At 45.1% G+C, this 72,089-nt stretch overlaps 1 long non-coding RNA gene and 1 pseudogene across 2 annotated transcripts, besides 2 other annotated features; both read left to right on the top strand.

Moving 5' to 3' along the window:
- On the top strand, positions 8,419–12,488 carry MAPK6P4 (mitogen-activated protein kinase 6 pseudogene 4; annotated as a pseudogene).
- Positions 26,556–26,685: a silencer, noted in NCBI's record as "silent region_19168". NCBI's record gives its function as "represses an Ori minimal core promoter by ATAC-STARR-seq in GM12878 lymphoblastoid cells {active_cell/tissue: GM12878}" and the evidence as "EXISTENCE:reporter gene assay evidence [ECO:0000049][PMID:35858748]".
- Positions 31,932–55,742, top strand: LOC105375814 (uncharacterized). Of its 2 annotated transcripts, none has more exons than NR_188092.1 (3): positions 31,932–32,153; positions 49,376–49,646; positions 54,888–55,742. It is a non-coding gene; the product is annotated as an uncharacterized LOC105375814 (long non-coding RNA). The 2 variants fall into 2 exon arrangements; NR_188093.1 differs by lacking the exon at positions 54,888–55,742 and adding an exon at positions 52,903–53,212.
- Positions 65,568–65,667: a silencer, noted in NCBI's record as "silent region_19167". NCBI's record gives its function as "represses an Ori minimal core promoter by ATAC-STARR-seq in GM12878 lymphoblastoid cells {active_cell/tissue: GM12878}" and the evidence as "EXISTENCE:reporter gene assay evidence [ECO:0000049][PMID:35858748]".

Raw genomic sequence — 72,089 nt, 5'->3', positions numbered from 1 at the left:
AAAGATGAAATAAAAAATATAAACTTTATCAACATAAGCTCCATGAAGTTCAAGACACTTTTGAGAGCAATGCTACCAGCCATTTATTCCATCCCTAAAGATCTGAGGGTCCTTGGAATTTAATCATGTCAAAGGTAACTGGGAAATAAAAATGTTTTTCAACAAAGGGTGCTAAAATAAATACATATCCATATAGAAAAAAATGTAAGTAAAACTTAACCCCATTTTACACTATGCCCAAAAATTAGTTTGAAATAAGCCAGGAGTGGTGGCTCACATCTGTAATCCTAACAGTTTGGCATCTCCACGTGAGCCCAGGAGTTTGAGATCAGCCTGGGCAATATAGCGAGACCTCGTCTCTACAAAAAATACAAAATTTAGTTGGGCATGGTGGCACTTACCTGTAGTCACAGCTGCTTGGGGTGCTGATGTGGCAGGATCACTTGAGCCTAGGAAGTAGAGGTTGCAGAGAACTGTGACTGAGCCACTGCACTCCAGCCTGGGCAACAGAGTGACATTTTGTTTCAAAAGAAATGTTCATTGATACAAATAAATGTAGAAACTAAAACAATACAGCTTTCAGAAGAGAAAAGAGAAATAAGCTTTTGTCCCTGTGGCAAAGGTTTTTTATGGTATAGAAAGAAATAATCATGACATTTGATAGAGTCCATTAAAATGAACAACTTCTGTTAATTAAAAAACTACCCTATTGAATAAAATGTACAAGTAAAAGACTTGGAGAAAATATTTACAAAGCAATCCATAACAAAAGGCTGACATCTTTATAAATCCGATATTTATTAAGAATTTCTATAACAAATAATAAAAGTACAAATTACCTCATATGAAAGATCTTAGCAGTCATTTCAAAGAAAGAGTATAAATGGACAATATCTACATAAAATGTTCTCAATATCACTTGTATTCAGGGAAGTGTAAATTAAAGCCTCTAGCAGATATAGAAGAAACGGAAAAAGCCAATAACACTGAATGTGGGCAAGAGTGTAGAGCAACCGAAGCACCCATATATTGTTGGTGGAAGTGGAAAATAATAGAACTACTTTGCAAAATAAGTTATATTAAACAGCTAAAATTATACTTACCTCAAGACCCCACAATTCCAATTTTAGGTATTTCCCTAAGACAAATAAAAGCATGTTTACAAATATCTACATAAGAATATTCATAATTGCCAAATTTTTCAATTAGTCCTTTGTGGCAGATATTATTATTTTATTGAGCTCGTATCTATAATTGTTTGGTGAGCAAAATAAAAAATTATATTATGACTAAATAGTATTTTCTGTTACTATGTAATACATCATAAGTAACTAAATCTTAAAAATATAAAATTTCAGTAATTTATGTTATTATTTATTCATTTTATATCAAGAAATACATAAGCCATTTCCCACTATTTTCTTGATGTCACCAAAACTTCAAGTAGAGATTTTTGCTTTAACAAATATATAAATTAAACTTTATATTAAAATCTAAAGTTATTTTAACGACCACCCCATCCCACCCCACCCCCTTAGAAGTGACTATTTATACCATCATGGAAGAAAAGAAAAAAACAAATAACAAGACATAGAAATCCATAGAACTTTTAAAACTGAGCCTATTTTATTTATTTCTATGGGATATAACAGCAGGGCTATCCACATTTAATTTTATTTTTTGTTGTCTGTCTGGTGATCTTATAGAAAGTCAGCGAGCAATCTTCAATGTGTATTAAAGGATGCAGGGTGTATAATATGGTTATAAAACTGTAGCATTGAATTATTACTTAAATACTTATCACACAACTTGCTACTTAAAATTTTACTTATCTTCCTTGTGTTTCTATTGAAAGTAAAATAAATTATTGACAAGTCTCCTGTTTTCTGATTTTTTTCATTAGAGGCTATATTAGTTTCTATTAATTAAATTAGATGACCTCTCATACTGTTGGGATTGAAAAATCCATTTGTAAGTACAAAGCAGAAACCTGATAAAGAAAACATTGATTTGTTTTTTTCCAGTATCATGTGTATTGATCATCCAGTTGGATTTAGCTTTTCCTGACTATGTGATGTTTTGTTGCAAAACGGCTAGTCAATGATGCCAGCTACTAAGAGCAGCTGCTGTGAAAGGGTAGTTTGATATGTATTGCCATACTAACAAGACAAATTTGAAAAGGCTGAAGTGCAGCCACTGCAACCAGAAAGGGCTTAAATAGAGAAGTCATGTCCATTCACAAACATTCTTGCTGTGTCCTTCAGAATGGAGAGAAAACAGTTTGACTGTCATTCCATATCTGAGTATTTTAAATAAGCAGCAAGGTATCTTCATGATTTTAATGTGTTGCCAGATGAATATTTAAAACACAATTATCTGAATCTCTTCATTCATAAATATCCTGGAAATATATTTTCTCTGTGTCAGGCAGAATATGAGTAGTTGGCAATTCGTCTTGGCATAGGAGAGTTCTGCATCTTCTGTGCAGCTGTTCATCTTGGATATGCACTTCCTCCTGGCCACTAAGTGACCACATACTCCCTCCAATGCCATCTTTCCCTTCAGGCATTGAGCTGACTCACATAATCTTGCACTGACTACTAGGGTTTTCTAAGTTCATACATCATCTTACAGAATGTTCAGCACATTTAAATGAATGTTTATCATATACATTTTAATAGAAAAAGATTTGGTCAAATGAATACACTTTTTTTTTTTTTTTTTTTTTTTTAGATGGAGTCTCGCTCTGTCACCCAGGCTGGAGTGCAATGGCATGATCTCGGCTCACTGCAATCTCTGCCTCCCAGGTTCAAGTGATTCTCCTCCCTCAGCCTCAGCCTCCTGAGTAGCTGGGACTACAGGCATGTGTCACCACTCCCGGCTAGTTTTTGTTTTTTTAGTAGAGATGAGGTTTCACCATGTTGGCCAGTCTGGTCTCGAAGTCCTGACCTCAGGTGATCCACCTGCCTCAGCCTCCCAGAGTGTTGGGATTACAGACGTGGGCCACCACACTTGGCCATGAATACACTTCTAAGTATAGAATCTTAGACATCAGTGTCTATTTTCCATCTATATAGGGGGGGAATTAGTGGAAATGATACTTCTTTAAACCTCCGAATTTGCACAGCTTGCAAACCCAGCAACTCTGTAGTTCATTGGAAGAAAAACAAAATGTTGCTTCAAATAAAATGAGAATATTCCTTCCAAATATTTAGATAATAAAATGTTTTATTTGTTTTAATTTTATAATTTCTCTTAGTAGCAGATAATTAGATAGATACCAAAGGTTTCCCCCACTTTGGGGAAATTATATCAATTTAAATAATCTTTCATGTAATTTTAAAAGTGCATGTTTTTCTAAATTTAATTAATGGAGATATCAATAGCATAAGACTTTTATATTAATATAGATTTTCAACTGGACATGTTGAAAAAACTATTCTGGTGCTTCATTAAGTCAATAACATCTTCTAACTCTCCAATTCTGGAAGGTATTAGAAAATAGAAAAAGAGAGATTTTTAAAACTTTTATAATAGTTTGGAGAAGGCTGGGCATTGTGGCTCACGCCTGTAATCCCAGCACTTTGGGACAATGAGGTGGGCAGATTACCTGAGGTCAGAAATTCAAGACCAGCCTGGCCAACATGGCGAAACCTCGTTTCTACTAAAAATACAAAAATTAGCTGGGCGTGGTGTCGGGTGCCTGTAATCCCAGCTACTCTGGAGGCTGAGGCTGGAGAAACTCTTGAACTGGGGAGGCGTAGTTTGCAGTAAGCCAAGATCGCTCCATTGTACTCCAACCTGGGCAACAAGAGCAAAACTCCATCTCAAAAAAAAAAAAAAAAAAAAAAAGTCTGGGGAAATATCTTTTAAATACCTAAATCATCTTAAGAAAATGTTGAGATATTCTAACATTATAAAGCGAATTGTATAACCAAAAAGGGATAGAGGGACAGATAAATTGTGGGAAGTTTTCACTATGAAATCAATAAGAGGTAGTCTTATTAAGACAGAAAGATGGCAGAAATGATAGATCTTCAGTGGTTAAAAAAAAAGATGGAAGCATAGGAAAATATGGGCATGGCATTTAGAATAGAGGAAGTACAGAATAGGATAGAAGATAGATAGATAATAGATAGAGGTAGAGATATAGATAGAATCATTTCAGCAAGCTGGAGAGAAAAGCAGAATAAGAATACTAAGAACCTGGCATGCCAGGCCAGAGACTTTTGAATTTGATCTGAAAGAGGTGTAGTTCTCAGGGCCTGGAAGAGGCATGATGGGAGCGTCTATCGACCAGGCATCTGCTGGGTTGTCCACCAGTGCAAGGTGGTCACCTGCTTGGGGCATGACTGAGGGTTGCTGAACTGCCTACAAACCCTGGGTGTCAAAATGAGATTATGATGTTTATTTACACACTTGACTTGTGCTGTAATCAGTTTCTATTTATCTTCTTTTCATTGACCCCTTTGACGAGCTCTATGCATTATGAATAAAGTAATCAGAACATTAATTGCCAGTTGGCTGCATCACAGCTTATGAACAGATCTGTGGGACACAGTGAACTGTTTTTTCAGCCATCTCACAATAAAAACTAAACTGCACCAACTTTTTTAAAGGACATACTAGAAAAATTTATGGAATAGCCTGCTAGCTCAGTTCCAGGGAAAAGTATCAAGTGAAATATTATGTGAAGACAGAATGTCTATTGCAGTTTTCAATATCATGATGGTGGGGATAAGTTCTAAATTAGAGAAGAGATTATAGCCCCACACATCCCCCTATCAATTCCCTAGCTGGCTTCTCATCTTGGGTGTCTAATTTGGTCATGCTAATTTAGTCTCTAAAAATATTCTATTTTTCTTGTTAATGTTTTCAATTCTAGCAGTTGTTTCTGTTGTCTTTAATTTAATTTTTGTATATTTAAAATAAAAGATCAAAACTATCATTTTAAAATATACAAGTCTTGCTTCTACTCCAAAATCATCTACCCTGTTGTTACCCATCATTTTCATTAGTTCCTAGTTGATATCCAGATATATGTCTAGTGTTTGGATATATTCTTATTTATTCTTTTTTTACACAATATATACAATATCCTGTACCCCTTGCTTTGATCACTTACAAATATATCCTGGTGACTTTTTATTCTCTCTCTCTCTCTCTCTGTGTGTGTGTGTTTAGTTGAAAAATATTCCACTTGGGTATGTGTTCTATGTTGATGAGCATTAATTGTGGTCCCTGGTTTTTTTTTTTTCCAATAATGGCACACTGAATAAACTTGTGCATTTTTTCCCTATTTGTGGAGGAATAATACTTCTAAAACTTTTCTAACTATACAGAAAGTTAATAAGTATTATAGAAGAAATAATGTTCTCATTTTGTAGTTTTGGAAATGTTCTATTATTTACAAATGGCTCTTTAATGCCTTCAATTTGCAGAACACTTTAAAAATACCAATAGCAGGCATTACAATATTGGTTCATTTGCTGACCAGGGAGAGAGCTGAATCTTTCTCTATGTTCTCTAAAGAGAAAATGTATAAAGTGAACCTTACATTTCATTTGGAAATGAAGAACCCTATCATTTGTACTCTAATACTGCAAACAATATGGTTGGGTATGCTGCATTGCAGTCAGACTGTTTCAATTTATATTTATAAATGTTTTCTTTGTATAAATAAAATGACTTTGAGATTCTCTTCTAAATTTGTTGTCAATCTCCTAAGATTTGACATTGAGGGTATTATTTATTGCAATTAACCAAGGAGTAAAAAAAAATATTTTTTATTTTCATGAAACAATGGGGGATTTTCTAATTAATCTGATATTTTACTTAGCTATTATAATTCAATTTATGTAACTTTTCTGGTCATTCTTTGAAGGCATTTTTATCATCCATGAGAATCTGAAATATCAAGGGAAAATATTTCAATATTCATTTAGCCCTGCAGGGATCTTTGTGCTGTTCCACTGCAAATAACTGTGTAGGCCTTTCAATGTTTTCAGTGTCAGGAAGCAAGTTCCAACTTTTTTATATCATTATTTTTTATTGCTGACAAGATAAATGAAAAAAACTGAATTACTTATTATTATCACTAATACTAATTATCCAATTATCCAACAACAAAATAAAAGTAGTTAAAAACTCCTTTTTATTATATTATGCCATGCTAGAAAATAAAGTATCATTAATAATATTTTTGTGTGTAACGGTCCATTATATTCTAGATTATATTTAAAGCAACAGTACTTGGTTATCAAATTATTTTATTTCTTAGTTATGCAGCTTCATTCTCACTATTTTTATAACTTTTTTCTAAAGAGAACCAAGACTACATAAAAATGTAGTGTCATGTTCATCATTGGCTTTCTAATGAAGAAAACATATGAATAGCAATAAATGCTTGACACTTAAAGTAATAACTGCATTTATTTGCCACAAATCCTCTAATGTGTACACTGGTCATGTTCCAGTGATGCTTTAGCTCATAGATAAACCCAACGCATTTTTATTATAACATAACTAAACTTGTGTGTTTCGATCTAGAAGTAAAATATATCCCAAATAAAAGGTTTTGAAATAAACATGTGGTGCCCAATAGATTAATTATTTGTAATAGGTAAAAACGTGGGGAGAAAAGCTGTGTGGATGAGATGAAAATGTTATTTCCAAAGATTATATGCAAATGTATGCATTTTCCAAAGATCTAGACAGAGGCCTGATGATGAAACATCCAGGTTTAGCTGTTACAGTCCGTGTTCTGTTCTAGATCTCCATTCTCTGGGCTGGGTGTCTTGATGCTGCACAAGCCAGTGTTCAGGACATGGAGAACCTAAGTGTCTTCCTCCTGCTTCAAGAATTTAATAAATATGCAGGTAATTATTGTGCCAATGACGAGCTTCACTCTGGAAACTATGTATTTCTCCAAGCCCCATCCAGACTTTTGTGATTCCAATCTGCCATGGGGCTAGAAATAAACACTGTCGTTTAAAATACAGAGCCAGGCTGGGTGCGCTGGCTCATGCGCGTATTCCCAGCACTTTGGGAGGCTGAGGCAGGAGGATCCTTTGAGTCCAATAGTTGAAGACCAGCGTGGGGAACATAGGGAGACCCCATTTCTACAAACTGAAAATTTCAAAATTAGCCAGGTGTGGTGGCACCAACTGCAGTCCCAGTTACTCTGGAGGCTGAGGTGGGAAGGTCACTTGAGCCTGGGAGGTCGAGGCTCCAGTAAGGCATGATTGCACCACTTCATTCCAGCCTGGGTGACAGAGTGAGAGCCTGTCTCCACACAAAAAATTTAAAATTAGCCAGACATAGTGGCATGTACTTGTAGTCCTAGCTACTCAAGAGGCTAAGGAGGGAGGATCGCTGGAGCCCAGGAGGCTGAGACTGCAATGAGCTGTGATTGCCACACTGCACTCCAGCTTGGGCCACAGAGCAAGACTCTGTCTCAAGAAAAAAATTACAGACCCCCAAAATTTCAGACCCCATCCACTTTTCAAGTTCCTCACACTTTAGTTTTATGTTATCTTTTGACTCCAGTCCTTATCCCTTGCTTTCTACACGTAATTTTGGAGAGAAGCAGACAAATCTCCATTCTTGGAATATACAAGGCACTTTTATGCCTGCTTGCTTTGATTTTAATTGCTTCTGCTTAAATCCCCCCTTCCACCCGCTGCGTCTCCATCGCATCTGCATCTGGCCATGTAGTTAGTTCCAGCCAATATGACTAGTTAAGAATGATTAGGAGTGTCCCACCCAGATTTCAAGAAGTGGTTGTGCCTCTCCCACTCTCTTTAGTCTTCTGGTAGGTGGATGGCAGAGGTTGAGGAGGCCCTAGGAAGCAGCAAAGTATGGGAAGGAAGAAACTCAGGTTCCAGAATCATTGGGTAGGATAACTGCACACCCATTTGCACAGCCACATGAGGCTGCCACACGTGCCACAAAGCTCCGTTAGTAAGCCCCTGGTATTTTGGAGTTGATTTGTTCAGAAATTTAAAACACTGAATACTAGGCCAGGCACGGTGGCTCACACCTGTAATCCCAGCACTTTGGGAGGCCAAGGCGGGTGGATCACCTGAGGTCAGGAGTTCAAGACCAGCCTGGCCAACATGGTGAAACCTCTTCATTATTAAAAATACAAAAATTAGCTGAGTGTGGTGGTGGGTGCCTGTGATCCTAGCTACTGCAGAGCCTGAGGCAGGAGAGTAACTTGAACCTGGGAGGCAGAGGTTGTAGTGAGCTGTGATCACGCCACTGCACTCCAGCTTGGGCGACAGAGCAAGACTCTGTCTCCAAAAATAAATAAGCAAATAAATAAATAAATAAATAAATAAATAAATAAATAAAACACTGAATATTGCAGACCCTAGGAGAGGAGGAGGATTCCACAATTTAAACTTGGTCACTTGGCTCTCACGGGTAGGGGTTACATAGCGGTGACTGTGGCAAAGCGAGAACCTCAGAGATGCTGCTGCCGCCAGGACAGCCAGAGACCTAAGCCGACACTGGGGGCTGTCCGCGGGCCCCACACTCTCTTGAGGAGTTGCAAAAGTCCCGTTGTATCAGAGTAAGATGGACGGTAGCTTTGATTGTGATCGTGGTGAGCTAGAGCCACCTGATCACTAACAGAAGACATCTTCTGTTAACCAACAGCCGCCAGGGCTTCCTGTTGAAATATATAGCAACAAAGGAAGAAAAGAAGCAAAACAGAAATAGTGCTTGCCAGCACCTTAGAACAATGCTGCTCAGGACTAGTCCAACACTGAATGTATCTGTACTGTGAGGAGAATGTTCATAGAAGACTGTTGTGTGCATATTTATTCACATGTTTGTTAAATGTCATATCATTTAGCACAGTAATCTGAGTGCATAATATGTCATTTCATGCCGTTTGAGTTTCTTGAGTGTTTTCTTTAAATGTCTGCAGAGTTGCTGCCCCTTTCTTGAACTATGAGTACTGCAATCTTTTTAATTCTCCTTGTGAGTAGAGCTTTTTGAGCTTTAAGTCTAAGGGTAACTCAACAGGCCTGTTTGACATATGCAGTGAACATCAAGAAACCATCTTGCTGTGGAACCATAATTATTTTTCTTCTCCCTTTTTGAAAGATCTTTCCTTCTGATGCCAATTTTCTTCCTTGTTTACACAAGTTCAACAATTCGAAAGGAAAAGGCAATAGTAAGGGTTTCAAAATGGCAGAGAAATTTGAAAGTCTCATGAACATTCATGGTTTTGATCTGGGTTCCAGGTATATGGTCTTAAAACCATTGGATTGTGGAGGCAATGGCTTGGTTTTTTTCTGCTATAGACAATGACTGTAACAAAAGAGTGGCCATCAAGAAAATGGTTCTCACCAATCCCCAGAATGTCAAACACGCTGTACGTAAAATCAAAATTATTAGAAGACTTGACCATGACAACACTGTGAAAGTGTTTGAAATTCTTGGTCCCAGGCGAAACAGACGATGTGGGCTCTCTTACAGAGCTGAACAGTGTTTACATTGCTCAGGAGTACATGGAGACAGACCTAGCTAATGTGCTGGAGCAGGGCACTTTACTGGAAGAGCATGCCAGGCTTTTCATGTATCAGCTGCTACGGGGGGTCAAGAATATTCACTCTGCAAATGTACTGCACAGAGATCTCAAACCAGTGAATCTTTTCATTAATACTGAAGACTTGGTGCTGAAGATATGTGACTTTGGTCTTGCACGGATTACGAATACTCATTATTCCCATAAGGGTCATCTTTCTGAAGGATTGGTTACTAAATGGTACAGATCTCCACGTCTTTTACTTTCTCCTAACAATTATACTAAAGCCATTGACATGTGGGCTGCAGGCTGCATCTTTGCTGAAATGCTGACTGGTAAAATCCTTTTTGCAGGTGCACATGAACTTGAACAGATGCAACTGATTTTATAATCGATTCCTGTTTTGAAGATCATCAGGAGCTTCTCAGTGTAATTCCAGTTTACATTAGAAATGACATGACTGAGCCACACAAACCTTTAACTCAGGTGTTTCCAGGAATTAGTCGAGAAGCACTGGATTTCCTGGAACAAATTTTTACATTTAGCTCCATGGATTGGTTAACAGCAGAAGCTCTCTCCCATTCTTACATGAGCATATACTCTTTTCCAACGGATGAGCCAATTTCAAGCCATCCTTTTCGTATTGAAGATGAAGTTGATAATATTTTGCTTATGGATGAAACTCACAGTTACATTTATAACTGGGAAAGGTACCATGATAGTCAGCTTTCAGATTGTGATTGGCCTGTACATAACAACTTTGATATTGATGAATTTCAGCCTGATCCAAGAGCTCTGTCTGATGTCACTGATGAAAAAGAAGTACAAGTTGATCCCCGAAAATATTTGGATGGAGATTGGGAAAAGTATCTGGAGGACCTTACTTTTGATACCAATTATTCTACTGAGCCTTGTTGGCAGTACCAAGGATCATCATGAAAACAAATATTGTGATCTGGAATGTAGCCATACTTGTAACTACAAAACGAGGTCATCATCATATTTAGATAACTTAGCTTGGAGAGGGAGTGAAGTTAACCATTACTATGAACTCAGGCTTGTTATAGATCTTTCCAATTGGAAAGAACAAAGCAAAGAAAAATCTGATAAGAAAGGCAAATCAAAATGTGAAAGGTATGGATTGGTTAAAGCCCAGATAGCACTAGAGGAAGCATCATAGCAACTGGCTGGAAAAGAAAGAGAAAAGAAACAGGGGTTTGACTTTGATTCTTTTATTGCAGGAACTGTTCATCTTAGTTCCCAATATGAGCCTACTGATGTTGTTGATAAATGACTTGAATAGCTCAGTGTCCCAACTAGAATTGAAAAGTTTGATACCAAAGTCAGTAAGCCAAGAAAAACAGGAAAAAGGAATGGCAAATCTGGCTCAATTAGAAGCCTCGTACCAATCTTCTTGGGACAGCCAGTTTGTGAGTGGTGGGGAGGACTGTTTTCTCACAAATCAGTTTTGTGAGGTAAGGAAGGATGAACAAGTTGAGAAGGAAAACACTCACACCAGTTACTTGGACAAGTTCTTTAGCAGGAAAGAAGATCCTGAAATGCTAGAAACTGAGCCAGTAGAGGATGGGAAGCTTGGAGAGAGAGGAAATGAGGAAGGATTTCTGAACAACAGTGGGGAGTTCCTCTCTAACAAGCAGCTCGAGTCCATAGGCATCCCGCAGTTTCACAGTCCAGTTGGGTCACCACTTAAGTCAACACAGGCCACAGGAACACCTTCTGCTATGAAATCTTCCCCTCAAATTCCTCATCAAACATACAGCAGCATTCTGAAACATCTGAGCTAAAATATTCAGCAGACATTTATCTTTGAATTCTTCATGAAATGGGCTTGTCTTTTTTTATTACTAGTGTTTAAGTCATTTTTTACTTGAATCCAGTGGTGTCATTTAGTAAGGATTTTATTAGTTCTTGGTTTTAAAATCCAGACTGTCTTTTTCTATAGGTGAGATAGTTTTCATTTTAACTGGCATGCCATTTGCACACAAAAATGAAGAATAGAGCAAAATAATGCAATGTAGAAGGAGACAAAAGGAATGCACTAAGACAAGTAAAGAACATTCTTTCATAGAACAGTGATCTGTTTTATAGGAGACAAATCTTGCCTTGAAATTTACACAGTGAGACTCTACATAATTGCATGAAAATGTCTATTTTTTCCTAAGACATTTTTCATTCATGAGTATTTTCCAGTTTTTCATACTATACACATTTCTTAAAACACATGATACCAGCAGCAACTGAAAATGAATGCCGAGTTTGGCACACATGTGTTATCTACCTCAAGGTAACAAGAGTATGTGGCAACACATATACCACCCACAGTGCTTCACAATATGCACTTCTATTTAGCCAGCATTTATTGTAGTAAACTATTCTTAATAAGACTCATTTGTTGTTTATAAAAGTTCTGCATTACTGTGAAGTGTTAATACATCACATCTTATTTATTTTAGCAAATCAGTATATTTTCTGTATTTAATTATAAAAATTAACTTAGTTTTAAAAATTTATTTGCAAATACACTTTTTCCATTTGGCTCTATGGTTTGTTGCCTACCTAGCTGAATATATAATGTCAGCTTATCTTAAAGCTGTCCACGTACTTAATTTACTTAGGAGTTCATTTACTTAGGTGTTACACAGTAACGTGCTCACTGTGTATAGGAATTTGTATTCTGGAGGTGCTTGATCTATCTACAAAGAAAAATTAATTAGGAATTACTTTATTATGAAGTGCTCCTAGAAGTCTTAATTGTGTTTGTTAAAAAAAAGAATGTTAGACTTGTGTGCATGGAAGTAATTAAGGTACATCATTGTTGTAGTTTAAAAGTTGTACGTGATAAGACATTTTGTTTTTACTGTATGTTTTTACTGAATGATCTATTCCCCATCCCAAGGCAAGCATGAATAAAATTAGGTTAAATGTAGAAAAATAAAATAAAATAAACTTGGCCACTTGTCCTTCATGTTGTATCTGTTTGTGTTAAAAGAAAAAAATATTTATTAAACACCTACTTTCATTAGAAAACAATGTTAGATTTTCTTGGAAATGTGACTATGATCAAAGTATGGTCTTTACTCTTGAGAAACTTAAAATTTAATATCATCATAGTTTTCACTAAGCTATAAAGGGATCTTCCTTGTTTACCTATTGTCTTGGAAAACGTGTACATTAAACAGCAACTCTAGGTGAGGTTTCTAATTCTGTATTTTGTGCAAATGAAAAAGAAATCTCCATCAAATGTTATCTAAGAAATATTTATTTTTTATTTTTTATTTTTTGAGATGGAGTCTTGCTCTGCCTTCACCTAGGCTGGAGTGCAGTGGCACAATCTCGGCTCACTGCAAGCTCCGCCTCCCGGGTTCACGCCATTCTCCTGCCTCCAGCCTCCCGAGTAACTGGGACTACAGGCGCCCGCCGCCATGCCCGGCTAATTTTTTGCATTTTTAGTAGAGGCGGGGTTTCACCATGTTAGCCAGGATGGTCTCGATCTCCTGACCTCGTGATCCGCCCACCTCGGCCTCCCAAAGTGCTGGGATTACAAGCGTGAGCCACCGCGCCCGGCCAATATTTCTATAAAATGTTTAAGGATCTTACTCTGTGTAATGTTCTGCACAAGTCACCCTAGAAACTTTTGAAGGACACAGTCCCTGAATTAGATGAGTTTAAAATATCATGACAAGCAGAAAAGTTAGACCATTTTCTTCTCCCATTTTGGAGGAATGTCTTGTTTATATAAAATTAACTTTTTATCTATTTCAAATGGTTTTAAACTAATAGAGAAATCAATTACATAAAAATAAAAATAAGATAATTGAAACTGTATAACAAGATCTTATTTTACGAGGAAAGCAAAACTTCTTAGAAACTAAAATAATTCTTTTTTTAAGAGGAAAAAATAGAGTATAAAAATCTCAATTAGAAAAGCAAATTACTTTCAGTGCCAGTATTCTCCTGGAATAAATGTGGCATTAATAAACAATTCACAAGACTCTACTTGAAATTTTCATTTTGTTTACACTCTTTTGGCCAACAGCTTACTCAGTCCTGACTCTGTCCCATGTTATTATCTAAATGTACTACAGTGCAAGTGAAATCCCTTTAAATAAAGGAGATGGCTTAGAGACCATCATCGGATACACTCCAGATTGGCCCAGAGAAGTACCCGCACATGCTTTGATAAGACGGTAAATGCCTTCCTGATTTTCAAAGTAATTCTATCAAGAAAATCACCTATATGCTGTTATGTAACAGCAATATTTTTTTGTTTTCACTTAAGTGGCCATTGTGAATGAAATGCCTGTTTTAGAATAATGAAAAGAGTAGAATTGGAATGTTTCTAACACAAAACAATGATAAATATTTGAGGTGATGGAAACCCCAATTATCCTGATTTGATCATTACACATTGTATGCTTGTATAAAAACATCACATGGATCCCATAATACATATGGATATACCTATTATGTTCCCAAAATAACTTGAAATAAAAATTTGTTTTAAGAAGGTAAACCTATGCGAGCTTCCTAAAAAATTTGGCTCAATTTTGAGTTATTAAATAAAAAGAAACTAAAGTTAAGTTCTTAGAAACAATGTTGTGTCCTAGTATAAGGATATATTCTGGTTTTGGTTGTAGACGAGCCCCATCAAATTCAAATATGTCAGCCCCAGCTCATTCTGCCTGCACTTCCAATGCTGCAGACAAATAGACAATGCCTCTCACAGCATGAAGAGTTAACCACTAAATGACTTCCCCTATTACATCCATGTAAAGTTCATCAAGGCAACAATCCCACTTTTTCCTTGTTAATAGTTTACTATTACATGCGTGCATTTTTTTGTTTTTGCTTGTGCAAAATATTTCTAACTATTGGCCTTAATTCTCTCTTGCATTTGTATTGAGATTAAGATTGCTATTATAGACCCATGCAAATTTTAACAATACATAAACATACCTAGAATACATATACACACACAAACACAAAAAGAATAATGGTAGACAAAATTATTTGCTTTCATATTTGTATTAATAGTTTTAAAACCATATAAAATTTAAATATTTTCAGCATCTATACCAAAGATAGCTGGTTAAAATACTATGATTAGAAAAACAATTAATAATAAAACAGTCAAGGATTAGAGATTTTATTACTGTTCTAAATCTTAATATTTTTCAAAATTTTGCTCTAATGGATCTGTTTTAAAATAAATATTCAATATGAAATGTAAATCATTCATTAATTAACTTTATTAAGTAAAATCATGCTTTTGGTAATGCATACTGTGTTAGTTCGTTTTGTGTTTCTGTAAAGGAATACCTAAGGCTGGGTAATTTATAAAGAAAAGAGGATTATTTGACTCACGGTTCTGCATGCTGAGCAAGCATGGTGCCAGCCTCTGCTTCTGGTGAGACCTCAGGACACATAACTGTAGCAGAAGGTGAAGGGCAAGCAGGTGTGTTATATGGTGAAAGAGGGAAAAAGAGGGAAAGGAGGAGGTGCCAGGCTCTTTTTAACAATCAGCTCTCCTTGCAGTGAGCCGAGATCCCGCCACTGCATTCCAGCCTGGGCGACAGAGCGAGACTCCGTCTCAAAAAAAAAAAAAAAAAAAAAAAAAAAAAAAAAAAAAAAAAAAACCAATCAGCTCTCACATGACTAATAGAGCAGGAACTCACTCATTATCCCAGGGATTGCACCAAGCCATTCATGAAAGATCCACCCCCATGACACAAACGCCACCTGTGAGTGTCCATCTCCAACACTGGGGATCACATTTTGACATGAGATTTGGAGGGGGTGAACACCCAAACCATATCACATATTAATCTATCTCTTGACACTTAAAAATCCAACTTTATAACCAAATAGTACTTTTCCAAGTGATAAGATATTCTAGAAAATAACCCTAGAAAGGAATAGAACTCTATTTTATTAATCAATAATTATTTATTGAGCTGATTCATATAGCAATACGTATGTGATACTTGCTATACGTAAATTTGCATTATTGAATATCAGTGTGATTCAGCAACACATACTTTTTCCTCTATAAATTGACAATGAAGTAATTCCTAGAGGACAATACTGGTAATATTTCTTTGTATTCAGAACATCTCAATATTAAATTCTCTATATTGTGGTTGGCTCTTACTTAGACCTTTATACTATGTCAGCCACCCAGAGCTACATGCAATGAAAATAGAGAAAATTTCTTTCAAATCGATCTCCATTCTCTCCCTTACTGAATTTATGTACCCTCTCCTAACTCATTTGATAATAGCAGTTCTGTCAGAGACTGTAGTTGTTCACCAAAATGTATGCTGCTGTTCTTACTGAGCACAGATATAGACTACATTTGCCATGCTTTGTGAAAGTTGGGTGAGGCAAAGTGAGTAATTTAGGCAGTAGAATGTGAATGGCACTGGTATGTACCACTTGAGGGTGGGTCTTCCAGATAGCAGCATGCTTTCTCCATATTCAATTCCCTGTTTCTCTTAGCCAGGAAGGAAATGAGCAGAGTGATCTTGGAAGTTACCTCAAAAGTCATGTGCTAAGGATTGCAGAGTTGCCAGGCCTGGGTACCTCAATAACCATCTGAGGCCAACTTCCTGTTTACTTGAACCAGCCTGATTGGTACATGACAGCAGAGGTGTTGGTGGGGGGGGGACTTTTAATTGCTTGACTCACTAAATTATTGTTAGTTTTGTTATGGAGGCATAGTTACTCTAACTAATATAAACTGCCAAAGTCAGGTGTTACCATAATAAAAATGTGTGACATTTTTTAACAGTTGGGAAATAGACGGTAAAAAAAAATTATAACATTCTAACCTTTTTTATGACATCATAAATATTTTGATAAACTGGTTATGTAGGCTAAATTAGAAAGGACCCTATTTGCCTCTTATTTTCCTGTAAATGTCTGAAGGGCCTCTAGTGATAACCTGTTTCCTTTTGTGTTGCGGGAAGTCAGGGACCCCAAACGGAGGGACTGACTGAAGCCATGGCAGAAGAACATGGATTGTGAAGATTTCATGGACATTTATTAGTTCCCCAAATTAATACTTTCATAATTTCTTATGCCTGTCTTTACTGCAATCTCTAAACATAAATTGTGAAGATTTCATGGACACTTATCACTACCCCAATCAATACCCTTGTGATTTCCTATGCCTGTCTTTACTTTAATCTCTTAATCCTGTCAGCTGAGGAGGATGTATGTCACCTCAGGACCCTGTGATACTTGCTTTAACTGCACAAATTGTAGAGCATGTGTGTTTAAACAATATGAAATCTGGGCACCTTGAAAAAAGAACAGGATAACAGCAATGTTTAGAGAACAAGAGAGATAACCTTAAACTCTGACTGCTGGTGAGCCAGGTGGAACAGAGCCATATTTCTCTTCTTTCAAAAGCAAATGGGAGAAATATCACTGAATTCTTTTTCTCAGCAAGGAACATCCCTGGGAAAGAGAATACGTGCCTGGGGGTGGGTCTCTGAACTGGCCCCCTTGGGTGTGGCCATCTTCTATGGTTGAAACTGTAGGGGTGAAATAAACCCCAGTCTCCCATAGCGCTCCCAGGATTATTAGGAAAAGGAAATTCCCGCCTAATAAATTTTGGTCAGACTGGTTGCTCTCAAAACCCTGTCTCCTGATAAGATGTTATCAATGACAGCAGTGCCTGAAACTTCATTGGCAATTTTAATTTCACCCCGGTCCTGTGGTCCTGTGATCTCACCCTACCTCCATTTGCCTTGTGATATTCTATTACCTTGCGAAGTACGTGATCTCTGTGACCCACACCCTATTCGTACACTCCCTCCCCTTTTGAAAGTCCCTAATAAAAACTTGCTGGTTTTGCGGCTTGTGGGGCATCATGGAACCTACCGACATGTGATGTCTCCCCCGGCTTTAAAATTTATCTCTTTGGTACTCTGTCCCTTTATTTCTCAAACCAGCTGACGCTTAGGGAAAATAGAAAAGAACCTACGTGACTATTGGGGCAGGTTCCCCAATACTTTTGATATTAATAATTTGTTTCTTCTTTTTTCTTTGTAATCACTGCAAGAGGTTTGACAACATTATTGATCTTTACAAAGAACCAACTTTTGGTTTCATAGATTTTCTTTATAGTATTTTGTTGTTTTCGATTTCATTGATTGAAGTTGTTATCTTTATGATTTCTTTTTTCCTCCTGGTTTTAGATGTATTTTGCTCTTTTTTTCCAGTTTGTTGAGTTGGGAGCTTAGATTATTGATTTGAGGCCACTCCCTTTTCTGATATATAGATGTAGTGTTATAACTTCCTATTTCAGCAATGCGTAAGAAGTTTCCCACAAATGTTAAGTTGTGTTTGCATTTTTAATTAGTTCAATGTATTTTTATTTTTGTTTGTTTGCTTAATTTTTAGAAAATTTCAACTTTTAATACAGATTGAAGGGTAAATGTGCAAATTGGTTAGATGGACATATTGCATGATGCAGAAGTTTAAGGTATAAATGCTCCCATCACCCAGGTAGTAAGCATAGTACCCAGCAGGTAGTTTTTCAGCACACATTTCCCTCCCTCTCTTGCATACCTAGTAGGCCCCAGTGTCTGTTGTTTCCATCTTTGTGTCTATGTGTATTCAATGTTTAGTTCCCACTTATAAGTAAGAACATTCAGTATTTGCTTTTCTGTACTTTCATTAATTTGCTTAGAATAATGGCCTCCAGCTCCATCAATGTTGATGCAAAGGACATGATTTTGTTGTTTTATGGCTGTGTAGTATTCCATGGTGTATATATACCACATTTTCTTTCTTTAATCCACAGTTGATGGGCGCCTAGGTGATTCCATGTCTTTGCTATTGTGAATAGTGCTGTGATGAACATAAAGGTACAAATGTCTTTTTGGTAGAACAATGTATTTTTCTTTGTGTATACCCAGTAATGGGATTTCTGGGTCAAATGCTATTTCTGCTTTAAGTTCTTTCATGCTTTGAGTAACTGAATTAGCCTCTTGAAGAAATTCTTAGAAAGAGGCAAAACCCCATAGGCAAGGTGTTTGGATCAGCAGACAAAGGCACAAATCATTCACTACCAGTACCACTGCCTGATGTGATAAATGCACAGGAAGGTACTATGAAAACTTTAAAGCTCCATCCAAATATTAACTCAGTGAGACTGGCCAGAAATCCAGTCAGAGCCTACATCTGGAGTTGATGGCCAGAAATGAAGACATATGCTATATACCTATTTGATGATGAATGTCTATCTAGCTCAGAATAAAAAAATACCCTTTTGAAATCATCAGCTCCTGGGGAAATATGTTTTAACTCCCTGAACCAATGACAGTTCATTCTCCCGAGTTCAAATGGTTTGGGACCAAGTCTGTTTCACACATAAATGAATACTCCAGAAAACTTACCCAGGAAAACTTAAGATATATATGACTCTCCACAGAGCCTCCTAACACAGCATGGGTGACAGGCATAAAAGTCTGACTTTCAGGTTTGCAAAATTAGCAGGAACAGCCACAAGAGTTCCAGAGTGGGAGATTGTCCAGTGAGAGAAACTGCCTGCCAGGATTCGGAATGATCTCTGTTCTCTCTCGGTCAAAGAGTATGTAATGGAATTAAAAGTCATATACACTTTTACTCAGGCAAAGAAAAGGTAGAATCCATTTTTTATAACTAATTGGCTCTCTCACCAGCCTCCACCATGCTGGGATACAAGGGGGAGTTGGAGTGAAACCCTTTCAATTTTCCATTTAATATTGTCTCATTCTCTTACAGTTCAGATAGTCTCTTAGCACCTGGCTCTGTCTCTTGGGGTAAATATTCAGCCTTTCGGGTATCCATGGTGGTGGCCCAGGCAATGGGCATATGTAATGTAAGAAAGGGGTTTTGGGTCTGCATGAGTTCTTTGAGTCTTCACTAATTTCTGCTCTAGAGCCACCAGCTGGCTATGTTTCCTGGTGCCTGCAGATTCTGCTAAGGTGTGCCTGGTGATGATGTATTTACTCTCTTTTCTGGGTCAGTGCCTGGTGGGGCTGTGGGCCCTTTCCCCACCACCCCAACCCCAAGTCTCTTCCATGGCCATGTCTGTTTTCTGGAGGGCTGTTTGTGCTATGGCCTTTGCAACAGGTTCACACCCATTTACCATGGTGGCCCCTGGAAGCAGGTGTCAGCTTGCAGCAGAGTTGGTGATCATGGACCTCCCCTGTGGCCTTCAGGTCCCCAGTATGCTAACGAGACTCCCTCTGCCCTGCCATAGCACATCTTGCTCTGTGATTGCAGCCCCATCCAACCAAAGTTCAAAACAGTGAACAGGGGAACAGCCCCTCTGCCTTTGGCTTTCCCCTCAGCCCTAACTCCTCTGAGAGATTTCAGCCTGGAGTGGAAGCCACAATGCCCCTGCACCCGTCTACCTGCCTCTCTCTCTTATACCCTGCTGCACTAGTCAGACATCTTTTTAAAAATAGTTTTATTGAGATATAATTCAAATACAATTCACTCATTTAAAGTGTACAATTTAATAGTTCTAGCATATTCATAAAATTGTGCAACTATCACCATGACCAACTTTAGACCATTTTCACCAATACAAAAAGGAACCCCATACCCATTAGCAGTCACCATCCCTTTTCCTTTCAACCCCTGACCTTAGGGTACTATGAATCTACTTTCTGTCTCAATAAATTTTTCCAGCAATTTGCCTATTCTAGGCTAGGCATGGTGGCTCTCACCTATAATCCCACTGCTTCAGGAAGCCAAGGTGGGAAGATCACTTGAGGCCAGGAGTTTATGACCATCCTGGACAATGTAGTGAGACTCTGTTTCTACAAAAAAATAAAAACATCAGCTGAGTGTGGTGGTGTGTACCTATAGTCCTATCTACACAAGCAGCTGAGGTGAGAGGATCCCTTGAGCACAGGAGTCTGAGGCTGCAGTGAGCTGTGATTGCACCACTGCATTCCAGTTTGGGCTGCAGAGCCACAACCTGTCTCAAAAAAAAAAAAAGTAGAATTTCAGAAAGAAATAATTTAAAATATTAGTACTTTCAGATCAGGTTGTTAGCGGAGTAATGATTCTGTATTAAGAAGATTATCCCAGTGAGTCCTGACAAAATATCCTGTTCTAGAGATGAGAAGACAGAGGCTTACCCGGGTGAGAGGGGGCAGTGCATTGCACAGGAGGATTCTCACTGTGGTGTCGGGAAAATGGCCACAGAAGAGACCCCATGGAGGTCCCACAGCAGAGGAAGGCTGAATTGCTGTGGTGATGGCCTCCCTTCCAGCTGTATAGCAGGGGCCCCTGGTCCCAACCTTCTTGGCTATGGGCACGTCTTCCTCAAGACAGCATGGTGGGGAAATGTGCCCAATAGCATAATTCCCTGTCCTTTTGGGGTAAACGGTGCTACTACTCATGCTAATGTGTGAGTCTAGGAGATGATGTGGAATCACAGACAGGCCACCTGTTACCAGGATACCTGGGACAGAAGTCAAAACACGGTAAAATACAAAATAATTATGGCCTGAAGTGAAATAGTATAAAATAGTGTATTTTTTGATATTCCAATGAACATGTGGAACAGAGACTTTGCACCTGGCCAAGGACATGACTGGGCAGTGAGGTGGCATTGAGGAATGTAGTGTGATGAGTTCCTCCCTGGGTTACTTAAGGGCATTATGTCAATTGCTCAAAACTTGTATGCTGGTCGGTGAGCCAAGGCCACAGTTCCTAGCCAAGAAGCAGGTGTTCCTGAGAACCCGAACATCCCAGAGAGTATCTGAGAGCACACCAAAGCAAACAAACTTACTGCTCAAACACAGTAGGCAGAGCCAGAACATCAGCCTAAAAGCAGTTTAGAGGTGGGAGGTGGCACAGGTCTCTAGAGCTGTCCTGCTGCCATCCAGGGATGCCCTGCATGTAAGTCCCAATGAACTCATCTACTGCTCAAACTGAGCTTGTCTGAGTCAGTCTTTGGGCTAATAGCACCTTCTCAGTTTGTGGGGGCACATTACAGTCCCAAGTTTGTCTTGTAATAGGGAGGACATGGGGCCCAGATGCCTGTGGGAGCAGAAGCACAGCCCCCTCCAGCAGCAAAGCCCTGGGACGGAGGAGGTTAGGGAGGCATCTGGGCCCCAGGGCCCTCTCTGGCTGTCTCAGTCCCCGAGTGTGGAGTCCTCTCTGCACCCACACTCAGCAGCAGCCCTCATGGTCCTTGCTGGCAGTGAGGGGCCTCTGCCCTCGTGGAGGGAGATATAGTAGAGGACCCCACCGAGCAGCTCCTGCTGTTCTCCTGCATGGAGCTCTGTAGTGACAATTCCTGCAGCAGAGTAGGAAGCACAGAGCCCTGCCTGCCATTATCCAGGCTGTTTATGCACACAGATCCTTGTATGACAAGGACTTCTACCCAAGAAGGAAGGAAATGGCCACCTGAGGGTCAGGGATTCACTTTGGAGAAGATGAGAATAGCCCGGCCGTCACCTTCCCACTCTGCCAGCCAGGATCCTGGGTGTTAGCATGACATGACCTCGAGGATGACACCTCCCACCCACCTGTTCCTGCCAAGAGCAGACCTCCCCTTACAACCCCTTTCCCCTGCCCTCAGGCAGAGGGGTGTGGGCTGCCCAGGCATGCTCACAGTGATGGCCTATCCTGGACTGGCCTGCCCTGGCTGCCTGTGTTTCCTTTGGGGGTCTCCTGGAAAATGGCTTGTGGTGAGGGCTGAACCCACATCTGTAGCATCAGAAAAGGCTCTCATGCCAGGGTTTCCTGAGGCTACAGCCTGGATAAGTCAGGCTACAGCAGGATGTTTTCTTGAGCATCTTGGCCAAGTGAGCTGGGGAGGGAGCTGTTTCTAAATTATGGGTGCCTGATTACAAGGATTCCAAGTTCTATTGGGACCTATTGCCAAGGAAGTGAGGTCATTTCCTGAGTTTACCTTACCTGGCCCCTCCTGTGATAAGACCCCAAGTGCTCCTCTTGGCTGACTTCTCATCTCCTACCCTGGGACATCGCCATATCTGTGCGTAATTACAAGAAGATCACCTCTCTACAGCTGCTGTGGAAGGCCTGGGTATAGCCAGGGTCCCAGCTTTGAGGGACAGACCTGGGTTTAGACCCAGCTTCTCCTTACCACTTATGTGACCCTGGATAACCCACTTTGCCTCTCAGGGTCTCCCCAGGTTTGCCCCTGCACAGTGAGGATCATTCTAGCACCCGCTTCCTGGGGCTGTCCTCAGGTACGTGTGAGATGATGTTATGAAGCCTGTGGGCTGCACTACTTGGTATGTGCCAGAAGAAATGAAGTCATTATACAAAAAGATACTTGCACATGCATGTTTATAGCAGCACAACTCCCAATTGCAAAAATGTGGAACCAACCCAAACACCCATCAATCAATGAATAGATAAAGAAACTATATATTCCATATGATGGAATACTACTCAGCCATAAAAAGGAATGAATTGATGGAATTTGCAGCAATCTGGATGGAATTGGAGACTATTATTCTAAGTGAAGTAACTCAGGAATGGAAAACCAAACCTCGTATGTTCTCACTCATAAGTGAGAGCTAAACTATAAGGATGTAAGTGCATAAGAATGACATAATAGACTTTGGGGACTCATGGGGAAAGGGTGGGAAGGGGGTGAGGGATAAAAGACTAAAAATCAGGTTCAGTGTATACTGCTCTGGTGATAGGTGCATCAAAATCTCACAAATCACCACTAAAGAACTTACTCATATAACAAAACACCACCTGTTCCCTGAAAACCTATAGAAATAAAAAATTAAAAAAAAAGAAACACCTGTGGGCCGGCATCATGTGTAGCCAATGCACAAAATTAGAGATAAAATAGAGGAAGGGGTGGGACGTAGCATGGAATGCTTTCCAGCAACTGAAAGCATGCCTGGGTTCTTGCCGTGTAACCTTGGAAATGTCACTTCCTCTCTTGGCCTCATTTTCCTGTCTGCACATTCTCCATAAAAAACTTGCAGTGGCTTCCCGTTATTTTTAGATTCAGATCCATATGCTTCATCTCAGCCTCCTTAGTGGCTGCCACGACTCCCACCTCCTAGTTCATGAATCATGTATAACTCCTTCCCCATGAGTGTAGACTGGACTTAACGACTCACTTCTAACAGTAAAATATGGCAAAAGCCACGGATGTATCTTCCAGGATTTAGTTATGAAATGACTGTAGTTAATGTTGCACTCTCTCTCCTCTTCTCTCCGTATTTATCTGTTTTTTCTGTCTCTCTCATGTGTCTTAAGACCTAAAAAGGGCAACAGATGGAGGGACACTCAGGGCCTCTGTGCAAATTGAATTCTCCCAATGAGCACCCCATGAGCTTGGAAGTGGATCCTGCCCCAGGTGAGCCTCTGCTGAGAAAGCAGCCCCAGCCTTGTGGGACACCTTTTTGCAGAAGCACCCAGCTGAGCCCTGCTGGGTTCCTGAGCTACAGAAACTGTGAGATGATGAATGTTTGTTGCTGTAAGCCCCTGTGTTTGGAATAATGTTTTCATAAAGTAATAGATCCCTAATACAGTCTACCTGCTTCAGAATCTGCCCCTGCCCTTCTGCCTCCCTTCCCTCCTCTCCCCCCAAATTCCCTGCAATCACACTGGCTGCCTTTCTCACCTTCTCCCTGGCCAAACTCACTTCTGCCTTGGATCTCTGTGCAGTTGAACCTTCCCCCAGCACGCCATTCCCAGACTTTTGGAGGGCTCATTTCCACTTTTCATTCTGCTTCCAAGGCAAATGTTACCTCACTGATGCCCTTTCAGATACCCCATGAAGAGGTCTCCGGCTCTCCCTTGCAGCAGTCTGATGTATTACTACGTAGCACTTGATCGTTTTTCCCCACCTTTACAGTCATGAGCTGTATAAGGACATTTTGGTCAATGATAGACCACATATGTGATGGTGGTTTCATAATATTGTAATGGAGTTGAAAAATTCCTATTCTTTAGTGATGCCATTACCATAGTAATTTCATAACCCAAGGTATGACTCACGTGTTTGTGGTGATGTTGGTGTAAATAAACCTACTGTGCTGCAAGTCATATAAAAGAATAGCCCATAGAATTATACACAGTACACAATGCTTGATAATGGTCATCCACTACTAGTGTGCTGGTTTATGTATTTACTATACTATGCTTTTTATCATTATTTTAGAGTGTACTCATTCTCCTTATGAAAAGGTTTAGCTGTAATACAGCCTCAGGTAGGTCCTTCAGGAGGTTTTCCAGAATAAGGCATTGTTATCACAGGAGAGGACAGCTCAGCTCCATGCATGCTATTGTGCTTGAAGGGCTGCCAGGGCGACAAGATGTGGAGGTGGAAGTCGTGGGGATTGATGATCCTGACCCTGTGTTGACCTACTCTAATGAGTGTGTTTGTGTCTTAATTTCTTTTTTAAATTATATTTATTTCTTGTAGAGGTGATGTCTCACTGTGTTGCCCAGGCTGGTATTAAACTCCTGGGCTCAAGCAATCCTCCCAAAGTGCTTGGCCTCCCAAAGTGCTGGGATTGCAGATGTGAGCCATTGCACCTGGCAGTGCATCTTAGTTTTTAACAAAGACACATGAGTTCACACACAATCAAGCAAGCATTCACAATAAATTATTAAAGGCAATAATTACGGGATAACAAACCACAGTGGATGCTCAGAAGGCCAGCCCACTGATGGATGAACTGCAGTGAGTTTGGAAGTCCCCCTGGGGTGCCCATTGGTGGGGGGTAAATCTGCTGCTCTCCAGGCAATCATTCTTGGCTGCAGCTGCCCGAGTGTGGAGGAGACTTTCAGAATCCTCAGGGGCTGAGATTCCAAGAGCGCCTCAGACATTGCCAGTCCCTTGCCACCTTTATGATTCTCCACAGGGGTCTCACTATCATGATCTCAGCCACAGGGTCTCACCTGGCACCCAGCCACAGCAGGTGTTATCTCATTACCTTAGTCTAGCATATATATATTTATCACTTTAAAGAAAAATAAACTTACTGTAACTTCAGTGCTCACATATGCTTATCATTTTAAAGAAAACTAATTTTGCTGTGGGCTTAATGCCACCTAATATGAATGAATCCATTTTGAGACACTAGAAATCACAAATTATTAATATATATCAGTTGGAGACCTGTCTCAAGATGATAGCAATTGAGATTCACTTTCAGAAATAAACAAGACTTGGTTGTGGAAGAAGATGAGAGTGGGAACTATAGAAGCATGTAATTTATGTATAATATATATTAAGGAAAACTATACATACATTAAAATCATATTTTCCAAAACATTAAATGACATAGATGAGTGCTCATATTAAGGGCAAAATTAATTGGGAATAAAAGTTGATCCCAGTTTTAGGAAAACTCTATATCTAAACAGATAAGAGCATATAGATATGATTTTGGGAAGCCAAAGTGCGCAGATCACTTGAGGCCAGGAGTTCGAGACCAGCCTGGCCAACATGTTGAAACCCCGTCTCTACTAAAAATACAAAAATTAGTGGGCATGGTGGGGGGCACCTGTGGTCCCAGCTACTTGGGAGGCTGAGGCAGGAGAATCGCTTGAATCCAGGAGGTGGAGTTTGCAGTGAGCCGAGATTGCACCACTGCACTCCAGCCTGGGCAACAGAGTGACACCCTTTCACCAAACCAAAAATAATAAAATAAAAAGTACACGGATATGTGGGGTGATTGTTTTTAAATTTTCTAAACTGTGCTTTTTTATGTATAATCAGAAGGATTTCATAAATGTGCTTTGGTTTGAAACGGTATTTGATCGAAGCCAGACATACCTAGCTGTGATCTGGACCAGTTCTGCTCACTGCATCCCCTCTCCACATCCTGCGGGGCCTGAGGTCAGTAGCCCTTGACTCTGTGTTCTGCCCTGAATCCAGGGCAGAACACGTGCTCAACAAATAACTCACTGAAACATTGAACTTGGGAAGGAGCCTATTTTTTCATGGTGTAAAATGACAAAACAAGGGCTCCCACTAGTGGACACTCCAAAAACATTGACTCTTAACAGAATTTGGATTCGATCTAACAGCAAGTTTGTTAAGATGTCTAAGTGTGAATGCCTGGAGCTAGGCAACGTTCATGCCATTTCCCCTGCAGCCACCAGAGGGCAGTGGGTGACGGATTAGGACAAGGACACTACCCCTCCCTCATAAGTTTTACAAGGGAGTCTTCCTTAGCACATATTTTCTAACCTTAGGGAGCTTCATTATAAAATGATTATTTGCTTTTATTCTGCAATATCAGTTGGGAGCTAAATGCAAATTCACTACAAGGAACAAATGTAAGGTAATCCTCTAACTGGAAGATTAAGCTTGTGCCACATACAAAGTATGTGTCCAACCTCACAATCTGTGCCCAGATGTGTCCCTCCCTCCACATCCATCCATCTATAGATATGTCTATGTTTTGTGTTTTGTGTTTGTGTGTGTGTGGTTTTTTTTTTTAATTTTTTTTACAGGCTCTCACTCCAGTCACCCAGGCTGTACTGCAGTGGTGAGATCACTGCTCACTACAGCTTCAACTTCCTGGGTTCAGGTGATTCTCCCACCTCAGCCCCCAGAGTAGCTGAGACTACAGGTGTGCACCACCACACACCCCCTAATTTTTTGTATTTTTAGCAGAGACGGGGTTTTGCCGTGTTGCCCAGGCTGGTATAAACATGTCTATGTAAAATACCTTTTGAGAATTAGATATAATATAGACATTTGCCAATCACGTCGCTGCTTTTTCATTATGTTGTAAGACAGGGAAAATGGAACTGAAACTTTGAGAGACATAATGAAGAACATTGGCAGGATGTCTCAGCAGAAGTTTGCCAAAGTGGGAAATTTTGTGGTTAACATAGACAAGATCTAATATGCATTGCCTGCTATTCCTAAAGCACTGAGTCTTCCTTTCCCCAGGGGATGTGATAAAATCTTTTATACCCTAAAATAGCATCAGGTCAGAATAATGAAAAGTGGCTACAACAGTGTTGAAGTGGAGATGAGGTTATGATGTGGTGGACCTGGCACCCAATCTACAAAGTTCATCACTCTGTATTATAATCCTCAGCCTCCCTCACCGGTCAGCAACCTAAGAACAGAGTCCACACCTTGGTTCTGACTGTAGCGTAGGCCCCAGCTCAGCACCAGGCATAGAACAGGTGTCAAATACAACTGAATTAATAAAATAGAGACTCATATCTAACAAACTGGATAACATACTTGAAATTGGGACTCTCCCAGGACAGCCCAGATAGGAGGTCACCATAAACCTGTTGCTTGACAACCTGCCCAGGCCTTGGACCTGATTGCCTTCCCACAGCATCCTCCAGCCAGGAAATGTGCAGAATCTCTGCCTGCTTTGACTCTGGTTTACTTTGGCTCCCGTGATTGTCCTACAGTGTGGTTCTCCACTCTGAGTCTCAGGGGACACCTGTGACGGCAGGGGAAGCCCGTTGGATCTCTCTTCTCCAGACCCCTGCCATTGCCTTGCTCTCGGTTCTGTGCACAGCCCTGGTAGCGGAGTCGCCTGCAATTCCCTTTGAGAGACACCCCAGCATGCTGATTCTGGGGAGCCCACACTAGCCAAGACAGGCCCCACCGCCCCATCGCTTCCAGCATCCGCAGCAGAGATCCGGGATCAGATGTTTACAAATGCATAGGAAGAAAAGCGATCTCACCCCCATCTTGACTGAAAACAAATCCCAGTCCGGACAAGTCAGAAAATTGGGGTTATTTGTCCTACTTGATGGAATAAGAATACGATGACAATAAATAAAATAAAATAAATTGCAAAATGCTGAACAAGTGACAAAGAATAATGTCTCCACAGAGATGCCTTGTCCCCCATAGAGATGCCTTTCTTTTCTGTTGATAGCCCTGACATCCTTCAGGCATGGCTACATGAGTTAGTTCTGCTCTTGGAGGCGGGGACGGCAGCACACCTGTGGGCCACAGGACCGGGTCCACTGCTCCAATGTGGGACGCCGGCTCCCACACTCCCTTTTCCTTGGGGTTGGTTGTGACCATGAAAGTTCAGGGCTTCCGGCCATGGCTCTTCAGGAAATCACTCCTCCAGGAAAATCTCCCCGCTTTTCAGAAGGGAAGCGTCGGGCACGCCTGAGGCCGCCATGCAGGACCCCCAGGTCCAAAGCCGTGAGCGTCCGCCACTCCTGTTCTTTCGCGCCTCACAGGGGTCGCAAACAGACAGAAATCGAATGGGAGAATCCCTGACACCCCCGGGTCCTACAGGCCTTTGCCAATCCCATCCTCCCGGAGCCAGCCGGCCTCACCCTCCTCCTGCAGATACTTCGCAGCCTCCCTGCACCGCAGTCGCTGGCCCCTTCCCTGCGCCCAGAAAGGCAGCGGCTCTGCATCCCTGCGCCGGCGATCACCCTGGAGGCCCGGGCGGCACTCCACCTTAAGGACAAAGACGGCCGCCTCCGGAGAGGCTTGAGTGCACCAGGACCCCGCGGGTGCTCCGGGGGACCCCCTCAGCTGCCGCGCAGCCAGTGCCAGCCAACCACCACCCCGTGAGCCCCGTGCTCTGGTTTCCATCTCCCGCTGCCTAGTTACTAATCCCATTCATCCTTCAGCAGCACTTGACAAAGTTCTCTCCACCCCGAATCTCATCAGGGTTGGTGTGAGGCCAGTCTGAAACTTCAGTCACCATTGATCTGTTAATTCCAGGCGTCGGCTTGACTGGCTGTGCGCTACACAGAGATTTGAGCAAACATTCCTCTGGGCAGGTCTCCGTGAGTGCTTTTGGATGAGATGAACATTGTAATCTTAGATTAAGTACAGAAGAGAGCCCTCCCTAATTTGGGTGGGCCCCATCCAATCAGCCAAAGGCCTGAATAGAACACAAAAGCTCATTAAGACAGAACTCCTTCTGCCTGACTGCCTTTGAGCTGGGACATGAGCTTTCTCCTGCCTTCACACTCCAACTGAAACATGAGTTCTTCCTGGGTCTCAAGCTGCCAGCATTTGGACTGGAACCTGCTGGGTCTCTTGATGACTGCAGACCTTAGGACTTAGCCCCCATAATACTCGTTATATATAATTATGTCATATATCTAATTAATATAAATTACATAGTTATATAAATTGATATGAATGTATAATACTTGTAAACATATAATGTATATCATATGTAAGTATTTCTCTAGGGAACACTGACTGATACACCCATCCAGCCCGCAGCTGGTTCTGGCTGTACTGCCAGGGTTCTTTGCTCCATGCTGAATGTCTAAGTCAGGTCTTGTTGCTAATTATGCAAGAGTGATGGAAACCCCTAACACCAAGAAATCATTCAAAGAAAACATTATTTTTCCATTTTATCTCTCTTTTGCAAGATAGTAAGATCTCATCAATACTTACCCTAGATCAGTATCAAAGAGAAGAGAGTTCAGCAAAGACAACACAGGGAAGAGAAATTGAAAGGTATCAATGGCCCTTATGTGCCATCTATAAGATAAATAAAATTCTACCTTATTTAATTCACATGTCAATTTGATTTGGGCAGTGATGCAATCAGTCTCAGACATGAAGAAAGCAGTACTCTGAGAGATAAAGTTGCCCATCCACAGTTCATAACCAGTGAGTGGTGGAGCTGAGAGGAAAGCCTCCTGCCCCATAGCCTCATCCCCTCCCCTAGCTAACCGTGGGCCACCATGACAAGTCCACCCGTCCTGGAGCCCACACTCACCCCTAGCCCTGCCATGCTCACCTTGAGCCTCACGCACTTCTCAGTTCTCCCCTGATCCTCCTACAGCATGGACCTGGGCAGACATCCTGTGAACTGCTTGAGTGCAGTCAGGAACCCAGGCCCCCCAGAGTGCCAAGGAGTCAGGTTTCACCTGACCCCTCAGTCCAGAGACAATGACTGACTTCAGACACATCTAGCAACAGCCTCAAGCAGAGCACTGAGCTGCGCCTGCTGGATACAGGGCTATTACTCACCTCAGATTTCTCCTGTCCTCTGTGAAATGGCAAATAAATAATGGCCCCTAATCTGCCCTAGGCTCAGATCTGCCTTTGCACCTAATAGCTGTGTCCTGTGACCCTTCCTTCCCCTCTTGTAGCCCTGCCTCCTCACCACGGCCCCCCCAATACTCTTCTTTTACATCTTCTCAACTTGAACTCTGCTGCAAGTGAGAGGAAGTAAAAGAAGAGTATTGTGAACCCACATCTCACTGTGCACTCTAACCATGCCCCCATCTGTCATGATGCTTGACACAACCCAGCCCAGTGGTTAAAGGATGTGATTCCAGAGCCTGAGCCCCTGGGTTGGTCTTAGCTCTGCTGTGGTTCCTAGAAGTGTGACCTTGGCAGTCACTGTGAACTCTGCTCACTGGGTTCCTCATATGTAATGTGAGGAATATTGCGAGGGCTAAGGGAGTAGGTACAGAGGAGAAGCAAAACAGTGTGCCTGGGGAAAGTCATCAGCACTGGTGAGAATCATAGAGTGATGCACTGGGCACAGAAGGGAGGTGGTCTTAAGGAGTGATAGGCAGAGAGCGTGAGGGTGGCGTCCAGATCCTGGGAAATCTGCTTTGATGCAGCGCTGGTTTCTTGGTGTAAGTCAGTGATTAATAAATCGTCATGCTGTGTGCTGATGATGTTTACATTTTCTGTCTTTGTATTATACTTTTAAAGTCAACATTTTAAAAATAATGCCTGGAAATTTAATAATAATTCCTGGGAGGTGATCAGACCTCTAAAAGCTGTGGAGATGGTGAGGTCCAAGCATATCTCTAAGGAAGAAAAGAAAATTTCATGAATATCTGGGGTAAAGTTGGGGTAAAGAGGAAATTGCATTAAGGGAGATGATATATAGATAAGAAAGATAGGTATAAGAGAGACATAGATTAATTGGTGATAGGTGATAGATAATAGATTGATTGATTAATTAATAAATGACAGATAAATAGATGAATGTATGACAGATGATAGTTGATGGATGACAGATGGATGATATAAATTAATAGGTACCAGATAGATGAGGATAGATTGAAACAGTGATTGTGATAGACAGTTGATAGATAATTGATTAATAAGTGATAGATGATAGATAATTGATTGATAGATCAATAGGTGATAGATAATAGACAGATGATACATGACAATTGCTGATAAATAGATAGATGATGAGTAGGTGGATGGGTGAATAGATGGATAGATGATGAGTAGATGGATGGGTGAATAGATAGATAGATGATAGAAAGAACAGTTATGGGTGACAAGTAGGAAGGACCAGAGAAGAGAGGGGAGAATAATGGGGGCCTTGGGGTTACTTCCTCCTTTGTCCCCTCCCTAAGCTCAAGACCCCTTTGTGACTGTACCATATCTTTGTGATGCGGGTCAGGAACTCTAGTCTAGAGAGCACATTCTCTGCTCAGTTGCCCGGGGAAGCCACTAGCTACAGATGCTGGAGAATTTGGGCTGGTTTCTTCTGCATTTTAACAATCCCTGGGGCTTTCTTTGGTTCTTTCTTTATTTGAGTGAGGTTGAGATCATCTTTCTATCATGTCTCTGCATTCAGTGATATCCATATTTATCCATGTTTGAAAAGACACAGACATCAATCTGGTAAGGAATCCCAAGGGCTGCCCACATTAGAGGTTAACTTCTGTTTTCCTATTCCTATTTTCTCTTTTCATAATCTATCCTTGGGATGGAGAGACCTCAGGAATGGGAACTCTCGGGGGACATTAGAATAGCATTGGTCTAGGAGAACAGGTTGGGCAGCACAGAAGGTAGGTGGGGACAAAGGCTTTTATCCAAAAGTTACAGACCATTTGCCCAGGTGTGGTAAAATCACAAATACCATGGAATTCAGGCCCATAGATTGGTTTGTTAAAGAATTCAGGACACCAGAGGGGAACAGGCCCTCAAGAGTTGCTCACCAGCAGCCTTTCCGTCACAGGAGGCTCTGGGCCACAACTCTCCTAAGAGTTAGGGCTGAGCTGGAGAGCAGTGCTGACCTGTGAGAGGCTCTGGCTGCTTTCTACTCCTCCATTTGTCCTCAGGAGGCAGAATCCTAGAGAATGGAGCAGAAGTTCCCAAAGGTCTGCAAATCTGTGCTCTTTCTCAGTAGAGGACTTTCCAGGAGTCCCAGGACTGCTGTCTGAAATATGCATTTAGAAGCAAATATGAAAAACAATTCTTTATTTGAAATTGACAGAGAAGGAGTCAAACAAAACATGATCCATTTTAAAAGTGAATAACATGAAAGCAATATCTCAATTAAATCAGCATAGGAAGTCACGTAATTAATTAAGAAAAGTTCACTGTTTTTTTTTTTTTTTTTGACAGGGTCTTACTCTGTCACGCAGGATGGAGGCTGGAGTCCAATGGCACAATTGCAGCTCACTGCACCCTCAAACTCCTGGGCTCAAGGGGGCCTCCCATCTTACCCTCCCGGATAGCTGGGACTACAGGCGTGCACCATCATACCTGGCTAATTTTTAGTATTTTTTGTAGAGACGGGGTTTCTCCATGTTGGCAAGGCTGGTCTTGAAATCCTAGGTTCAAGCAATTCTCCTGCCTCAGCCTCCCAAACTGTTGGGATTACAGGTGTGAGCCACTGTGCCCAGCCTGCTGCTTTTTTAGAAAGAGGAGAGAAGGATGGTCTAAAACTCCCATTTTTTCTTGTCATTCACCTGGCAACTCAGAGTCAGGAGGAAGATGGGAGCTTTGAAGTGAGGTTCTGCTGCCCCACCCTGAGTTCCTCAGGGGTCACCTTCATCTCACCCTTCCCATTAGTTCCAAGTCCCCAGACTGAAGACAGCAGTTCCTGGAGTCAGTTCTCAAAAGAGTGAGTTCTCAAGGGAGAGGCCCAAAAAAAGGGAATCAGAACCTGGAACACTTCTCCCCATCCCTGTTCTGCCCCTCATAGGAATTAAACAAGATGGAAATGGGCAATGCTTCTTACCCACTGGTGATAATATGAGATGCCACAGAAGAAATGTTGGGGATTTTTGGAGGCAAAATTTGTTGGGTCTTCACTTTGTAAAAGTTGATGGCATCCCTATTTTCAGACTGTTCTTGGAGACAGCACCAGGCTTGTCTACCTCATACAGCTGTGATGGTCACCTGGGGCTGAGAGAGAAGAGCTTGCTTTCAGCTGTTAATGACAGCCAGCTTGGACTTCTTGAAGCTGAAGGGTCAGGCAGAGCTACGTAGTGGTATTGCACACATCAGCATCTTCAGTTTCCTAAAATCTATCCTTACAAAAAAAGAGCGACTCAGCAGGGGCTCAACATGTAATAGAGTCCACTAAAGAACATGTCTGAGGCTTGCATTTTTCAGCCCTCTGTTTTTCCCCACCATTCTACCTACCAGCCATGGGCTATATATAGTGCTTGGGGTTATGCAGGTGCCATAGGGTAAAAACCTTCCCACTCAGGTTCCAGGAAAAAAAAAATGACAAGAAACTTTACATGTCCCAAATACGGAACTAGAGTTTGGGGGTCTAAGTTCAGAAGGGTAAGAAGTGATCTCCATGGCCCTAAATATTTTGGAAGGAAATAGGCTTCTAGTTTCCCAAAATCTCCTTTTATTCCCAGTGTGGGTGAGGGAAGAGCACTGCTCTCAATTCTTAGCTTAGCCTTTAGGAACATGGACAGTCAGGTCAGCAGCCAGCTGCCCTTCCCCTCTCCAGAGCAGCAAGGAGTCCAGGACTCCAGCTCTGTTTCTGCAGACAGTGACAGGAGGCCAAAGGGCGGGCAGAGCAGGGGCAAGGTCTCAGCACACCCAGGGGTCGATGGAGAACAAACATATCATTAGGCTGAGAAAGGAGAGAAAGGAAAAAAAGATCTCAAAGTGTGTTCAAGCAGTACTCAGCTCTTTGTTTATCCACAAGAAGAACTGGATTCCAAGTCAGGGACATAAAAATTAACCCATGGCCTGGGTCACTTTGCCCCCACCTGCCACTCATACCAAGGCAGCCCAGCTCTGAAAGCATTGAAAGATGACACGTTTTGCAGGAAACAGTGACTCTTTGGATGTTAAAAAAATCTAGCCGCTGCCCAGTGGACACAGTGTCAGGGAGCCTTAAGAAAGCTGGTGTTGGGGGTACTGCCAAGGAGGATCATCGAGTGGGCATGACAAGCCCAAGAGTCAAGGTGACTGCTGCTTAAGGATATTCCATGTCTGTGGGGTCCACCCGTCTTGGGACAAGTCTTGAACTCAAAGAGAATTTTCCCTCCTGATTGGGGACATTAGAAAAGGGAAGGCCCTCCCCAGGGAGACTCTGCGTGAGGCCTGGCTTGGTGACATAATTGCGGGGCAAAGGGATTACAAGCTTTCACCGATGGGTTAATGGGGCAGCCACACAGCACCAGGAGAATGAGTCAGTGGGGAAAAATGTGAAAGTTGAGGGTGTGGGAAACAAGAAAAATCAGTGAAGACGGCAAAGGATGTCCCATTTTGTGGGAAGGAGAGAATTGTTTCCATTGTTGCTAATCATGACATCCCCTCATCAAATACACACATACACACACACACACACACACACACACACACTCTCTCTCTCTCTCACACCCACTGCCTGACACAGGCTGCTCCTGCTTGTGAATGAGGAGGTCTATCTGGCATAAAAGGGTGCTATAGGTATAGAGAGAAGTATATTTTTGTTTTTTTTCTCTTTTTATTATTATTATTATACTTTAAGTTTTAGGGTACATGTGCACAATGTGCAGGTTAGTTACATATGTATACATGTGCCATGCTGGTGCGCTGCACCCACTAACTCGTCATCTAGCATTAGGTATATTTCCCAATGCTATCCCTACCCCCTCCCCCCACCCCACAACAGTCCCCAGAGTGTGATGTTCCCCTTCCTGTGTCCATGTGTTCTCATTGTTCAATTCCCACCTATGAGTGAGAATATGCGGTGTTTGGTTTTTTGTTCTTGCGATAGTTGACTGAGAATGATGATTTCCAATTTCATCCATGTCCCTACAAAGGACATGAACTCATCATTTTTTATGGCTGCATAGTATTCCATGGTGTATATGTGCCACATTTTCTTAATCCAGTCTATCATTGTTGGACATATGGGTTGGTTCCAAGTTTTTGCTATTGTGAATAATGCTGCAATAAACATATGTGTGCATGTGTCTTTATAGCAGCATGATTGATAGTCCTTTGGGTATATACCCAGTAATGGGATGGCTGGGTCAAATGGTATTTCTAGTTCTAGATCCCTGAGGAATCGCCACACTGACTTCCACAATGGTTGAACTAGTTTACAGTCCCACCAACAGTGTAAAAGTGTTCCTATTTCTCCACATCCTCTCCAGCACCTGTTGTTTCTTGACTTTTTAATGATTGCCATTCTGACTGGTGTGAGATGGTATCTCATTGTGGTTTTGATTTGCATTTCTCTGATGGCCAGTGATGGTGAGCATTTTTTCATGTGTTTTTTGGCTGCATAAATATCTTCTTTTGATAAGTGTCTGTTCATGTCCTTTGCCCACTTTGTGATGGGGTTGTTTGTTTTTTTCTTGTAAATTTGTTTGAGTTCATTGTAGATTCTGCATATTAGCCCTTTGTCAGATGAGTAGGTTGCGAAAATTTTCTCCCATTTTGTAGGTTGCCTGTTCACTCTGATGGTAGTTTCTTTTGCTGTGCAGAAGCTCTTTAGTTTAATTAGATCCCATTTGTCAATTTTGGCTTTTGTTGCCATGGCTTTTGGTGTTTTAGACATGAAGTCCTTCTCCATGCCTATGTCCTGAATGGTATTGCCTAGGTTTTCTTCTAGGGTTTTTATGGTTTTAGGTCTAACATTTAAGTCTTTAATCCATCTTGAATTAATTTTAGTATAAGGTGTAAGGAAGGGATCCAGTTTCAGCTTTCTACATATGGCTAGCCAGTTTTCCCAGCACCATTTATTAAATAGGGAATCGATTCCCCATTTCTTGTTTTTGTCAGGTTTGTCAAAGATCAGATGGTTGTAGATGTGTGGTAATATTTCTGAGGGCTCTGTTCTGTTCCATTGGTCTATATCTCTGTTTTGGTACCAGTACCATGCTGTTTTAGTTACTGTAGCCTTGTAGTATAGTTTGAAGTCAGGTAGTGTGATGCCTCCAGCTTTGTTCTTTTTGCTTAGGATTGTCTTGGCAATGCGGGCTCTTTTTTAGTTCCATATGAACTTTAAAGCAGTTTTTTTTCCAGTTCTGTGAAGAAAGTCATTGGTAGCTTGATGGGGATGGCATTGAATCTATAAGTTACCTTGGGCATTATGGCCATTTTCACGATATTGATTCTTCCTATCCATGAGCATGGAATGTTCTTCCATTTGTTTGTGTCCTCGTTTATTTCATTGAGCAGTGGTTTGTAGTTCTCCTTGAAGAGGTCCGTCACATCTCTTGTAAGTTGGATTCCTAGGTATTTTATTCTCTTTGAAGCAATTGTGAATGGGAGTTCACTCATGATTTGGCTCTCTGTTTGTCTGTTGTTGGTGTGTAAGAACGCTTGTGATTTTTGCATCATTGATTTTGTATCCTGAGACTTTGCGGAAGTTGCTTATCAGCTTAAGGAGATTTGGGGCTGAGATGATGGGGTTTTGTAAATATACAATCATGTCATCTGCAAACTGAGACAATTTGGCTTCCTCTTTTCCTAATTGAATACCCTTTATTTCTTTCTCCTGCCTGATTGCCCTGGCCAGAACTTCCAACACTGTGTTGAATAGGAGTGGTGAGAGAAGGCATCCCTGTCTTGCACCAGTTTTCAAAGGGAATGCTTCCAGTTTTTGCCCACACAGCCATGATATTGGCTGTGTGTTTGTCATAAATAGCTCTTATTATTTTGAGATACATCCCATCAATACCTAATTTATTGAGAGTTTTTAGCATGAAGGGCTGTTGACTTTTGTCAAAGGGCTTTTCTGCATCTATTGAGATAATGTTGTGGTTTTTGTCTTTGGTTCTGTTTATATGCTGGATTACATTTGTTGATTTGCATATGTTGAATCAGCCTTGCATCCCAGGGATGAAGCCCACTTGATCATGGTGGATAAGCTTTTTGATGTGCTGCTGGATTAAGTTTGCCAGTATTGTATGGAGGATTTTTGCATTGATGTTCATCAAGGATATTGGTCTAAAACTCTCTTTTTTTGTTGTGTCTCTGCCAGGCTTTGGTATCAGGATGACGCTGGCCTCATAAAATGACTTAGGGAGGATTCCCTCTTTTTCTATTGGTTGGAATAGTTTCAGAAGGAATGGTACCAGTTCCTCCTTGTACCTCTGGTAGAATTCGGCTGTGAATCCATCTGGTCCTGGACTCTTTTTGGTTGGTAAACTATTGATTATTGCCACAATTTCAGCTCCTGTTATTGGTCTATTCAGAGATTCAACTTCTTCCTGGTTTAGTCTTGGGAGAGTGTATGTGTCGAGGAATTTATCCATTTCTTCTAGAGTTTCTAGTTTATTTGCATAGATGTGTGTATAGTATTCTCTGATGGTAATTCGTATTTCTGTGGGATAGGTGGTGATATCCCCTTTGTCATTTTTTATTGCATGTATTTGATTCTTCTCCCTTTTCTTCTTTATTAGTCTTGCTAGCAGTCTATCAGTTTTGTTGATCTTTTCAAAAAACCAGCTATCGCAAGAACAAAAAACCAAACACCGCATATTCTCACTCATAGGTGGGAATTGAACAATGAGAACACATGGACACAGGAAGGGGAACATCACACTCTGGGGACTGTTGTGGGTTGGGGGGAGGGGGGAGAGATAGCATTGGGAGATATATCTAATGCTAGATGACGAGTTGGTGGGTGCAGTGCACCAGCATGGCACATGTATACATATGTAACTAACCTGCATATTCCTAAAACTTAAAGTATAATAATAATAAATAATTAAAAAAAAAACAAAAAAAAAACAGCTCCTGGATTCACTGATTTTTTGAAGGGTTTTTTGAGTCTCTATTTCCTTCAGTTCTCCTCTGATCTTAGTTATTTCTTGCCTTCTGCTAGCTTTTGAATTTGTTTGCTCTTGCTTTTCTAGTTCTTTTAATTGTGATGTTAGGGTGTCAATTTTAGATCTTTCCTGCTTTCTCTTGTGGGCATTTAGTGCTATAAATTTCCCTCTACACACTGCTTTGAATGTGTCCCAGAGATTCTGGTATGTTGTCTTTGCTCTCATTGGTTTCAAAGAACATCTTTATTTCTGCCTTCATTTCGTTATGTACCCAATAGTCATTCAGGAGCAGGTTGTTCAGTTTCCATGTAGTTGAGTGGTTTTGAGTGAGTTTCTTAATCCTGAGTTCTAGTTTGAGTGCACTGTGGTCTGAGAGAGAGTTTGTTATAATTTCTGTTCTTTTACATTTGCTGAGGAGTGCTTTACTTCCAACTATGTGGTCAATTTTGGAATAGGTGTGGTGTTGTGCTGAAAAGAATGTATATTCTGTTGATTTAAGGTGGACAGTTCTGTAGATGTCTATTAGGCCTGCTTGGTGCAGAGCTGAGTTCAATTCCTGGATATCGTTGTTAACTTTCTGTCTCGTTGATCTTTCTGACGTTGACAGTGGGGTGTTAAAGTCTCCCATTATTATGGTGTGGGAGTCTAAGTCTGTTTGTAGGTCTCTAAGGACTTGCTTTATGAATCTGGGTGCTCCTGTATTGGGTGCATATATATTTAGGATAGTTAGCTCTTCTTGTTGAATTGATCCCTTTACCATTATGTAATGGCCTTCTTTGTCTCTTTTGATCTTTGTTGGTTTAAAGTCTGTTTTATCAGAGACTAGGATTGCAACTCCAGCTTTTTTTTGCTTTCCATTTGCTTGGTAGATCTTCCTCCATCCCTTTATTTTGAGCCTATGTGTGTCTCTGCACGTGAGATGGGTTTCCTGAATACAGCACACTGATGGGTCTTGACTCTTTATCCAATTTGCCAGTCTTGTGTCTTTTAATTGGAGGATTTAGCCCATTTACATTTAAGGTTACTACTGTTATGTGTGAATTTGATCCTGTCATTATGATGTTAGCTGGTTATTTTGCTCGTTAGTTGATGCAGTTTCTTCCTAGCCTTGATGGTCTTTACAATTTGGCATGTTTTTGCAGTGGCTGGTACCAGTTGTTCCTTTTCATGTTTAGTGTTTCCTTCAGGAGCTCTTGTAGGGCAGGCCTGGGGGTGACAGAATCTCTCAGCATTTGCTTGTCTGTGAAGGATTTTATTTCTCCTTCACTTGTGAAGCTTAGTTTGGCTGGATATGAAATTCTGGGTTGAAAATTCTTTTCTTTAAGAATGTTGAATATTTCCCCCCACTCTGTTCTGGCTTGTAGAGTTTCTGCTGAGAGATCAGTTGTTAGTCTGATGGGCTTCCCTTTGTGGGTAACCTGACCTTTCTCTCTGGCTGCTCTTAACATTTTTTCCTTCATTTCAATCTTGGTGAATCTGACAATTATATGTCTTGGAGTTGCTCTTCTCGAGGAGTATCTTTGTGGCATTCTCTGTATTTCCTGAATTTGAATGTTGGTCTGCCTTGCTAGATTGGGGAAGTTCTCCTGGATAATATCCTGCAGAGTGTTTTCCAACTTGGTTCCATTCTCCCTGACACTTTCAGGTACACCAATCAGATGTAGATTTGGTCTTTTCACATAGTCCCATCTTTCTTGGAGGCTTTGTTCGTTTCTTTTTATTCTTTTTTCTCTAAACTTATCTTCCCGCTTTATTTCATTCATTTTGTCCTCCATCACTGATACCCTTCCTTCCAATTGATCGCATTGGCTACTGGGGCTTGTGCATTTGTCACGTAGTTCTTGTGCCATGGTTTTCAGCTCCATCACATCCTTCAAGGACTTCTCTGAATTGGTTATTCTAGTTAGCCATTCATCTAAGTTTTCTCAAGGTTTTTAGCTTCTTTGCCATTGGTTTGAACTTCCTCCTTTAGCTTGGAGTAGTTTGATCTTCTGAAGCCTTCTTCTCTCAACTCATCAAAGTCATTCTCCATCCAGCTTTCTTCTGTTGCTGGTGAAGAGCTGCGTTCCTTTGGATGAGGAGAGCCGCTCTGATTTTTAGAGTTTCTTGTTTTTCTGCTCTGTTTTTTTCCCCATCTTTGTGGTTTTATCCACCTTTGGTCTTTGATGATGGTGACTTACAGATGGGTTTTTGGTGTGGATGTCCTTTCTGTTTGTTAGTTTTCCTTCTAACAGTCAGGACCCTTAGCTGCAGGTCTGTTGGAGTTGGCTGGAGGTCCACTCCAGACCCTGTTTGCCTGGGTATCAGCAGCGGTGGCTGTAGAACAGCGGATATTGGTGAACTGCAAATGCTGCTGCCTGATCGTTCCTCTGGAAGTTTTGTCTCAGAGGGGTACCTGGACGTGTGAGGTGTCAGTCTGTCCCTACTGGGGGGTGCCTCCTAGTTAGGCTACTCGGGGCTCAGGGAACCACTTGAGGAGGCAGTCTGCCCATTCTCAGATCTCAAGCTGTGTGCTGGGAGAACCACTATTCTCTTCACAACTGTCAGACAGGGACATTTAAGTCTGCAGAGGTTACTTCTGTCTTTTGTTTGTCTGTGCCCTGCCCCCAGAGGTGGAGCCTACAGAGGCAGGCAGGCCTCCTAGGGCTGTGGTGGGCTCCACTCAGTTTGAGCTTCCTGGCCACTTTGTTTACCCACTCAAGCCTAGGCAAGGGCGGGCACCCCTCCCTCAGCCTCGCTGCCGCCTTGCAGTTTGATCTCAGACTGCTGTGCTAGCAATGAGTGAGGCTCCATCAGCGTAGGACCCTCCAAGCCAGGTGCAGGATATAATCTTCTGGTGTGCCGTTTGTTAGGCCCATTGGAAAAGTGCGGTATTAGGGTGGGAGTGACCCAATTTTCCAGGTGCTGTCTGTCACCCCTTTCTTTGATTAGGAAAGGGAATTCCCTGACCCCTTGCACTTCTGGGATGAGGTGATGCCTCGCCCTGCTTCGGCTCACACACAGTGCACTGCACCCACTGTCCTGCACCCACTGTCTGGCACTCCCCTATGAGATGAACCCAGTACCTCAGTTGGAAATGCAGAAATCACCCGTCTTCTGCGTTGCTCACGCTGGGAGCTGTAGACTGGAGTTGTTCCTATTTGGCCATCTTGGCTCTGTCCTTTTTACTCTTTTTCCTCTAAACTTCTCTTCTTGCTTCATTTCATTCATTTGATCTTCAATCACTGATACCCTTTCTTCCAGTTGATTGAATCAGCTACTGAAGCTTGTGCATTCGTCACGTAGTTCTTGTGCCACAGTTTTCAGCTCCATCAGGTCATTTAAGGACTTCCCTACACTGGTTATTCTAGTTAGCCATTCATCTAATCTTTTTTCAAGGTTTTTAGCTTCTTTGCATTGGGTTTGAACTTCCTCCTTTAGCTCGGAGTAGTTTGATCGTCTGAAGCCTTCTTCTCTCAACTCATCAAAGTCATTCTCCATCCATCTTTGTTCCATTGCTGGTGAGGAACTGCCTTCCTTTGGAGGGGGAGAGGTGCTCTGATTTTTAGAATTTTCAGATTTTCTGCTCTGTTTTTTCCCCATCTTTGTGGTTTTATCTACCTTTGGTCTTTGATGATGGTGATGTACAGATGGGGTTTTGGTGTGGATGTCCTTTCTGTTTGTTAGTTTTCCTTCTAACAGTCAGGACCCTCAGGTGCAGGTCTGTTGGAGTTTGCTGGAGGTCCACTCCAGACCCTGTTTGCCTGGGTATCAGCAGCGGAGGCTGCAGAACAGCGAATATTGGTGAAGAGCAAATGTTGCTGCCTGATCATTCCTCTGGAAGCTTCATCTCAGAGGGGTACCTGGCTGTGTGAGGTGTCAGTCTGCCCCTACTGGGGGGTGCCTCCCAGTTAGGCTACTGAGGGGTTGGGACCCACTTGAGGAGGCAATCTCTTCACTCTCAGATCTCAAGCTCTGTGCTGGGAGAACCACTACTCTCTTCACAGCTGTCAGACAGGGACATTTAAGCCGGCAGAGGTTTCTGCTGCCTTTTGTTCAGCTATGCCCTGCCCCCAGAGGTGGAGTCCGCAGAGGCAGGCAGACCTCCTTGAGCTGTGGTGGGCTCCACCCAGTTGGAGTTTCCTGGCCACTTTGTTTACCTACTCAAGCCTCAGCAATGGTGAGTGCCACTCCCCCAGCCTCACTGCCACCTGGCAGTTCAATCTCAGACTGCTGCGGTAGCAATTAGTGAGGCTCCGTGGGTGTGGGACCCCCTGAGCCATGTGCGGGATAAAATCTCCTGGTGTGCCATTTGCTAAGACTGTTGGAAAAGTGCAGTATTAGGGTGGGAGTGACCTGATTTTCCCAGTGCCATCAGTCACCCCTTCTCTTGGCTAGGAAAGGGAATTCCCTGACCCTTGCACTTCCCGGGTGAGGTGATGCCTCGCCCTGCTTTGGCTCACACTTTGTGGGCTGCACCCACTCTCCTGCCCCCACTGTCCAACAAGCCCCAGTGAGATGAACCCGGTATCTCAGTTGGAAATGCAGAAATCACCTGTCTTTTGCTTTGCTCATGCTGGGAGCTGTAGACTGGAGCTGTTCCTATTTGGCCATCTTGGACAGACCTGCCTTTTAGTTTTTAGTCATTAAACAATGTAAATGTAATTTATTTGATAAAAATACAGTTGAACAATGTAAATATTCCTCTTATCTTGAGAGAAGGTATAAAAACAGGCAAGATTCAATCTGTATGAGGGCCTCTGACTTGCATCCTTGTCCCTATGGTCAACTTTCTCATCCTTAGCACAGCTAAGTATATCCCTTCACCACACCTCCACCCCAGCCCCCAGCACCCTCCACTGATGGACTGGATCCAACCCCACAAAGAAAGTGAAAACCATCTGCTCAAAACTTTTCTTCATGAAATCTTAAGAAATGAAAACAAAAACTTACAGCCCAACTCCCTTTATTCCATCTTTCCTGTTACAGTTTTTAGAAAGGTATCACTCAGCAGTCCTTCCTTGATCTTTCCAAGCTAGGAATGTTTTCTTTACTTCTCCAAACACACTTCTTACTCTGTGTTGTGCCTTTTGGTTTAATATTTCACCTTAGGGTAAGTTCTTCTCATACCTGGAATCTTTTCTATTTATTTGGCTTCCTGGCAGAGAAAGTTTCTTTTAAAAAATGTAAAATATACAAAACATAAAATTTATCATCATAAACATTTTAAACCTACAGTTCAATGGCAGTAAATACACTGTTGTGCAACCATCACCACCATCCAGCTCCAGAATCTTTTCATTTTCCCAAACTGAAACTCTACCTATTAAACAATAACTCCCCATCTCCCACTCCTCCAAGTCCCTGGAAACTATCATTCTACCCTCTGTTTCTATGAATTTGACTTTTCTCTCTCTCTGTCTCCAGGATCCTGTGAGATTCAAATGACATGTTAAATGGGAAAACATCTGCAATACTAGATTAATGTTTCTCACAGTAAGACTGATCTTTAAATCAGCGATATTAGAATCAACTGAGGTGTATTTAATGAATAAAGATCCCTGGGTCATTCCAGAACCAATAAAATCAGAATCTCTGGGAGCAGGATCTGAACTGTTCTTCTTTCTTCTTTCTTTCCTTTCTTCCTTTCTTTCTTCTTTCTTTCTTTCTTTTCTTCCTCTTTCTTTTTCTTCTTTCCTTCCTTTCTCTCTCCTTCCTTCCTTCCTTCTTCCATTTCTTTCCTTCCTTCCTTCCTTCTTCCCTTTCTTTCCTTCCTTCTTGCCTGCCTGCCTGCCTGCCTTCCTTCCTTTCTGTCTGACTGTCTCGCTCTGTTGCCCAGGCTAGAGTGCGGTGCTGGGATTACAGGAGCCTGCCATTTGTATTTTTTTTTTTTGTTTTTGGAGACTGAGTCTCGCTCTGTCACCCAGGCTGGAGTGTAGTGACGTGATCTCAGCTCACTGCAACTTCCACCTCCTGGGTTCAAGCCGTTCTCCTGCCTCAGCCTCCCGAGTAGCTGGGATTACAGGTGCATACCACCATGCCTCTAATTTTTTGTATTTTAATAGTGACGGGGTTTCACCGTGTTGCCCAGGCTGGTCTCGAATTCCTGAGCTCAGGCAATCCACCTGCCTCAGCCTCCCAAAGTGCTAGGATTACAGGCATGAGCCACTGTGCCTGGCCTGTATTTTTAGTAGAGACGAGGTTTCACCATGTTGGCCAGGCTGACCTGGCCAACTCCTGACCTCAGGTGATCCACCCACCTTGGCCTCCCAAAGTGCTGGGATTACAGGCAGTAATCCCATCTCATCTATTGTGAGCAGTAGGGAAAATCTTCCACTAGGATAAGCCAGAAAGTGGTATTTAAGTGAAACATAAAATATGCTCTGAAGATGAAGAAATAAGAGATGGTCTGTTTCAATTTCTCAAAAGAAATGCCGCACTCTAGTGTCTTTACAGCATCCATGTCCCACAAGCCCATAGCCTGGTGACCATGGTCTTCAACCCACAATTGGTGCTGTTGATGCTGTCAATGCAGAATTGAAGACAGAGAACCAGAGATTTTTAAGTCAGAAGCATGCTTCAGAAGTTTTAGTTTGTAACTATTGTTTATTTCTGGAAATCATTTGGAAGATATTATTTTACTTTTTGTCTCTCCCAATTCCAAATTGTTTGCATTATAATTTTCTTTAAACCGGAAAATAAAATCATAATTTTAGAAAAGTGAATCTTGTGTTTAAGAGGTGTCAAGTTTGTGCCCTTACCTTTCCTGTGCACCAGGATAGTGAATCCACAACAACCTCTCCTGCTGCACTTATGGCCGATAGCACCAATCCTTCTCAGCCAACTTCCCTCCTGGATCCTGTCAGGCATTTTCTCAGCAAGCATTCCAGAAAGCCATGACTCACTTATCAGCATCAGTGCTTCCACCAATTAGCTAAGAGAATATTGATATTCAAGAAACTACCCCAAAACTCAGTAGGAGAAGTCAGGACTTCTGAATGACAGAATAGAGTTTGGCAGGCCCTTTGCCCAGCAAAACAGTGTAACTGGTGAAAATTATTTAAAACAAACAAAACAGACAAAAACACAATCATTCAACATCTCTGGAAATTGTCCTAGGGACCTAGAGGAAATGGAGAAAATGCATTTAAGAAAATCCACCAAACCTTGGTGTACAGTGAGAGTCTGTGGCATTTGAGCCGAGACCCCATTATCCACACCGTGAACCCAGGTTACAGAACCTCTGCTCTGGGCATGTGCAGCCCAGAAAATGAGGGCTCTTTCTCCCCAGCCCAGAGTCTAGGACTACAGTTTTACACTGGAAGGGGAGGCTGCAGGAGTTTCTCATTCCCCTGGCTTTGTGTTGCAGAAACTGTATTCCAGGTAGGTATGGGAGAGAGGACTGGTCCTCTTTTTCCCTAAATCAGCCCCCACTCTGAGGCAGAAACTCTATCCCAGGCATGGCAGTCTGGGAGTAATAGGTTCCTACTGGCCTCACCTAAGCTCACTCACACGATGGGAATTCCATACCAGTAAGAGCACATCAAGAAGACCAGGGGCTGCCAATCACTCCAACAGCAACCCCTCATAGAGCAGCGGTGTCAATCCAAGAAAGCCATTTCTCTACCACCAACTCCAATGCAAGGATGCAGGGGATCTGCCCAAGGAGAAAGGCAGTGCATGAGGATGAAAAGCTCAGCAGCTGTTCCTGAAGGGACTGAAAGTGAGGGGCTCAATGCCTGAGGGCACTAGAACAGGCAATGGTTCCACTGGGGAGAGCAATGATAAGGCTGGGAGCTTTGATACAAGTAAAACAGCAGAGAAGCCAGATTTTTAACAGAGAACTAGGAAAAGAGACGGATAAGAAGAGCCCCCCTGAAACAACAGTGAACTCTGGGGTGTGAATGCTGTGTGCGTGGTCTAGGTAGCACCAACACAGGAGTGATCACAGCAGGATGCATTAGAAGCAAGAAAGCACTCCCCGTGCTGCACACAGACCCAGCAACACACCGGCAAAGCCACCCAGCACAACCCCTGGCTAAACACAAAGTGAACAGAAAGCCACATTAAAAATAACTTCTCAGTGCCCCCCTAGAAGTCTGGAAGACAGTGAGCAGGTTCAAGGCTTTGCCTCTCAGAGGCAATTAGAGAAAGAACCTCCAAGCTTCTAGTCACTGGGAAAAAAATGGAGCAAAAAATAAACTCCCTGTATTGTAATTAGAGTTTCTAAGCCACACACACACATCTAACAATAAAAGGTAAACATGTAACTAAGTGGACCTAAGCACAACATTTGACCTATAAGTGGCTTTTGTTGACCCAGAATTGACCTCTAGAAACCCAGGTTAAAAGATAAAAATAAAACCCTAGTGCTCATACAGATGGGCCCTGAGCTCACCAGGGCCCTATGTACTTCCTGTAGCTCTCTGACATGAATGGACCACTCAAAGGAGAGGACTTGCATCTTCTCTATCTATCTCTCTCTCTCTCTCTCTCTCTCAGAAAGATCAAATGCTACACACTGCAGAGGGAACAGACCTCTTAGAATTGGTTCAGCCAAATCTCCAGGCAAATGAGCAAGCAATGAAGCAAAAACAATGCCACACCCTTGGGGGATGTAGACTCCATATTCAGAGTTGTTATACTATATTATCTAAAATGTCCAATTTTGAACAGCAAAACATGAGAGACATGTCAAGAAAAAAGAAAGTGTGACTTATACACATGAAAATAAGCAAGTGATAGAAATTGCCTTTAAAGGACCCAGATGGTGAACTTAAAGGAAAGAGACTTCAAAGCAATTAGCTATCTATATTTTTTCAAAGAAATAAAGAAAATCTTACTTAAAAATTAAAGAAAGGCTGAAGCATGGTGGTTCACACCTGTAATACCAGCACTTTGGGAGGCTGAGGAAGGAGCTCAGGGCTGCTTTGGCCTCATGGGGCCTGGGGAGCATGGCCGGCTGACTGCACAGTCTGCTTGGAACCGTAGGTTCAGGGGGATTATTATTATCTAGTAAGGTCTCTGGAGGACCTGTTTTAATGCTTGGTTAAGACTGAGGGGTTTTTATAATGTAAAACTATATGCCTAAGGAGCTTAATATGTTTGTTCTTTTAAACAGTTCAAGCATTTTTACTAAATCTCATTTATTCTCTTAATTTGCTTAGCAAATCTTTTTAAAACACAAATGAAAAGATAAAGATAGACTTTGAAAGAATAAAAATTCTAAATTAAGAAAATCCCCACATTAGTGAGATTGTGTCTGCTGGTTTTATCTGCAGCTAAGTTGTGTGCATGAGTGTGGGGTGGTCAGTAGGGAGCCACGGATTGGTGGAAGCTGATGGGACCCTAAGACAGCTTCTGGGCCTTCAGAGAAGCCCACATAGCTCTGCCTTTCATGGACTTAAAATTACAGTGGGGTTTCCACGCTAGGTTGTGAGGAGGGAGCACACCAAGGCTCACAACTTCTGCTTGGAGGTGAGCGGCAGGCCTGGTCTGTCTGAGGGGACACTCAGGAGTGAGCTGGGGCTGATTCCCCCACAGAGGCTGCAGGAATACAGAGGAGCAGGGAGATCTTTGCTGCTTTCATGGGATAGGCTTGATGCATTTTGTTATTTCCAGGAGGAGAAAATATTAATGGTTGTAAGAGATTTTCTAGATTTAGGGATCTTTTTGTCATAGAGTAAATCATGAAGTGTAGCAGGAGACATTCACCCATGTGTCTTAGTCCAGTCAGGCTGCTGTACAGATTATAGGTTATGTGGCTTACAAATAGCAGGCATTGATTTCTCACAGTTCTGGAGGCTGGAAGCCCAAGATCAGGGCACCAGGGGGTTTGGTGCCTGGTGAGGGCTCTCTTCCTCATTCTTAGATGGTGCCTCCACTGTGTCTGTGTGGTGGGAAGGGCAAGGGCCTCTGAGCCTCTTTTATAAAGGCACCAATCCTATTCTTGAGGGCTCTTTCTTTATGACTTCATGAGCCCCACTTCCTAATACCATCACTTTTGGGGTGAGGATTTCAAGATATGAATTTTAGGAAGATACAATCATTCAGATTCTAGAGACCCTCACCCATATCTATATTAAAGAGTGTGACATCTTTCAGAGAAGAAGCAGGGGGCTGTGAACACCCTCATCTGGCAGAGGGCTGGGCTTGGCCTTGGTCAGACAGCAAGGCTTTCAGGAGAGCACCCTGTCTTTGTGGGGTCACACCTTCAATATGGCAGGGTTCTGTGGTCAGTCCTGCTCTCAGAGGTTATGCAGACCCCTCTTGGTTGTCAATGTGGCACCTCAGAACCTCTTATTAAATACTCACCTTACACAGTGGCTATAAGAACGGAATGCTTAATAGATGTTGTCACTACACCAGTCCCCGACACAGGATGAGAGCTCAATCTATGGGGATAACCACAATTGTTTTTAATTTTCCTCACAGCTCTTACAGTCTACTCAGGAATGCCAGAATTTTAATTAACAAGAAGAAGTGTTTATGGTTTAAGAGAAAATCACAAGGCAGCATTTGAATCATTTGTAAAGTTGTCCTCATATTTCTTGCCCTTGGCATGTTATGTTTGTAATATAATAATTTACTCATGTACAGTAGAGACCCCTCAGCCCAAGCAGGGCTAGGGTAAATGTGGCGAAGGAAAGTTACAGCTGGAACTTGTTGAATCTGAGCAGTAGGTGCCTATTTAGGGTCCTTCTTCCACTTTGAGGTATGATTTGAGGCTGGGCTCTGAGGAAACTCATCATTAAAAGGGAGGGTGCTGGTCTCATTTGGATTCTTGATCTGCATGAGCAGATGTATTCAACTCATAAAATATACCACATTTTACCCATATGCATACATTTTCATGTATATATTTAATGCTTAAAGGGTTGAAAAAATTGTTTTGTTTTTTAGTCTGGAAAGAACGATGTGAGGACAGGACCCCTGCTACTGTGTGTGTCTCTCATCCTGATGTTGACATATGTAAAAGAAAAAATCTGCTCCGGACACTTGTGAAAACCAGCAAGACAGATGTTATTGGAACTCCTGCATTAGGCTACGACCCTCAGTACAGAGTTGAGCTCAGCTCTGGAGGCAGCATGGACAGTGAGTGGAGTGTTTATGGACAATGAGCAGAGGGTCAGCGGATGGACAGTCACTAAGAGGAACTTGATGAGGTATCAAGGTAAGGGGGGTTCTTATTAAACTGGGCTACAAAAGTGTCTTTCTAAAAACAAGCCAAGGAGCCAGATTATCAAGGTTGGGAAGGGGGCTTCCTCACTAAACTGATTTAGCAGGAATCTACAGAAGCCCAAGTTCAGGCTTAGTCAAGAATAGGGATTAGAGGAGCTGGACTACAGTTGGTCAAGGAGGGACTCCTTGGTGCTGATGCCACCGGCTCTAAGTCCTGCTGAGCTCCAGGAGCGACCTCTGCATGGAAACTCTCCTTCGGAAGGGCCAGTTACAGGGATGGGAAATGGGGCCTAGGCTGTGGGTCTTTGTCTGTGGTGAGGCCTGAGGGATGAGAATCTGAGGGGGCAAAACATACTTAAGACCCTCTCAAAGGTGGGGTGAAGCCAACTTTCACCCTAAGTAGCAGGTGCAAGGGCAGCCAGCTGCCAGGGGGAGCATGGGGCCAGGCCAGGCCTGTGGGCTCTGGGAGCAGTCAGGCTGAAGGGCTGTTGTATCCAGGAGAGCAGGGCAGGGCTCTCACCCTGGGGCCACACTGCCCGGTGCCAGTCTCTTTCCATCACCCACTGTCTGTGAGGCTCTGGGGAGGTCCTTCCCCTCGCATAGTCTCAGGCTCCCTCACCTGTGAAAGTGTGGACAAGGATAGCAGGCAGGATCACTGTGGGTGTCAAAAAGCTGAGGCCACAGAAGGCTTTGGGCCATATAGAGGCAGCACTATGAGGTCCATGGTAGAAGGGAATATCATTCAGTGCTGCCCGCTGTGTCCTCACTTCAGCTGAATTGGCACCTGGGGGATGGTGGCCCACAGGAAAGTGTGGATGAGTTGGCTGGTCCTGGGGCTGCAGGGATAGTCTTTCCAGGCCTAGGGCTATCACAGCAGGGGTCTGTGGAGATAGGGAGCATCCAGGGGGACTCTTCCTGGGACAAGTGGGGGAGAGCTGAGTGACACTCAGGCGACACTCACATGCCCATTGTAAGTGACAATGAGTCAGGCATCCCAGTGAAGAACCGAGGCTCACAGTGACAAGTGACCTACAGTTCAGAAGAGGGCCATGTCCCGTATGTGGCTGGCCTGACACAGGATGTCTCCAGGGCCCTTGCCCAGTGCTCTTTTGTCAGGTACCGTCTATGAGCAGGCACTCTCTTAAGATACAGGAGGCCCAGGACGGCACGTAGACACACCCTGGCCAGAGAAGCTGCTGCCCTTGCAACACCTGGGGCTCTGGGCCCCTCTGTGCTGCTCCAGAAGGTTTCCCCTGTTGTCCTGTGAGCAGCTGGAAGGCAGATCCTGGTGGGCACCCTACTGGGGAGATGGCACAGCTGACGTGGTGGGACCTTAGCTGTGGAATGTGGCAGTGAGGGAAGGCTCAAGCATCAGCAGGTGGGAAGGAGGTGGCGAGGGCAGTGTGCAGCCAGGCCCCAGAGCCTGCTGTGGAGGAATCAGAACCCCACAACTATTGGGCTTGTGCTGAGTGGGTGGTGAGAGGCAGAACTTGACACAGAATGGGAGGCCAGGCCAGGCCCAGCCCAGGCAGGAGGAGCTGCCTCCGTGGGGAGTGAGGCTGGGAGAAGGGAGGGGGTCTCATATGTCTCAGGATCTCTCTGTGGGTGACACGAAAAGCCCTCACAGAACCTCTTGGTTGCAGGAGGTAGTGATTTCCTTAGTATTTTACTCTAAAGCTCCAATAAATTAGAGGCCCTAATATCTGAATGTGAAGACCCCATTAAAATGATAAATGGCCTCTACTGCTCTCATTAGTTTATAACCCAGATAGAAGAGTCATGTGTGGCCATCTCCAAGGAGCAAAACTCCAGGCCACAAAAATAGCCCCAGAGATGGACACTTGGAGACATGAATCTGGGTCCAGGGGACCGAGAGAGTCCAGGGCTGGCAGCACCACAGGAAAGGCTGATGGAGCGCCCAGCAAAAGGAGAGGCCTGGGTTTTAGAAGTGCCCAGCCTCTCCCCAGCCATTCACTCAGCAGCTGAGATCCCTGCAGAGCCATGGGCCTGGCTCTGCTCCATATTTGGCTGGTGACTTTCTACCGGCCACCCCCCTTCTATGAGCTTTATTTTCTTTAATTTGTAGGATGCTGTACTTCTCAGAGGGGCTACAAATGGATTAATCCTTCCAAAGTCATAAAGGGCTTCATATCATAAGGTGTTATAAGTGTCAGTTCTAGGCTTGGCTGATTGGAGATTAATCCAGGTGGATCCAGGTGTATGGAGAGTGGTGAGGGAGGGGGCACAGCCTTGGGAGCAGCGGCCAGAAGACAGGGGCTGTGTGCTTAGCTCCACTTGTTCTTGGAGTCACTGGGTCTGTAATGCAGGTGTGCTGCTCCTGTGCCTGCCTCAGTGGGCCCTGGAGAGAGGGCCTGGCCCTGTACTGCCCCCACCACACAGGGATAATGTGGTCCTGGCTTGGTGTATCCCAGGCAAATATCAGAGATGGTGCCTCTACAGCCCTGCGCTCCCTGGGAAACAAAGCACTTGCCCCTTTATGCACTCTCTTATTTAGAACCACCACGGGAAGTGCTCATCAGCCTCTACAATGTGGTCTGTGCATATGTGGCATTTTGCTTTCCACTGTGGCATGGTCACTGGTACTGGACTAACCCTCCAGCATCAATCAGCAGGTGATATAGAACAGTGGACATAGGCAAGAGACACACACAGTGAGCCCACCGTCACCCCAACATCACCATGGCTTTCTTCCTCCTGGCCACAGCAAAGGATGGTGGGGAGTGAAGCAGCAGGAAGAGCCACAGCCTCACTGAGCCCTGGAGCCCAGTTCAGAGCAGAGTTGCAGCTGCAGAGGCAGGCAGGCGGCACCTGTGGTCACATGGTAGGTGAGGGCAGACATCCGCATGGGTTCTCCATGTCCATGCCCTTGTTTCAGGGCTGGCTGGGCATGTGCAGGCTCAAACTCCACATTCTGCAAGAGAAGGCCTCCGCAGCTGACAGCTGAACAGAGGCAGGGCTGGGAGATGTGGGAATCCTGCCCAGTGGGATTGAGAGAACTCACCAAGCACTGCAGGCCCTTCCATCAGACCCAGAGAAGCCATGCCTTACAGATGAGAAACATGGCCTGCAGGAAGGCTTCACTTCAGAGTAAATTACAAACAGAAAACAGACGTACACACACCGTAGAAGGAACCCAAACCAAGCCAGATAGATGAAAAGATCTGTGACTTACCTGTCTCTATAACAGAACTTAACGTAATGGCTGTCTTCTCCCTGTCTCTCCTTAGGGGGTTTATCAGCTGTGCATCCATCTTCTAGCAGCTTCTGTGTCTTTTCTCCCTGGAATGTTCTCCTGTGCCCTCCTCTTCCCTCCCTCACTGAGATATAAACAAGCTGCCTCATGTCTGTCTTGTCTTGTTGGAAGCCTGGGGCTTGACATCAGAAACTTATCATCTCAGGATGTGTGCACCACACAGTTCTCTACCCCAAAAGTCTTCTTCTTACTTCGTTAAACAACATGATTTTCAGGCATTGCTGAAAATAATTGACTTTTTAAAAAATATCAAGACTAAGCTCAAGATCTGGATTTCACAATGCATTTATTACTTTATGTGTCTTCTCCTCATTCTCATGTGAATTTGTATTCCAGGTGCTAATTAATCATGCCAAGGCTTTCTTCCCTTTCTAGATAACTTGCATTGTTTGGGGCGCTAACTGGTTGGTGTCTTTACTGTTTTGTCAAACATCAGCCCCTTTATTGTCTTTGGCCCATCAAACAAGTCCATGGTCGTTTATTTATTTTCCAAGGCTGGTTTTCCTGTGGGGATGAGCAATGACCTTGATGATCCCTCTAAGGTCTCACGTGTGGCTGTGAAGAAGTGTAGTGGAGCAAGTGCCAGTCAGAGGCAATGTAGCCAAGCCCAGACCCCTGCCGTTCCTGTCTACAGCCTCTCTGTCTCAACTCCTCACTGAAGGAAAGGGCAGAATGCCTCAAAAGTCAAGACAAAGTTGGGGCATGTTAGAGCTCCTGGGACCATGAGAGAGTGGACAGCAACCCCAGAAATCTGCTCAACACTGAGTGAGGGAGGTGGTGGACTCTGTTTATCCAATTTGTTGGCCTTGTCTTCAGATTCATCAGAAATGAGTAGGAGACCAGGTGAGAGATTGCACATAGACTCTCCCACACAGGTGGGACTGCACCTGAGGGTACTTGATCTTGCTGTTGATACAGGTGAATAACTCCATTTGGTTGGCCATGAAGGACATCTAAATACACATGATAATGGTGGACCAGGTAGAGAGTCAAGAAAGGTTGGGCCCAAAGTAAAGAAGCAAAAGTTTCTCTGACACACAGAGTGGGTGGAATTTGGGAGTCTAGGCAGCTGAGCCCCACAGAAGTCTCTTCACATGGAGCAGAACCCCAGTCAGCCTAGAATTGAGGGCTTATTCTCAGGAAAGGCTGGTAATACCTAGGCAGTGCTTTGGACTCAGGAGAGACTTGGAGTACTAAGGCATCCGCTAAAACAGGACCCAGGGTAGAAATATAGTCCTAAGGATTAAAGCCCAGAGTAGGGCTTGGGCTCAGAAACCATACTACTGGATTCTGGGCACTAGGTCAGAGTTGGGCTGGTAATAAGTATTCTTAATATCAAGTCCCTGAGTGTGGCCATAGTTGTTGAAGTACTACAGGACCTCTGCTAGAAGGGCTGACACTTTCTGTAGATAGGGATCAAGTGGCCTTGCTGTGGTGAGGAGGCTGTGTGTAGAACCTGGAAACTAGGCTGAACCTGGCAGATTGGAAGGTTGTTCATGGACCAAGCACATGGGCTTCAGTCCACGTGAGCCACTTGGCATCATTCCACAGCTAATGAGTGCTGTTTGTGAATGCTCCTTGAATGCACATTGTAGCTGAATGAAAAAATTCATTCATGTGAATTAAGGAGAGAGGGAGGTGAATAGTAAGAGGCTGGCACAAGCAGACCCTCATCAAACTGCAGAATTAATGAATGACTAATACAAAAAGATCACCAAGTGGAAAAAATTCACTCCATGCACTCCTCTAGTGAGAGGAGAGAATCATGAGGCTGTGGCACATGGCAGGGTTTGTTGGTGGGTCAGTGACAAGGTTTCAGTTTGGAGGATGACTTGGGTACATTGGAGACAAAATAAATCAGTAAACCTCTCACCTTTTTTTGTGACACCTTATCACATTGCATACCTATTTTGCCTTCAAGACAACCTCATGAACTGGGCATTATTATCTATATTGTAGAGCCCAAGAAGCTGAGCCTCAGAGATGGCTGACAAAGGTCCCTCAGCTCTCGGATACCTAGAACTCTGCAGTTTGAAACAAACCATGGTGAGAAGTGTTCCCTAAGGCAGGGAGAAGAGGCTGGCTCCACAGAAACAAGCCCTCAGCAAGGCATGGTTCAGGAAGTCGATGTAGGTGGCTCCAAAGGCAAGGCTGGTGCATTCTGATTTTTGACAAAAGTTGGCTTTTCCTCTGCAGGATGTGGGCAAGCTCATCCCCAGGTGTGGATGACTTTGGGAAGAGAGTCAGTTGACCTATGTTTGAGGCAGGAAAAGAAATGGAAGGATTACATTTATATCAAGTTTGCTACAAAGTAACAGATTGTGAAATCTCACAGCTCCAAGTGAGGTAAGCAATGTTCACTGATGCTCATGAAGAGTGACAATACATTTATTATCTCATCCGTGCAACTTTCAGAAGTGAATGTTTGCATATTTAACAATTATCCCAGACCTCAGACATAGCCGAGGAGTGTCTACAGCAAGCCAAGACCAATGGCACCATGGATCTGGGTACTAGGTCTCCACAGCAGGCTGAGTGCAGCCTCAGGAATCCAGGATGCAGAATCCAATGGCAGAGGCCAGATGAGGGCAATGTACAGCACACACTGTGGGCCCACACTGACCTCTCTCTGCAGGAATCATCCCCACTAGACCTTGGAAGACTGAGGGGATAACTAAAAGGAAAGTACTGAACCCAACGTACTTAAGAAAAGCTGCCTCAAATGGTTTTGTGACTAAGGCAAGTCACACGATCTGTTTTGGGTCTCACGTTCATCATCTTTAAAATAGGAATAAATAATTTCTTGCCTGTCTACTATGAGATTGTTCTGACGTTTGAGTGGAACAATACCTGTAAAGGTGCATTTTGAAAGGGCAGTGTGAAGCACATGGAAGAGCACAGTTCTGAAGCATCACTCATTTCCACCACTGTAGCCACATGAGGGAGTGGGAATGATGTTTTACATCCTTCTGTGGGACTGTGAGCTCAGGGATAACATGAAAGAACCTGATGCCCAGGTGGAGAATTTTGGGGAACAAGGTCAGGGAGGGGAGGGCTGGTGCAGGTGCTCTCAGGGTGATGTGTGGTCCTGGAGAGCCTGGTTGGAGGAAGGGCCCTGCAGGAGCCATATTTGGGTATGTGGACGCCCTGGGTCTTGGGATTTTATACTTGAGCCAGTGAGCCAATATGTGTTATTGTAAGTACGTGTTTATTAACACATGTTTCAGGAACACTCTCCCTAAACTAGAGAGGACCCGTGGGAGGTGTACTTTCTTCCTTTGGATTTTACAATGACACACTAGAAAGAGTGATGGAAAACTTTCTAATTGGCAGCAGAGCCAGAATGTTCAAAGGTGAGGAACAAGTAGGCAAGTCAGACCAGGGTCTGATCCAGAAGTCATATCTGTCATTTTATCTAAAAGAGGGCGAATGAGATGGGAAAGACCTTGTGTGTCCTTTGCTTCTGAAAGTAAAGGCAATGAGGGTGCCAGCAATACATCCTGAGCATTTACATTTACTGACAGAAACCATACTTGTTTGTTATGCAAAAGTTCTGTAGAAGCTTAGATATGCAGTAGAAATTATTTAGGTTGAGACAAGTGGTAACAATTGTGGCTATTGCTAGGGGTCATTGCACTTAAACACCAAATGCTCTCCTGCCCAGGGCATCACATTCCTTCTGTGTTAAGCATAGAGTGGACTGTTGGTGTGTTGATGAAGTAGAATTTATGCAGTTTTCCCTCTTCCAAGGTGCTGTCATCCATTGAAAGACTTTCTCAGTCAACCCTGTATAGAAGGAAAGTTTGGAGAAATCTTGAAGAATAAAGACTTGCACAGAGAGTTGAGCAGCAGGTTCTTAGAGAAGGCAGTCCGTATTATCCATCTACTGCTGTGTAACACATCGCCACAAATTTAGCATCTTAAAACATGACACATTTATCTCACAGTTTATGTGGGTCAGGAATCCAGGCCCAGTGGGGCTGAGTCCTCTGATTCTGGCCCTGGAACAAGCCTGCAAACAAGGTGTAAGCCAGGGTTGTTGTCTCACCTTGCAATGGATAATTTTATGTGTCAACTTGACTGGATTAAGGGACACCCAGATAGCTAGTAAAGCATTTTTGGGTGAGTCTGTGAAGGTGTTTCTGGAAGAGATTAGCAATTGAATCAATGGATGGTGTTTTTGCTGGGGTTCTCCAGAAAAAAACCAGTAGGATATCAATATCTAGCTACAGACAGAGATATGTGAGAAGAGACTTATTAGGGGAACTGGATCACATGATTATGAAGCCTGCAAAGTCCCACAATAAGCCGTGTGCAAGTTGGAGACCCAGGGAAGCCCATATGTAACTCTCAGTCCCAGGCTCAATGTCTGGGAATCCAGTGGGGTGGTGGGGGCTGGGGGATGGTTCTGGTGTGAGTCCTGGAGTCCACAGGCCAGAGAGCTTGGAGTTCTGATGACCAAGGGCAGAAGTGTGTCCTAACTCCAGGAGAGAGAGCGGGATAATCACCTTTCCTCTGCCTTTTTCTTTAGGATTCTCTCCAGCTGATTGGACAGTGCCTACCCACATCCAGGGCATCTTCCCCACTCAGCCTTACCCACACCCAGGAATAATGCTTTATCGGTGCTCTAGGTATTTCTTAACCCAGTCAAGCTGGCGCACAAAATTAACCATCACACTGAGTAAAAAAGAATTGTCCTCACTGATGTGGGCTGGCATCCTGAACATAACAGAACAGAAGGCTGGGGAAGAGGGGATCTGCTGAGCTAAGGCACGCATCTACTCCTGCCCTCCAACATAGGGGCTCCTGGTTCTCAGGCCACTGGATGCTGATTGACCTACACCATGGGCTTTCCTGGGTCTCCAGCTTGCAGAGGACAGGTTATGGGGCTGACTCCTCAGCCTCTGTAATCACAATTTCCATAATAAATCCCCTTTCATATATCCACATATATACGCTATCAATTTTCTTTCTCTGGAGAACCCTGGCTAATCCCTACCTGAGATCTTGGCTGGGACAGGGCTGTTCCTCCCTCCTGTGATATTGGCAGGACTCGGTTCTCTGTGGGTTATTATGCTGAGCCCCTTGATTTCCTGATGGCTGTGGCTGCAGGACACCCTCAGTTCCTGGCCACACGGACAGCTCATGGTGTAGCAGCTAGCGTCATACAAGCTGGCAAGGGTGAGTGTCTGCTGTCAATAAGGATGTTACAATCTCATGTTATTCAATCACATCTGTCACAGAAGTGGCATCCCCTTGACCCTGAGAGATCCTAACATCACAGCGAGTTACTCAAGAAGAGGGAATTGCACTAGGCTGTGAATACCAGCAAGCAGGGGCTGCTGGGGCAATCTAGAGGCCACCTACTGCAGCCAGCCTGCTGGCCGCTGGTGATGCCACCCCCTGGCATCCAGGTCTTCATGTCACCTCTTCCCCTAAGTGTGGGCAGGACTTGTGGCCAATTCAACAGCCCACGAAATGCCAATCCTCCAAAGACAACATGAGCTTGGAAGTGGATCTCTCCCGAGTCACATTTTGAGATGAGACCTTCAACTCTGGTCAACATCTTGGCTGAAGGCTCATGAGACCTCCTAAGGAAAAGAACCCAGGTGAGCCCAGATTTCTGCCCCTCCAGAAACTGCGAGATGATGACTGCAAGGAATTTAAAGCTGGTATGTTTGTGGAAATGTGTCACACAGCAATAGATAACTAATGCACCATTTGCAATAATTCCTCCAATGGCAGGAACTGCCGACAAAAGGTTTGGGATGCTGGGAGGATTTCTGGTATGAAGAGATTCAGAAGCTGTGCATCTAAACTTCCCGGAGAGACTTAGTGTAGAGATAAACCCTGGGGTAAATGAAAAGAGAGCACTGTAGCAAGTCTGTGCATAAAGCACTGGCCTATGTGATACAGTGATTAACAAGTCCACCATGTATTATGCAATATTATAGAATACCCCTCTTTTCTGTGGCTCTTGTTAATTTTTTGTACCTCTGAATGGTTATGCACTTGGCAAAAAGTTCCTGATGTGTGAACATAAATGTCCAAAGCATGGGCCCGGCCTTTCCTTTCCTTGAAGTTTTCACTATTTATCACCAGACATCAACTATCTGTTTGAGTTTGGCACTGGAGATGCTGACCTGAGCTGGCCTCCTGGCATAGTTTTTTCACTGGGGGAAACTTTCACCCTAAAAATGGCATCCCTCTAGCAAGGAGTCATGTGTCTTGAATCCTACTTTCGGCTCAAATCCTGGGGTGCTATTGGCTGAGGAAAAGTCCTCCTTTTGCTGCCTTTGAGATGTTTGTAAAGCCCCATGGCCCCCCAGCCTGGCCTGTTTCCCCTGGGAGGCCTCCCCATGGGCAGGACATGCTATGTGCTTCTCATGCCTGATGGGGCTGCTCATGCAAGCCCAGGTGAAGTGATGGGTGATGGAACCTGGGAGGGATGGTGTGAGTCCTTATGCTTCTTGCCCTGGTGCTCAACAATTCTCCTTGGGACCCAAGTGGCCCCAGATGTTGGCATGCATCAGGAAGGATCCAAGAACAGCTGGGCTGGCCCGATGGTCTACCTCATGGGTTTCAGGGCACTGAGAGCTGGCCAGTCACATTCCCATGGCAGCCCAACAAGGCCCAGCAGAGGGGTGGGTGGTGGGATGGCAGGGCTTGTAGGGCAGAGCATTCTGATGGGCCAGGGCCTAGTTTGAGTAGGGCTGCTCTGTGGGCCTATATCCACAGGCATTGCTGTGGCTTTGGCCAAGACCTCTGGGCTCCCTGAACATCAGGCAGCCTCTCCTCCTTTAGGGAAGATGGACAGTTACCCCTGAGCAGGGCCATGCGGGGCAAAGCACAATGGTGGTTGTGAAGTTTTTTCAGAGACAAGATGCTGTAACCACAACACGTGTGGATTTCCACTGCAGGAGCACCCAGTGCCATGTTAAAAGACATGTGAGTTTGGAGTTTATGTGGGTATGGTATTGGCTTAGTGGTTTCTCCCCATCTTTTTTGTCTACTTTTCTCTTTGTCTACCTGCTTGCCATGAGCCTGAGGGCAGGGCCTGAATCCAGCAGCACCAGAACCCAGGTGGCCTGGCTCTCCAATAAATGGAAAAGAAAGCTGGGTGGAAATATGGAGGACAATGGTAAAGGCCTGGATTACAACTGAGTATAGACAGATCTGAAGTGGCCAGTGTCCAGGTGCTGAACTTATAATAGTCCATCCTATGCGGCTTAGCGATTCCAGCCATCAGCCATTCCTGGTCCCTGCTCTGCCTGCCTGCAGACACCAGGCTCCCCACAAGGCACTTTCCCACTGCCCTTGATCTCAGGGCATTCATGTCTCCCTGCTCTATTCGGAAACTATCCTGCACAGACCACAGCTAAGCACACCACTACCATAAGAGTCTAGCTGCATTTCTCTCTGGCCCCAACTCTGGCCCTCACTCCTCATTCTGGTTTCCTCTCTTTAACCTCTGAGCCTCTGCACTTGCTGTTCCTCTTGCCGAGCACACCCTTCCTCTCCATTCCACATAGTACAATCTTACTCATGCATCAAGCCTGAACACAGGAGGATGGCTCCGACCACTCGGTGAGTTCCCACTTCTCTAAATTCCTGTTATTAGATCACCAGTCCTCTTACTTTGTCCTCAATTGTAGTTGGACATGATTGATTTAAACGACAGAGGCATTTGTCTGGCTTCGTCTCTGAGACTGCCATCTCCCTGTAGACAGGGAGCAAACGTTGTGCATCTTCTATGTGTCTCCGCAGCTTGCATGGTGTTGGCAAGTAACCGAGACTGGCATGTGCATTGAGGTGGATGGGCGAGCAGGCCAAACACCGCTCCCAGGAAGATGGAGAAGATAGGCAGAAAGGCGGCAAGGATGCAAGACAGAGAAAAGCTTGGGGTGAAAAAATCCTACCTAGGTGCAGGTGCTGGGGCTGCAGACCCTAGAGCTTCTCAAAGGCAACTTGATGTTTTATAGTTCCATCCAGTCTCCAGCATCACCGTGTGGCCGCAGCATCTGTGGTATCCAAGCGACTTTATCCCTGGGGGAGTATGGGCATCTCCCTGGGAGGGTGTCCACAGGAGGACGTCAGGGCTCTGTGGGTGGCCTGGCATCTGGGGTCTGGGGATCGTGCTTGGAAGGAATCAGATAATGCCTGGAATCCAAGGCTTGACTCCTCCTTGTCTCCTAAGAGCTCCTTGGGAGTTGGGCTCCCGTTAAGTGGTTTTTGACCCCAGTTTTCCTGATTCTCAGATTCATCTGGCATGGAGGCTGGGTAGCTTTTCTGCATTCTGAAGCTTTCTTCCCACTGGCAGTGAGTTTATGGGAGTGCTTCTGTGCTGTTGTTCTATTTTTTACAGGAAAGGTTGAGTGACACTTCGAGGACAGGGCACACAGGCTGCCTTTGGGCCAGTTCCCAGCCAACAGGAAGTCACAGCTGGCTTTTGAGTTGGGAAGAGCTGGATTTCATTTTCATGTGACCCTGAGTCTGTTTCCTTATCCAGAAAACAGAGAGAACAATGGAATCCAGCTAACAGGGTTGGAGTGGGGAGGGATGGCTTACAGCAGAGCCTACCCGGGGACAGGCATGGCTGTGCTGGAGTGGCTGAAGCCACCTCACTCCTCTGAGCCTCAGCTCTCATCTGTAGAATGCTGCATCCTTAGGTCTGTCCCAGCTCCATTCCAGTCAGTCATGATGTGCTGATGGGCACCTCCCTGGCCAGGCGACCATCCATGGCTCAGCAGCCCAGCATAGGAACAGGTGTGTCTAAGAGCTTGGTGGGGCAGAGCCCACGTGCTCCCCCTTCACCGCCTTCCCCATCCCCAAAGGTCTCTGCACAGAGGCAGGTAAGCATATTTGGGAACAGAATAAAAGAGCAATCAAGGATTCTTTTGGGATCTGTGAATGACGGTAGTAACAGTTATTAAGCTCCTACTGTGTGCCAGAGAATTCTAGGAGACACTCCATGTGTGATAAATAACAGGACTCACAAGAGCCCCATGAAGGGCTGCTGTTGCCTGCGTTCTGTGGAAGTGGAAATTGAGCTTTAGAAGAATGAGCTGATCTGCCCATGACACACAGCTGGCAGGCAGAAGCGGAACCTGAGCCGACACCACCTGTGCAGACCCCAGGGCCTCTCACCTGCCCTCCCTAACCCAGAGGGATCTTCTTTATTTCAGCAGAGCCAGTGCATGGCACATGTGGATGGTGGGTCTCACCCCACATCCTCTGGGACATCGGCAAGAGACAGGAGTGACTTGGTGGGTGAGGGGCTGGCATGAACACCTAGCACAGTGTGGGGCAGGAGGGCAGGGCACTGCAGGACCTTGTGATGGGCAGCAGGGGCACAGCTTCCTCGGTGCCCTGTCCATTCATTTATCACTCAGCCATCTTCCGAGTGTCTGCTGGCAATGTGTCATCTGCCAGGCATCGTCTGATTCTCCTGGGTCTGACTGCAGACAGACTGTGCTGCCCTGGGAGCACGTGTCCCAAAGCAAGCCCATGGGAGAGGAGGGGTGACACCAATTTTTGCCCCACCCAGCCTGTTCCTCCTTCCCCTGAGCCCTGACCTGTCCTTCTCCAGGGGAGCCCCTGGCCTCCAGTCCCCTTCACCCAGACAACTCCGCAGCTCATTCTCCTTTCCAGGGCCCTCTGAGGATAAGCAACACAGGCTGTGTGCACTGAGATGAGAACTTCTGACCCTTTCTCCTCCTTTCCCTGGAGATCTAATTTAAAAGGTCTGGAGCAGGAGCCTGGGGGTCAGCGCATGGATTTTTGAAGGGCCAGTGAAGGTGCTGCCCTCTGGGCTTCTCTGGCAGCCTGCCTGGCCCCCTGTGCCTCTCCCCTCCTCCCCTCCCCTGTAACTGCCCAGCCCTGAGAGGAAACAGAGCTCCCTCCCTGAGGTCACAGCCTCCTGTGCATGGGCTGGCATCCCAAGCCCTGAAGGACAGGATGTCCTGATGAGCAGAAACCCTCTCCAGGCCTGGGATGAGTGTGGCAGCCACAGGAGTGGGCTCTCGGGTGGGATGGGTCCTTGGAGGGGCTGTTCCCACCCATCCCTGCTGGTGAGGGGTAGAGGAGTGTGAGGCCATCGGGAGTGGTCATGGGGGTCAAGAATGAAGCCATACTGGACAAGGTGAAGGCATGCTACTGCCCCATCAAAACAGGACAGAAACATGTGGCCTGTATGGAGAGTGGGGCTATGTAGGGCAGGGAGGGTGGCATGGAGGAGCCAGATACTCAAGGACCCCTCTTATCTAAGCGCCTTGTGGTGCCCCCTAAACAGCTCAGTGTGGAATGTTCAATGCCTTTGATGTTTCCCGGGCAGGGCTGGAACCGGAAAGGCTGATATCTTGGGTTTTCTACATCCCGCATCCCTCCCTTGTCACCGAGCGAGGAAAACCTTGGCCATGTCAGGACTGGTGGAAAGTCATCAGACTGGGCAGAATGCATGAGCTGCTCCTTGCAAAGGGGCCTGCACTGCTGGGAGGGCTGGTCTCTCAGCACCCTCTTCAGCCTGCAGGAGGCCCCACGGCCCCAGGGTTGTTGGCCTCTGTCCCTGGCCCTGTCCCAGCTTGTCCTGGTGCCCTGGTGGCAAGGCCTAGCACTTACTGTCTCCGGTGGCACCAGGGAAGAGACAAATACCCCACCAGGCCCTCCCGAGTCTATGTAGCCATGATCCTGGCTCTCTCCTCCCTCAATGACCTGTGGGCAACTACTTATCCATTCTCCAGATTTTTGCCAGTAAGAAATCCCCTCTAGGAAAATGAAAAGAAAAAAACTTCCAGAGAAACTTTCCCCAGTGCAGCGCCAGCTCCCCCATTTCTACATCAGACCTTCAGAGCCCAGAGGCAGCTGCAGGAGAAAAGGACAGGCTGGCACTGGCTTCCCACTGGATGGCTGTTTCCCAAGGAAGGCCCTTTGGATCCTGGATTTCCTCTTGCTCTATGCCTAGGTCACAGTGGCAGAGCCTTTGGAAGTTGCTCAACCAAGGTTAATAAATCTCAAATAAAGTTTGCCTTCACCTTCACAAACACCCTACTCTGAGTAGGAGGCCTCTCTCTGTCTCCTGCTAGGATGGCAGCAGGGCAAAGGAAGGGACCTGGATTCAGGCAGGGCAAGGCAGGAGCATAGCTGGCCATGGGTGGGCCTGCAGAGTCCTTGGTGTCAGCTGAGAGGAGGAGTCCAGCTCTAGAAGCAAAGCTGCTGGGAGCTCTCCCTTCACAGGGGGCGTGGGCCTCTGGTGTGCAGGGTCCTCCTGGGCACTGGGCCTGAGACTGCAGGATTTGCATCGTTGCCACCCCTTCCCTTCCTTTTTTTTTGTTTGTTTTCTTTTGTTTTTTGAGACAGAGTCTCGCTCTGCCACCCAGGCTGGAGTGCAATGGCATGATCTGGGCTCACTGCAACCTCTGCCTCCTGGGTTCAAGCGATTCTCCTGCCTCAGCCTCCCTAGTAGCTGGGATTACAGGCATGTCCCACTGTGCATGGCTAATTTTTGTATTTTTAGTAGAGATGAGGTTTCACCATGTTGGCCAGGCTGATCTCAAACTCCTGACCTCAAGTGATCTGCTTGCCTTGGCCTCCCAAAGTGCTGTGATTACAGGCCTGAGCCACTGGGCCTTGCCCCTTCTTTCCGGAGATTTTCTGGCATGCTCTTCCTTCTCCATCTCATTCTCCCTTCTCTTCTCTCCTTTCCCCCCTCCCTCCTTGTGTCCAACTTCTTCTCAGGAAGAGGACCCAGAGGGGACAGTGGCGCCCTCCTCCCCTTGCCTCCTCTTCCAGTCTCTCCCTTCTGGCTTTTTGTGCTGTCCTCTACCTTTCTGATCTTCTCCCCACCGCAGGCCATACTGGCTGATTTCACAGTAAGCCACGTGGGTCCAGCCGGGCTTCCTCTCTCCTGTGGGAAGGAACCCAGGGCCAGCGCAAACTCCAGAAGGTTCCCTGGGGGTGGAGGCTGTGGCTGGGTGAGCTCCAGGAGCAGGGGCACAGCCACAGCCTGGGAGGCAGTGATGGCCCCTGGTGCAGCAGTGGCTGGAGCCCACCTTAGGTCCCGCTGCTGTGAATCTGGTGGGGAGGAAGTCACAGAGTGGACGTGGCAGCGTGTATCAAATCACCATGGTTTCCAATGTGCACTCTGTGCAGTTCCTGCGGGCAAGAAAACGAGGGCAAACTTTAATCTGCGTCTAGGCAATTTCACGCACACGAAAACACTTAAAAGCCACTCGCCAGGCCCTGGGTTCCCACGCTTCTTTCACTGCATGATTGAAACTAGATGTATCTGACATGGCAGTGCTCCTTCCTCCATACCGCCGCATCTGGCCATATCAGCTCTCTACGGCTACCATAACAATGACCACACGCTGAATGGCTGAAGCAGCACGCATGTATTATCCTACAGCTCTGGAGGTCAGCGTCTGAAGGGTCTAAAATCCAGGCGCGCGCAGGGCTGGTTCCTGCAGAGGCTCTGGGGGCAGCCTGGCTTCCTGCCTTCCTCTACTCTTCGGGTCCTGGCTCCTTCCTCGTCTCAAAGCCTGTGGCGCAGCGTCCCCCGATCTCCTCCCATCCCGGCTCCATCCTGGCTCTGAAGGATCAGCGCCAGGGCTCTGCGCTGGCCTGGGTGGTCCAGGGCCGTCTCCTGCCTGGAGGTCCTGGTACCCCCGCTCTGCCAGTACCTTCCGACCTGGGGATGACCCCCCCCCAGGGTCGTGAACCCGCCTCTCCCGCCAGCCTGCTGGCTCCTTGCAAGGCGAGGGCCCCCTGGGCCGGCAGCTGGCGGGGCAGGGTCCACCCGGGCAGGGCCGGCTGTGTTTTCCTATGACTTCCCTGCCGTGCTCTCCCTGGGCCGGGGTTCACCCTCGGCCACAGCCCAGCAGTTTATGGCACTTTTTGATTTCGTTGCTATTCCTGGGGTGGGGCTGGGTGACGATCAGGCCCACCTCTAGACAACAGGAAGCCACTACCAGTCTCATGGGACGAACTCCAACCGCGGCTGGCAGAGTCGGAAACCACCGCCCCGGCCTCCTGCTCCCCGCGCCTGGCGCGCCCCCTGCTGGCCCCGCAGCGCCGCACGCCCGCTTCAGGCTCCTGGCTTCTCCCTGGGAATCCCGCCTCGCGGCTTCCTGCATCTGGCCTGGAATACATTGAGGAGCCGGTACTGAATTGCTGAGGGCAAAAGCCCTAGAATTGTAACCGTCAGTGGGTTCACCTTGCTCGCCTCTTAGACAGAGCCATTTATTAAGACAGGGGAATGGCAAAAGAGAAAGGGTAATTCACACAGAGCCAGCTGTGCAGGAGACTGGAGTTTTATTATTACTCAAATCAGTCTCCCCGAGACTTCGGGGATCAGAGTTTTTAAGGATAATTTGGCGGGTGGGCGGGGGGGTGCCAGTGAATCAGGATTTCTGATTGGTCAGGAGAGGAAATCCTAGGGAGTTTAAGTTGTCCTGTTGTGCTGGGTCAGTTCCTGGGAGGGGGAACTGACCAATGACCCAAGACCATGACCCAGTGAGCCCGTTTATCCATCTGGGTGGTGCCAGCTGATCCATCCAGCACAAGGTCTGCAAAATATCTCAAGCACTGATCTTACGTTTTACAACAGTGATGTGATCCCCAGGAGCAATCTGGGGAGTTTTAGAATCTTGCAGTCCCCAGCTGCATGACTACTAAACCATAATTTCTAATCTTTTGGCTAATGTGTTAGTCCTACAAAGGCAGTTTACTCCTCAGGAAAGAAGGGGGTTTGTTTTGGGAAAGGGCTGTTTTCATCTTTGTTTCAAACTATAAACAATAAACTAAGTTCCTCCCAAAGTTAGTTCAGCTTACGCCCAGGAATGAACAAGGACCGCTGGGAGGTTAGAAGCAAGATGGAATTGGTTGGGTCAGATGTCTTTCACTGTCTCAGTTCTAATTTTGCAGTGGTGGTTTCAGAATCACTGAGGCCTAAGTCAGTCTTGCACCCAGCTAGTGGTGACAGTGGAGGTGGTGTTGGACGTATGTGCGGTGGACAGGCTACATTTCTCTGGAGACGCACAAACTGTCAGAGGAAGAGCCCCAGCTCCCATCAGGAAATCCAGACACACTAGCATCTTCCCCAGCCTCCCAACAACCTTGCCTGGTGTTGGGGTGTGGGGGGGCTCATTCCTCTCTAAGGCTGATTTCAGCCCTCGCTTGGGCACCCCCTGTGCAGACTTGCTGCAGCCACACCTGCTAAAACAAAAGTTCCACTGGATTTTGCATCTCTTTTTGATTGTCCTGTCTTCCTCTCCCCTTCATAGAAAGGCTTTCCAAATCAGCCCTGGGGCTGCCTTCCCTCGCCACCTGGTTTAGTCCTCGGCCCAGGCTGCTCTGGGCAGGCGACCACCTCCTCTGTGCCCATGCAGGCATCCCTCACATTTCAGCCCTGGATCTAGGGGTCTCAGCCACAGCCAAGGCTCCTCCCAGAATCTTCCATCCTGGGCTCAGGGACCCACACCCTGGCCCCGCTGGCTTCCCGGCTGCTTTGCTGCTTCTTAGTCTTTGTGGTTGACACATCTTTCCCTGCAGACCTCAGCAGGCCTGAGTTCCCCCAAGGCAGTCCTGGCCACACTTTCCCTTCTCGCACCTTCCTCCTGGATGGCTGCCTGCTTCCTTCCTCCTCAGGCTTTGCAGACCCTCCCAGCTGTGGCCTCTACTTTTGTATCCCCAGCTCTTCCCTCCAGCTGGGCTCCACACTCTGCTGGCCCAGGTCCAAAGACACCCCCATCACACCGCACCCTCCCCCAAAAACCTGTTTCTCCCACACAACACTGCACCCTCCCCGCATAATGTACCCTCCCCAACAATGTACACCCCACCCCACAAAGCGCCCCCTACACACCACAGTGCAACTTTCTCCAACACACTGCACTCTCCTCCCACCAAAATGTACTCTCCCTCCCCACAGCACACCCCACCCATCATAATGCATTCCCCAACACACTGCACCCTCCACCACCACAATGCACCCCCTTGCCACGATGCACCCCTTCACCTCACAACCCCACAATGCACCCTTCCCCCCACACCTTACCCTCCCCCAAGTCTTCCCCATTTAAGATAAATTATACCCGTAACTACCTATTGCTCAAGTTTGCAGTCTGGAAGCCACCTATGCTTCTCTCTCTTGAGCTCTATCATGAAGTCCTGTTGTTTATAATTAAAATATGTCCTGAAACTACTCAGGGTCTTCGCCCATTTTGCCACCAGTCAGATTCAAGCCTCCTTGTGTCTTGCATGCACCCTGGCAGAAGGACCCAATGCCTGCCTTCCCTTCCTGTCCTGAGCCCTGCGCAGCCTGCTGAGCACTGGCTTCCAGCTTGCCCTACTCTCTGCTTCCCTTATGCTTAGGACTCTCCTGGTCTACAAGGACCTGCCTGGCCTAGCTTCACCGCCTCTCTCTGCCTCTCCACAGTGGCCGCCCTACCTGCCTTCTCCTCCTCAACCCACAGCTCTCCCACCAGGGTCTCACCTGCAATGCTCTTTTTCTGCACTTTGCCGAGGTTGCTTCCTTCTCAGCCTTTGGGGCATATCTTGAATGACACGCCCTTGGGATGGGCTTCTTTTGAACAAGATCTGCTCTCAGCCTTACTTCTCAGGGCCACAGCTCCCTGGTTCCTCCCCTGGATTTGAGGACTGTGCTGTGCCTGCCTGTGCACTTAGTGATTGCCCTCGCCCCTTCCCACGCAATGAAGCCATGCCAGGAACTGTGCCTCTCCTGCTTCCGCTGCATCTGTGGCAGCTGACATTGTCCCTGGAATAAAGCAAGTGGCCCGCAAGTTTCACTGACTAAACAAATTAATTTATTAATTTCATATTGTATCCATGGCCCTTAGCAAACATTTTACACATTTGTCTCATACATACTCAAATAATGAAGAAACTGAAGGCCAGGGACATTTCATATTACACATTCACAGAGCTCAGAAGGGGCAGCACTTGGGCTTGAATTTAGGTCTGAACTTGGTTCTAGGTGCTGAGTACAGAGCAAGAGCTGCCTATGACTCAAGAGGATGGCACACCACTGCAAATTCAACTCGGAAGAGCACAGCTCCCCTGAGGCTACACTGGGAGAAGGAATCAGGAGGGTTATTAGTGAGGGCACTGATGCCCAATAAGTCGCTGAGCTGCAGCTGTTCTGGCAAAGGCCATGCGGGAAAGCCAAGTAAAACCCGGTGGACTGGGGTCAGCAGCCAGCTGGGGCAGGAGTGTGTGCAGGGTGGGTGATCTGCTCCATAGGCTCTCTTCCTTCCGTTTTCCATCCTCCTATCAGCAATGTCCAGGGACAGAGGCCTCCAAAAAATAAAACTCAGAAAAGAAATAACTTTGAAAGTTGTCAGGCAAAGATCAGACCCACTCTGCAGTCTAGGAAAGTGGGACACACAGAAATCAAACTGCCCAGAGTGATAGGAAAAGCAGACTAGCCTCTGCAGTGCCCCGGGGGTCTGCCTGTGGCCAGTGTCCCAGGGAGGCTGGATGTTTGAAGAGAGGGGCAAAGGGGCCACTGAGGTTTGTCTTGGCCAGCTTCCACGACATAGTGGGATCCTAATGCCTGAAGTGGCTTAAGGGGCTGCTTGTGACTGGGGGAGGTTAGTGTGAACACCCCAAGCATCCTCCTCCCTGAGGCCAGCCTCAAGCTCAGTGCAAGCTGGGGACAGTCCTGGACCTGGGGGTGAAGCAAAGAGGAGCGAGGGAAGCAGAGGTGCTGAGGGGAGGATGGGGCTCTTGTGAAATTAGCAGGGAGACTGGGGAGGGGCCTGCCGGGGCTGCATGACCTCAAATGCCCTTGTGGTCCCTGACATGCACACGTCACCAATCTTATCTTCCTCTTTGGTCCTCTGTCATTTTCTACCTTCTGGGTAACAAAGATGCAATAAAGCAAGTCCAAGACTTCTCAGTTGAGTTGAATGAGACACCCTTTGAGATAAATACCCAGTCCCCCCTATTTCTTCTGTGTTGTGTTAAATGACCTTTTTATCAGGCTGTTGAGTTGGACTCAGCTCCTGTACTGGGTCCAACAGACCAAACCAATATGGAACCATTCATGCTAAGTGAAACTGAGCTTTGTCCTCATGTGCAGGAGGGCTGAGCTTGAGGCATCCACCATGGCCAGTGAGTTCAAGCAAAGCTGGAGCCCATCAGGCCCCACACCGCACTTCTGGTCTCTGCCCTGGATGCTGCCTGACCATGCTTCCGGCCACAGTTCTTTGAACCTGTTCTGGTCCTGAGGGCTACCTGATTCTAGAATCATGAACAAAAGCCAATTAAGATCTTTAAACTAAACTTGTTATAATGCTGTCTTTTGACAGTTGCTGCCACTGAGGTCGTACGTGTCTTGGGAATGTGTCTTCCATTTTCCCCTTGCTGGGGAGTCTGTTGTGGCTCCCAGGAAAAACCACTGCGGTGGGTCCTCCTCCACTTCCACCTGCTACCCCCACAGCCAAGGCTGAGAGAGCAAACACAGGGACTGACCCTCACCTGCCATCACACGTGGCTCTGCGGTTAATGAAATTGTCACTAGTGATGGGCTGTCCGGACAAATGCTTGCACTTCCTGAGCAAAGAGAAAAGGGGTCGCTGGCCCACATGGAAAGCTGCTCATGCTGGGGCAAGTAGGGTGTTGAGAACTTCTGGAGAGAGGAGCTGCCTGGGCACAGCTCCTGCCCTCAAGGAGCTCACAGCCCAGGAGGGGACAGGCCCCCAGCTGACTCCTCACATCATGCTGAGCAACGGTGGTCCTCAACACAGAGCACACGTCCTCAGGGGGACATGAACAGGCGGCACAAAGACAGGGACCCTGCCCATCAGGGGATCAGCAAATGGCTCCCTGGTGCCAAAGACCACAGCAACAGGGCTCACTCACAAGCCTCTCCAACAGCTGTGGCAGAGAAGAGAGACCAGGATGTTAGAGGAGTCAGGCACTGTGAGAGATTCAGGACGAGGAGCAGGCACACTGGGGACTGATGCTCAGGGGAGAGGCAGTGCCGGGCAGGAAGTCTACAGCCCAGGGCAGGGAGACTGTGGGAAACGTGAGTTATCAGGAGGGCACCTTGTTCCCATGAGAAGGCGCCCCCTGCAGCTGTTTTCGGGAGAGTGGGTGGCTGGTTTGTCCGCATATCTGGAGGGTCTGAGGCCATGTGCGTGCTAGTTGGGGCACGGAGCCTGGAGCTCCGAGGCCTGGGGTGGAGGGGCCCCCTCACTACTGGCCCAGTCTCTGGGCCTCAGGTTTCCGTCTGTAACCTGGGCACTGACACATGCCCCAAGATCTCAGCCCAGGAGATGAGAAGGTGCTCAGCTGAGGTGGCCCCACAGAATGTGTCCCTCAGTGGCAGGGGTGTGTGACCCTGCACCCCATGTGAGCTCCCAGTCTGTGCCCCCGTATGCTGCATGTGCTCTGAAGAGGGAGGGCAGGGCCACCCTGCCGAGAGTCACATAGGCTAATAGATCAGCCGCGAGCCCATCAGCAGAGAACTGCAGTCACCAACACAGAAGCACAGGAAGAGCTGCAAACTGGAGAACGGGGTCTCTGTGAACACAGAGATGCCTGTGAACATGACTGCACCTGCTGCCTCTCTCTCTTTTTCATTCTCTCCTTAACTCATTTGCCACAACATTAGAGAAACAAAGTCCATCTCAACTCTTCCAAAAACCTCAGATCGGCCCAACAGGGTCCTCTACCATCCTGGTGGAGCTTTTGTCAGACAAATTGAATCACTCCTTCATTAACAATGACAGTTCTCACAGGGAGAGTCCCTTGTGGAAGACCAGCTGGAGAGGAGCCCACAAGATCACAAAAACAAGAGCTGGTAAAGCTGGAGAGGAGCCCACAAGATCACAAAAACAAGAGCTGGTAAGGCAGAAAGAAGTAGAAAATGCTCCGGACTGCCCAGCACTGCCTGTCCCCAGCACTGCTCATGTGTCCAGAGCGCTCTGATTCCACCACCTAAGGCAACCAAAGCTGGCAGCCATGCACTGGGACTGCAGGAGGCAGAGGTCCCCCTGGTCCTGCACTGTGTGGTTTTAACTGAGTCTCCTGGTGCAGGTCTCTCTCCTTCCCTGGTTGCTAACACATGCTTGAACTGGCAACCAGGCAGCTGGCTCTGTCTTAAATTCCATAACCCCTGCATCCCAGCACACACAATTG

The sequence above is a fragment of the Homo sapiens genome, chromosome 8 (genome assembly GCF_000001405.40).
Source record: "Homo sapiens chromosome 8, GRCh38.p14 Primary Assembly".
Classification (NCBI taxonomy): Eukaryota; Metazoa; Chordata; class Mammalia; order Primates; family Hominidae; genus Homo; species Homo sapiens.
The sequence above is the reverse complement of the archived record's forward strand: the minus strand, read 5'-3'. Positions and strand labels throughout refer to the sequence as shown.